At 41.7% G+C, this 71,875-nt stretch overlaps 4 protein-coding genes across 7 annotated transcripts; 1 reads left to right on the forward strand and 3 right to left on the reverse strand.

The window, feature by feature from the left end:
• Positions 1-899: 899 nt before the first annotated feature.
• LOC108413166 (lysophosphatidic acid receptor 1-A-like) lies at positions 900-4,549 on the forward strand. Its single transcript, XM_017685544.1, has 3 exons — positions 900-1,482; positions 2,396-2,810; positions 3,969-4,549. The coding sequence occupies exons 1-3, from the start codon at positions 1,141-1,143 to the stop codon at positions 4,193-4,195; spliced, it is 984 nt and encodes a 327-aa protein (XP_017541033.1). The 5' UTR covers positions 900-1,140; the 3' UTR covers positions 4,196-4,549.
• Positions 4,550-18,046: 13,497 nt separating this feature from the next.
• Positions 18,047-37,560, reverse strand: LOC108413170 (NACHT, LRR and PYD domains-containing protein 3-like). 2 transcript variants are annotated; one of them, XM_037543207.1, is made up of 13 exons: positions 37,451-37,560; positions 35,260-35,470; positions 35,120-35,158; positions 30,577-32,416; positions 30,294-30,468; positions 29,616-29,689; positions 28,224-28,397; positions 27,668-27,838; positions 26,398-26,571; positions 22,816-22,980; positions 22,677-22,723; positions 20,254-20,362; positions 18,047-18,352 (listed from the first exon to the last, which is right to left on the reverse strand). In XM_037543207.1, exons 2-13 carry the CDS (start codon positions 35,402-35,404, stop codon positions 18,289-18,291), a joined length of 3,177 nt encoding a protein of 1,058 aa, XP_037399104.1. In that variant the 5' UTR covers positions 35,405-35,470; positions 37,451-37,560; the 3' UTR covers positions 18,047-18,288. The 2 variants fall into 2 exon arrangements, with proteins under 2 accessions (XP_037399104.1, XP_017541041.2); XM_017685552.2 differs by lacking the exon at positions 18,047-18,352 and having other exon boundaries at positions 18,976-20,362.
• An 864-nt stretch (positions 37,561-38,424) lies between these two features.
• Positions 38,425-53,594, reverse strand: LOC108413167 (NACHT, LRR and PYD domains-containing protein 3-like). Of its 3 annotated transcripts, none has more exons than XM_017685545.2 (11): positions 53,297-53,594; positions 50,303-50,534; positions 50,099-50,146; positions 48,061-49,981; positions 46,381-46,641; positions 45,664-45,837; positions 41,956-42,123; positions 41,648-41,818; positions 41,366-41,539; positions 40,380-40,426; positions 38,425-40,219 (listed from the first exon to the last, which is right to left on the reverse strand). In XM_017685545.2, exons 2-11 carry the CDS (start codon positions 50,460-50,462, stop codon positions 39,543-39,545), a joined length of 3,801 nt encoding a protein of 1,266 aa, XP_017541034.1. In that variant the 5' UTR covers positions 50,463-50,534; positions 53,297-53,594; the 3' UTR covers positions 38,425-39,542. The 3 variants fall into 3 exon arrangements, with proteins under 3 accessions (XP_017541034.1, XP_017541036.1, XP_017541037.1); XM_017685547.2 differs by lacking the exon at positions 53,297-53,594 and adding an exon at positions 50,911-51,386; XM_017685548.2 differs by lacking the exon at positions 53,297-53,594 and adding an exon at positions 50,875-50,894.
• A 166-nt stretch (positions 53,595-53,760) lies between these two features.
• Positions 53,761-56,166, reverse strand: LOC119264642. Its single transcript, XM_037543246.1, has 3 exons — positions 56,130-56,166; positions 55,887-55,934; positions 53,761-55,201 (listed from the first exon to the last, which is right to left on the reverse strand). Exon 3 carries the CDS (start codon positions 55,125-55,127, stop codon positions 54,501-54,503), a length of 627 nt encoding a protein of 208 aa, XP_037399143.1. The 5' UTR covers positions 55,128-55,201; positions 55,887-55,934; positions 56,130-56,166; the 3' UTR covers positions 53,761-54,500.
• Positions 56,167-71,875: the final 15,709 nt, after the last annotated feature.

Raw genomic sequence — 71,875 nt, forward strand, 5'->3', positions numbered from 1 at the left:
TGTTGGCAGCCAATCTTGAAGTTGAAGGTTAAGGGCAGCCCTGGCAAAACTGCACATTCTTTCAATTTTTGGAGAGAAAAGAAGTAATAAATATTAGTAATATATAGTAACATATACATATTAGAAAAGTAGTTATAAATATTACTGTTTTTTTATTTCCTTTTTAGAAAATAAAAAAAGTAATTGTGCAAAAGTTTGGGCACCCTTTCAGTTCTAAAATTTCAGAACTGAATTAAACTGTTAGGCTTTGATTAACTGAAGTACACAAAATAACATCTAGTGAAGGATTTTGGAAACGAGTGCCGTGGACTGACGAAGTAAAGTTTAAACTTTTTGGCCACAATCTTAAACAAGGTAAGTTTGGAGAGAAAAAAGAAGCAGCATTTGATGAAAAGTACACCGTGCCCACTGTTAAGCATCGGGGGGGATCTGTTATACTTTGGGATTATGTGGCATGCAGAATCCTCGTTTTACTTTAAAAATGAAAGAAATATGTAGTTTCCCATTGACGTTTGATAACATTAGGTTGTCCTGACACATTTTGGGTGAAGGACAGACTTTATATCACAGTGATGTAAAGCTGATAATACGACGTCGCTTTGCCAGTTTTCTGTGGTTCTTAGATCTTTGATCATTTTTAAGATTTAAAGCTGTCATATAATCAGCGTTATGTCACTGTGACATACACTAAGCTATAAGGTCAGTTGGTGTAATGTGCTTTGCCATTTCATCCAAAAAAAGTGTCGAGAGAAACCCGGTCAGAAAACACAGATGTCACTTGACACCAGCTGAATGGAATAAGCCTTTATAAATGTTTATGTAGGTTCATGTCAGTTATCATGAAGCAGTGCAGGCAATGTGAATTTACAGCTTTTCTTTGGTCTTTCTCGCAGGTTTTGACGGCAGAAACATTTTATCAGGGAACAATGGGGTCTGTCAAATCACTGTAGATTTAACTGCAGTTACTCAACCAACTGTCCAATAAAATCAAACAGTCTAGTCGGTGCTGGTCACCCAATCATCGCTTCCAAGTTAAATTGGACCAACTTTTTTCAGAAACAATGCCCTCTTGCTCGTCTAATCTCTGCTCCTGAGCATTCAGAGTGCATTTTGTGCCATTGACCAAGCCCAAATGCCAGGATGGCCGGCATGGATAACACCAATGTTCCTGTATGCTATTACAACCAGACAGCAATGTTCTTCTACAATTTGAGTGGGAGGGACCTAATCGTAGAAGAGCAGCACTACAGATCAGTGGGATTTTTCATCGGTGTGTTGCTCACTGGTGTCTCCATCATCTTCCTCAATGGTTTGGTTCTCACGGCCATCGTTATAAACCGCCGGTTACATTACCCTTTCTATTATTTGCTGGGGAACCTGGCTGTGACTGACCTGTGCGTTGGGATCTCTTACCTTGTCATAACGTGCCTGTCTGGCGTCTGGACCTCAACAGTATCAACAAGCCAGTGGTTCTTCCGACAGGTAGCTGCAGTTTCGCACTTTCACGTTCAATGAATTACCTAATTTTGACCAATAGACAAAGAAAAGTATGATCAATTATTTTAAAATGATAGTGTGATCAAATTTACAGTTTTCTAAAAGACGTGTTTGGTGTCTGAAGTTTGCATCTCATTATAAGGCAAATGCAGCTAACAAGTAATAGAGGCTTATAGAATTGGCACTGTGCTGACTGCAGGCCTACATCACCACAACAGTTCAGCATCTCTCAACAGACTTGATTATGTGTTTTTTAACACTGTGTGACTCAATATTATCCCCTTGTTCGATCCCCTCGGGTGACAGTCCATGACTGAAGTGTCCTTGAGCAAGATACCTAACCGCCAACTGCTCCCCGGGTGTTGGGGATAGGGCTGCCCACCGCTCCGGGCAAGTGTGCTCACTGCCCCCTAGTGTGTGTGTTCACTACTGTGTGTGTGTATGTGGGTGTTTCACTGCACGGGGGGGTTAAATGCAGAGGTCTAATTTCACAGTGTGCAAAACAGTGACAAATGGTTGTAAATTCTATAAAATTCTACTTCTATTCTATTCTATTATGTATAAACATGGGAAAAATTCAGGCTTCAAAATTGCTACTAGTGTTTTTAGCTACACTAATGTACTTAAGTCTACGTTAATAGATAACCGTGTGTCATACAAAGTTAGAAACCACAAGCAAGTCTATCTGAGATTACCTCCACAGCTTTAGGCGTACATTAGCACCATGCTAACTGTTGGCTAAAACTTGCGCTACTTAGCTACATTAGCCTCGTAGCTCTAGTGTAAAACTACAGAAAAAAACCATCTGACACCAAACATGCCTCAGCTTATTAACTACGTTTGGTGTAAGGGGGGGGTTGTCTGAATGACACTTTTACTAAATTAACCACTCCCCTAGGGTTTGATTGACACCAGTTTAATGGCGTCCCTGATGAACCTGATGGCCATCGCGCTGGAGAGGCAGCAGACCATCTTCACCATGCAGCTTCACAGCAAAATGACCAACCAACGCATCATCCTGCTTATCGTTGCCGTCTGGATCATGGCCATCCTGATTGGCCTGTCGCCGGTTATGGGATGGAACTGTCTATGTGATCTGAGCTCCTGCTCCGAGACGCTGCCATTATTCAGTCGCAGCTATGTCTTGACCATCTCTATACTGAGCCTGCTGATCATGTTCATAGTAGTCATTCTCTACACGTGCATCTGTGTGTACGTGTGGAAGAAAAGCAGACGAATGACGGAGCACACTTCACGGGACCAAAGTAAAGGAACCGTGGTCAGCCTGATGAACACTGTGCTACTCATACTAGGTAAGTATTGTTGTTGGAAGAAAACCTAGTATCTCCAAAATAGTGACTTTACAAGAAAAGGGGAAAACATACTTTAGTTTTAATGTAAGTCAATGGAACCAGAATTTTTTCCAAGCAAGTTTGGGTCATTTCGTAACATTCTGACCACCTCCTTGTTTCTACGCTCACTGTCCACTTTATCAGCTCCACTTACTGTATAGCTGCACTCTGTAGTTCTACAGTTACAGACTGTAGTCCATCTGTTTCTCTGATACTCTGTTACCCTGTTCTTCAGTGGTCAGGACCCCCATGGACCCCCACAGAGCAGGTACTACCTGGGTAGTGGGTCATTCTCAGCACTGCAGTAACACTGACGTGGTGGTGGTGTGTTGGTGTGTGTTGTGCTGGTCTGAGTGGATCAGACACAGCAGTGCTGTCTGTGTTTTTAAACACCTCAGTGTCTCTGCTGGACTGAGAATAGTACACCAACCAAAAATATCCAGCCATCAGCGTCCTGTGGGCAGCGTCCTGTGGGCAGCGTCCTGTGGGCACTGATGAAGGACTAGAGGATGACCATCACACACTGTGCAGCAGCAGATGAGCTGTCGTCTCTGACTTTACATCTACAAGGTGGACCGACAAGGTAGGAGTGTGGACAGTGAGTGGACACAGTGTTTAAAAACTCCAGCAGCACTGCTGTGTCTGATCCACTCGTACCAGCACAACACACACTAACACACCACCACCACGTCAGTGTTACTGCAGTGCTGAGAATGACCCACCACCCAAACAGTACCTGCTCTGTGAGGGTCCATGGGGGTCCTGACCACTGAAGAACAGGGTAACAGAGATAAAGTGGATAATGAGCGTAGAAATGAGGAGGTGGTCAGAATGTTATACCTGATCAGTGTTTATAATTTAGCAAGCTGTTTAAGGCTAAACTGGTCTGGTTCTCTGTCAGTTCTCTTTCCCACTGTGGTGATTACACTGTCAAACATCTCTGTCACCCAGGCCAGGTTGTGTGGCAATTCAAATGAGTTTTCTTTAAAGAACTATAGATGGTTCTTCTGTGGCATTGCTCCAAAGAACTCTTTCTGGCATCTATAGTTTTAATTACTGAATACCTTCTGTAAATGTCGCTACGCATTCATCACTGTCTTTTATTTTTCTCTCAATCAGGATGTTTTGTTCTGTGCTGGACTCCAGCCTTGCTGTTGCTGTTGCTGGACGGCCTGCATCATGTTCCACAGAAATTGCTGGTGGTTGAATCATTCATTTTAACTCTGGTGGCTTGTAACTCATTGGTAAACCCCATCATCTACACATACCGGGACCAGGATGTTCGTACTACTTTTAAATGTATTTTCTGCTGCTTTTGTGTGGCCTACCAGCAGAGGGTGAACTAAGCAAGACTGCTAGATAAAAAAAAAAAAACATCATAAAATTAGAGCTTCTTATGATATTTGTCACGTTCTGTAGAATCCGACTACTACAATAGCCATTGTTGTTCAAGCACTACACATAGATGTCATACAACCACTGGGTCTGCTTACTGTCATCAACAAATCCTGAGTGCTAGTCACTGAATGAACAGGCTAATAAATACAACCATGCTGCTGGCTGGCATCAGTGATCTAGTGCTTACCTTAGTTGCACTGGTCATGAAGTGAAACATCCCAGCCAAGTGCAACGTACCCCAGTACAAACATATATAACAATATATAGCAGCAACAGCAACACCTCAGCAACCACCTGGGATACCATTGCAACACCTCAGCAACCATCTTGAATTCCATAGCAATGGCCTAGCAACACTTTAGTGACCACCTGGGATACCATAGCAATGGCCTAGCAGCCACCTGGGATACCATAGCAATGGCCAAGTAACACTTCAATGACTACCTGGGATAACATAACAATGGCCTAGCAACATTTTGGCGACCACCTGGGATGACATTGCAACACATCAGAAACCACCTGGGATGCCATAGCAATAGCCAACATCATAACAAACATCTGGAATTTAATAGCAAAGCCTTTGTCAAGCCAACTCATAACTAAGTGATAATGAACAACAAATGTTGGGTTTTCAGATTTGTACAATAATTTAATTTATTTGCAAATGAAATTCATCATGTATTAAGATTGAATGGATTGACCGCAATTATAACCAAATTTCACAGATGTTGAGGGGTGGTCTTCTTGGCTTGGGTTCCGAACTAGAATCTACAGTGAGGTAGGTCTAAGAGAATTTGTGATTGGTGCCTTAAAGAGTGCCAAGCAGTATTCCAATGTAGGTTCATAGCCTCAAAGCACATGCAAACCAAACAAAACCAATTTATCACTTCCAGCGCAGCGTTCCCGTCCAGGTGGTTATGATACAGTGGTAATGATTAATGAAATCTTGATGATTGTTACTTTGATGAGCTATTTTTAAGTAAGGTCCAAGTTAGCCAGCATGTCTGTGGTAATACTGGGCCTCATTCTCCAGGATCTTCCTGTGTTTGTTCTTAAATATGTTCTTAAGAAAGATCCTAAGGAAATGTCTCTGTCGGATTCATGACGTGTTCTTAAAGCACAGAACTGCTCACAGCTTTGTGCTCTTGAGTGTGTGTAGATTCTGTTCTTACCTAAAAACAAATCTCACATAAGAGAACCCCGGTGAATGACAGGATATTCATCAAAACGGCATAAGTGGGTGTTAAGAAGAAATTCTTCTTAGGAATAGTTGAGGAATGAGGACCAATGTTTAACAGATTTTTAAACTATTTACATAGACTTCCTCATGAGTTAAGCAGTTGACTCTTCTTATTAATCTCTTACTGGTAAATACCAGAGGTAAACAGATACAGTTGATAGATACATATCTCAATAAAGGTCAAATCATTATTACTTTAAAGTTTGAAGGCTGAGTTTTGCTCCTTGGTGGTTAATCGCCGTTTTAAACTATCCTTTATCAAATCAAATCAAATTTATTTGTATAGCGCTTTTTACAACGGATGTTGTCACAAAGCAGCTTCACAGAATTTCAGAAAAGAAAGTTTTAACAAGAATGTAAAAACTGTATGTAAAAATGTTTACAGTTTACTATAATTCCCTGTGTCCATGGACCCCTGGATCTGCTGCCTTTATCTAGGGGGAACATTAGCTACCAAAAGCTAAACTGAACAAGTGAGTTTTCAGCCTAGTCTTAAAGATTGAGACTGTGTTTGAGTCCTGAACAGTTTCTGGAAGGTCATTCCAGAGTTTGGGGGCTTTATAAGAAAAAGCTCTTCCCCCAGCTGCAGCCTTAGGAATTCTGGGGACTATTAATAAGCCAGCGCTCTGGGATCTGAGTGGTCGTGATGGCTCATAATGAGAAATAACGTCTTGCAGGTACTCAGGAGCGAGACCATGTAGGGCTTTATACGTCAATAAAAGGATTTTATAATCAATACGGAATTTAACAGGCAGCCAATGAAGTGATGATAGCACTGGACTGATATGATCAGATGTTCTAGTTTTAGTGAGGACCCTGGCTGCGGCGTTTTGGACTAGTTGGAGTTTGTTTAAACTCCTGCTCGTACATCCTGACAGTAGTGCGTTACAGTAGTCTAGCCTGGAAGTAATAAAGGCGTGTACTAGTGTTTCCGCATCACGCAGGGACAGGGCATTTCTGATCTTGGCGATGTTGTGAAGATGTAGAAAAGCTGTCCTAGTGATGCCGCCTGTGTGTTGATCGAATGATAAATCTGAATCTATTATAACGCCGAGATTTCTTGCTGCTGATCCAGGTGTGGCTGGAAAGTCGGCGAGATTTAAGATTAAATCTGGTAATTTACTTCTTGCTAATTTTGGACCCAGAAGGAGAACCTCTGTTTTGTTACTGTTTAATAGGAGGAAGTTGCGTGACATCCAGCCTTTCACGTCTTTTACACAGTCCTCCGTTTTCTTTAACCTGTATTGGTCATCAGCCTTGGCTGATATGTACAGTTGAGTATTGTCTGCATAACATTGAAAGTTTACGCTATGGTTACTTATAACTGTGCCTAACGGTAACATGTATAGTGTAAATAATAATGGTCCTAATATAGAGCCTTGCGGAACTCCAAATCTTACTTTTGAATAATTGGAAGTTAAATTGTTTACACTGATGAAATGATAACGTTCTGATAGGTAAGATCTGAACCATCTCAGTGCTGTGGTGTGGCCTGAATCCAGACTGAAATTTTTCATATATATGGTTCTTGTGTAGATATGAACTAAGTTGTTGGGCCACAGCTTTTTCTAAGATATTTGATATAAACAGTAAGTTAGAAACAGGCCTGTAAGTAGACAAAATGGTGACATCAAGATTTGGTTTCTTGATCAGGGGTTTGATAACTGTTTACTATAGTTAAAAGAGGGTTTATAATAACTGGCAGTACTTCTTTGAGTAATTTTGATGGAATTGCATCGAGTGTGCAGGTTGTGCAATTTGCAGAGGAGATAATCTTCTCTAGCTCCAGCTGTGGGAGTGGGTGAAAAGTTTCCAGGCTCTTTTCTACAGCTGTGTTTTGTTTTATATCAGCCAAGTCAGATGACAGCCAAGTTGGATTTAATACTGTGGATTGAATTTGTTGTCTAATATTTTCAATTTTATTATTAAAGAAGTCCATAAAAACTTCACTGGTGAGAGTTGCTGGAATTTCTGGTTCAGTACCTGCCTGATTTTTTGTGATTTGGGAAATCAGATTAAACAGAACTCTAGGATTCTACTTATTATTCTCGATCAGCGAGGCCAGATATGCTGAGCGAGCTTCAGTGAGGGCATTTCTATCCTCTATAAGGCCGTCCTTCCAGGCAGAGTGGAACACTTCCAGTTTGGTTTGACGCCATTTCCGCTCTAATTTCCGAGCTGTTTGTTTTAAGGTCCGGGTTTTATCGTTGTACCACGGGGCTTTTTCTGCCTTATTCTTTTTATTTTAAGTGGTGCCACATTTTCTAAAGTGGATCTGACGGTATTTTCTAAATAATCGGTTAGTAAATCTAGTTCCATTGGGTCTGATGCAGTGGAGACTGGGGTTGACAACTCTGGGAGATTTTCTATAAATTGTAGGGCAGTAGAAGGTTTTATTGAGCGCTTTGTTGAATAACAAGGGGACGTATATATATTTTGGCTAAGTCGTAGCTCATATGAAATTAGGTAATGGTTGGAGATCGCTGTGGTTTGCGGTAGGATGTCTATGTTAAGACCTAGTGTCAAAACTAAATCTAATGTATGACTACAGTCATGTGTAGGCCCTGCTGCATTTAGTCTAGGATTGAGGTAAATGCCTTTTTAATGGGTCGTCTACCTTCTCAAAGTGAATATTAAAATCTCCTACAATTATTACTTCATTGTTGCACACAGCCAGGTTTGCAGCGAAGTCACTAAATTCTTTTATAAATTCAGAGTCGCCCCCTGGTGGCCTGTAAATGTTAAATAATGAAAACGTCTTCTTTTTTGTGACCGGATTTGTAACGTGAATAGAAAGGACCTCAAAGGAAGTAAAAGTGTCGCATTGTTTCTGACTGATATTGAGAATATTTTGGTATACTATACAGACTCCACCTCTCTTGCCTGATAATCTTTGCCTATGTGCATAATTATAGCCTGCAGGCGTGGCTTAATTTAAAGCTGAATATTCATCTGGTCTAACCCGTTTCAGTAAGACAAAAAAAGTCAAATTTATGATCGCTTATAATTTCATTTACGACGACTGCTTTAGAGTTTAGTGATCTTATATTGAATAGTCCAAGTTTTAGATCTAAGGTATTAGTGCTATCATCAGAACATGGATATATGCTGATTAGGTTATTTAAACGGACTGATCGAGTTTTTCTGTGATTAAATTTAGTTTTAATTTGGGGCAAAGACACAGTCTCTATAAAGCTGATCTTGGGTGACACCTCAAGGCGGATGGCAGACGGTCGGTTTAGCCTGTCTGTCTGCGGCCTGGTCCCGGCTCTGGACTGTCAGCAGCTGTTTACACTACTCTGCCGACTAACTAAGAGACTATGAGCTGTGCTGCACGAAAGTAAGGCAGCACCCTCCCACGTGGGGTGGACACCATCCCTACCTATAAGACCAGGCTTGCCCTCAAAACGCAACCAATTGTCTACAAAGCCCACTTGATTTTCGGAACACCACTTGGACATCCAGCAGTTCAACACCGAAAGCCTGCTGTAGGCTTCAGCGCTGCGCCGCACTGGGATCTGGCCAGAGCAGATTACGGCATCGGACATCGTCTGGGCCTGTTTAATCACCTCTCTAATGTTAGCCTTAATTATCTCTTAGTTATGGCTCCTGATAGACATCTAACTGTTACTGCTGGTGCCCCTAAAGGAGTAGCTAATTTCATGTGTCGGACAATCGAGTCTCCTATGACCAGAGTGCTTTTAACAGGCTTCACAGTGGGTGCTTCACTGAGCGGGGAAACCTGTTTGACACGCGAATGGGAGGAGTGTGGTGTTCTGGTGGGCTAGCTTTGGCCTCAGCGTTAGCATTAGCCTTAGCTTTCGTCACCCATTCGCCCCGCTGTAAGGGCTCCAACGCCGGAGTCGAGGGGGTGCTAACTCTCCCCTAGGGCACCCAGAGCTGCTAATACTGAATCTTGCTGTTTGTCCTTTAATAACCCCTGGATGCACCTCTAGCTGGTCCACCTTCTCCACCAGAGAGCTAACTAGCTGGCACTTAGCACAAACACAGCCACTATCATTATCACTAGAGGCGGAAAAGGGCGTTAGGCTAAACAGGCCACACTCTGAGCAGACGATACAACCAGCAGAAGCCTGATATTTCAGCTACTTACCGCTTTTGGTTGATTTAGGAGCTTATAGCACAAAGCGTTGCCGCAGTGATGTGCTCTCAGTCGCTCGCAGTGACGCGCTCTCAGTCAGAACATGGTCATGGTCTTTATGGTCAGAACATGACAAACACTCACCAAACAGTTGAGGGAATTATTGATAAAATATGTCCTTGAGTCATCATTAATAAAAGGTTTGCAGCAATCATTCATTTAGAAATTATTAAAATAAAATATAGAGTAATTTTAACTAAGGTTGGCAGGCTTAAGATGGGAAAAGTTAGGCCTAATTCTTCCAGGCGAGAGGGTGTCCGTGCCAGGCCCTGTTAGAAAGCCTTGAGAGATAAGCGGACAACTGCTTATAAGAAGTAATGCCTGTTCATTAAAAACAAGCTAACCTTTAATGAAGAAATAGATAAGCAGTGAGCAAGAACAGGTTGTAACTCAAACATTTAAGAAGATGCCCAGCTTGAGGTCAAGAAGGCCCAATATGGAGAGTCATAAAAAATGGTCCTTGTCAGACAAAGCATATAGTTGTCAAAAAGTAAATTTAATATAGCGAATATAATGATAGCCAATGGGAACCCTAGGACGTTCAGAGAGGAGGTGTGAAGAAATCACCCCAGGGAGGGGCAATGAGCCCATTTGGAAAAAATATAAAAAGTGACGTATTGTGTGATTCTACGCATTTTGGTGATCTGGGAGCCGACTTGTCACTTGGAACTTGGAACTTGGAATGAACGTTTTCTCCTTCCTCAAAAAAACCATCAGCTGAAGTTTGGTTTTTAATTTTTCTTTAACCTTTTGCAAGAATGCTTTTTAATCTTTTTGACTTAATTACCCTTTTTACATTAGAGTACAGCTCTCGAAACATGGAACGTGACCTGTTTGGCAGGGAAAGAGCCCAAGCTGGTGTATGAGGTTGAGAGCTACCAATTAGATATAGTTGGGCTCACCTCAACACATGGCAGGGGCTCTGGAACAGACTCTCTCGAGAGGGGTTGGACTTTATTCCACTCTGGAATTGTCCAGGGTGAGAGGCGTCGGGCAGGAGCGGACTTTCTCATAGCTCCCTGGCTCAGCGCCTGTACATTGGGGTTTTCTCCGGTGGATGAGAGGCTTATTTCCCTGCGCCTTTAGGTCAGGGAACGGGCTCTGACTGTTGTCTGTGCTTATGCACCAAATGGCAGTTCGGAGTACCTGACCTTCTTGGAGACCCTGGAGGGGGTACTGGAAAGTACTCCCTGTGGGGACTCCATTATCTTACTGGGTGACTTCAACGCTCATGTGGGCAATGACAGTGAGACCTGGAAGGCTGTTATTGGGAGGAATGGTCTCTCCGATCTGAACCCGAGTGGTGTTTTGTTATTGGAGTTCTGTGCTCGCCACAGTCTGTCCATAACAAACACCATGTTCGAACACAAAGGTGTGCATAAGTGCACATGGCATCAGGACACCTTAGGCCACAGTTCATTGATCGACTTCATAGTTGAGTCATCGGATTTGCGACCACGTGTTTTGGACACATGGGTGAAAAGAGGAGTGGAGCTGTCAACCGACCACCACCTAGTGGTGAGTTGGATCAGATGGTGGATGAAAATAATGGACAGACCTGGCAGACCCAAACAAGTTGTGAGGGTTTGTTGGGAATGTCTGGCAGAGGAACCTACCAGAAAGATCTTTAACTCCCACATCCGACAAAGCTTCGACCGTATACTGAGGGACGCCGGTGACATTGAGTCTGAGTGGGCCCTGTTCCATGCCTCCATTGTCGATGCAGTGGATCAGAGCTGTGGCCGCAAGGTCGTAGGTGCCTGTTGTGGCGGCAATCCCCGAACCCATTGGTGGACACGTTGGGTAAAGGAAGCCGTCAAGCTGAAGAAAGAGTCCCATCAGGCCTGGTTGGTTTGTGGGACTCTGGAGGCAAAAGATGGGTACCGAAGAGCCAAGCGGGTCGCGGCTTTGGTGGTTGCTGAGGCAAAAACTTGGGTGTGGGAGGAGTTTGGCGAGGCCATGGAGAAAGACTATTGACAGGCATCGAGAAGGTTCTGGCAAGCTGTCAGGTGCCTCAGGAGAGGAAAACGGTTCCCGACCAACACTGTATACAGTGGGGCTGGGGGGCTGCTGACTTCGACTGGGGACGTCATTGGACGGTGGAAGGAATACTTCAAGGATCTTCTCGATCCCACCAACGATCCTTCCCTAGAGGAGGCAGAGCTTGGAGATCCGAGCGAGGGTCCGCCCATCACTTGGGCTGAGGTAGCCAAGGTGGTTGGAAAACTCCTTGGTGGCAGAGCCCCGGGGATGGATGAGATCTGCCTGGAATTCCTGAGGGCTCTGGATGTTGTAGGGCTGTCTTGGCTGACACATCTCTGCAACATCGCGTGGACATCTGGGGCGGTCCCCCTGGAATGGCAGACCGGGGTGGTGGTCCTGCTTTTTAAGAAAGGGGACCGGAGGATGTGTTCCAACTATCGGGGGATTACACTTCTCAGCCTACCCGGTAAGGTCTATGCAGGGGTACTGGAGAAGATAGTTGACTCTCAGCTACAAGAGGAACAATGCAGGTTTCGCCCAGGTCGTGGAACACTGGACCAGCTTTTTATCTTCATCAGGGTCCTGGAGGGTGCATGGGAGTTTGCCCAACCAGTCTGCATGTGTTTTGTGGATTTGGAGAAGGCATTCGACCGCGTCCCTCGGGGGGATCCTGTGGGCAGTGCTCCAGGAGTACGGGGTGAGGGGCTTGTTGTTGTTACGGGCCATTCAGTCCCTGTACAAACGGAGCAGGAGCTTGGTTCTTATAGCCGGCAGTAAGTCGAATTGGTTCCCAGTCAGGGTTGGACTCTGCCAGGGCTGTCCCTTGTCACCGATTCTGTTCATAACTTTTATGGACAGTATTTCTCGGAACAGCCAAGTGGCAGAGGGTGTCCAGTATGGTGGCCTCAGGATTTCACATCTTGGGATTTTGTTCACGAGTGAAGGAAGCATGGAGCGAGAGGTTGACAGGCGGATTGGTGTGGCGTCTGCAGTAATGCAGACCCTATATCAGTCCATCATGGTGAAGAGAGAGCTGAGCCAGAAGGCGAAGCTGTCAATTTACCGGTCAATCTACATTCCGACTCTCATCTATGGTCATGAGCTTTGGGTACTGACCGAAAGAACGAGATCATGGATACAAGCGGCTGAAATGAGCTTTCTCCGCAGGGTCGCCGGGCTCTCCCTTAAAGATAGGGTGAGAAGATTGGCGATTCGTGAGAGGCTCGGAGTAGAGCCACTGCTTATTGCTTATTGTATAAATACAATTGAGACTGTGTCTGTTCCCCGAATAAAACAACACATCAAAAAGCCTCGAAACGTTTGCCTTAGTAACCTCATTCATATCAGACCAGTTACACCAGTTTACAACGACCGCACCTTTGGTCTAAAACTAGGCCTGCTTAATATTAGATCCCTGGCATCTAAAGCCATTATTGTAAATGAAATTATTACAGATCATGGTTTTGATGCTCTGTGCCTCACAGAAACGTGGATTAGACCCGATGAGTACCTTAGTCTAAATGAAGCCACTCCCGCAGGCTACAGCTATGCACACAGCCCTCGTTTAAGCGGTCGGGGTGGAGGTATAGCAACCATCCATGCTAAAGCTCTAGGCGTGAACCAGAAAGCAGGACCTACATTTTCTTCTTTTGAAGTTCTTGTACTCAATATACTTGAGCAAGGAACAAATAAACATTCATTTCTATTAATCACAATTTACAGGCCACCCGGTCCGTATTCTCAGTTCTTACAGGAATTCTCTGAGTTTCTATCAAGCCTAATAACGTTCTCAAATAAAATATTAATTGTCGGAGATTTTAATATCCACATCGACAACCCTCACGACACACTAAGTAAGGCATTCATATCTATCATAGACTCCATGGGATTCACCCAAATTATAAATGGGCCCACACACCACCTCAACCACACTCTAGACTTAATACTGACCTTTGGTGTAGACTTAGATAACTTAGCCATTCTCCCCCAGAGCACAGCCGTCTCAGACCATTACTTAATCTCATACAAAATCCAGTTTAGTGGTAATATGCGCTCATCACCATGCTACCAGGTTAAGAGGACTATAACTTCCTCCACAGCTGGCAGCTTTATCAGAAACCTCCCGCAGTTATCAACTTCAGGCAGCTGTCCATCCGATCCTACTGAGTTAGATACTATGACCAAATTCTTAGAGGATACTCTTCGATCTACGTTAGACAGTGTAGCTCCATTAAAAAGCAAAATAGTACAGCAGAAAAAACTCGCCCCGTGGTATAATGATCACACTCGAACAGACGGCCAGGCAACTAGAGCGAAAATGGCGTCTGACTAAATTAGAAGTGTTCCAGTCCGCCTGGAAGGAGAGCCTTATAGACTATAGAAGAGCTCTTACTGCAGCACGTTCAGCCTATCTCTCCTCTCTCATAGAAAACAATAAGAACAATCCCAGATTACTATTTAGCACAATTTCTAAACTGACAGAGAACAAAAGAGTCACTGAACCCCAGATGCCATCAGCCTATAGCAGCAATGATTTTCTGAATTTCTTTAGTGATAAAATTGAAAAAATTAGACAGACAATTCTGAACACACAGTTAAACTCCACAAACCTGGTGGCTTATAATTCCAGTCTAGACCCTGAGAATATTAGAGTCACTCCAGATAGGCTGGAATCGTTTACATTACTCCAAGAAAATGAACTAATCAAAATAGTCTCTTCTGCAAAACCATCGACCTGTATTCTGGACCCGATCCCTACAGGTCTACTCAAGGAAATCTTACCAGAAATAACTAAGCCTATTCTGTCAATAATAAACTCCTCTCTTAGCCTCGGATATATCCCAAAAACTTTTAAACTTGCAGTAATTAGACCGCTGATTAAGAAAGCTAACCTCGATCCCTGTGAACTATCAAATTATAGACCCATCTCAAATCTCCCCTTCATATCTAAGATCCTGGAAAAAGTGGTAGCAAAACAATTAAGCCCTTATTTGCATAGGAATAATCTACACGAAAAATTTCAGTCTGGTTTTAGGCCACATCATAGTACAGAAACAGCATTAGTAAAAATTATAAATGATCTTCTATTATTCACGGACCAAGGAAATGTGTCGTTGTTAGTCCTCCTTGACCTTAGTGCAGCATTCGACACAATAGACCACGCTATCCTACTAGATAGACTAGAAAACCTTGTAGGGGTAACAGGAACAGCTCTTTCCTGGTTCAGGTCCTACCTCACCGATCGATATCAGTTTGTTAATGTAAAGGGTGAATCATCTGTTCGTGCAAAAGTAATTTATGGTGTTCCACAAGGTTCTGTTTTAGGACCTATATTATTTACAATATATATGCTACCACTAGGCACCATTATCAGTAAACACGGCATAAATTTCCACTGTTATGCAGATGACACCCAGTTATACATATCAAGTAAACCGGATGATAAAATTAAACTTGCCAAGATTGAGGACTGTGTAAAAGACATAAAAGATTGGATGTCAAATAATTTTCTGTTACTTAACTCAGAGAAAACAGAGGTCCTGCTTCTTGGTCCATAATTAGCCAGACACAGACTGTCTAACTCAACACTAAAACTTAACAATCTCTCAGTTTCATCAAGCCTATCTGTTAAAAATCTTGGTGTCATGATAGACGCTGATCTCTCTTTCGACACACATATATCTAATATCACTAGAACAGCTTTCCTGCATCTCCGCAATATCGCTAAATTAAGAAATTCATTATCTCTACAGGATGCAGAAAAGCTAGTTCATGCATTTATCACTTCAAGGCTAGATTATTGTAATGCCCTGCTGTCTCGATGTCACAGCAAAAGCCTTAACAAGCTTCAGCTAGTCCAGAACGCTGCAGCCAGAGTCCTCACAAGAACTAGGAAGTTTGACCATATTAGTCCAGTTTTATCAGCCCTGCACTGGTTACCAGTTAAATTTCGCATTGATTATAAAATTCTATTACTGACTTATAAAGCTCTAAACGGGCTCGCCCCTCAGTACCTGAGTGAGCTCCTCTCCTACTATGAACCATCACGCCTACTTAGATCACAAGGTGCTGGCTTACTACGGGTACCTAGAATAAATAAAGCTACATCAGGGGGGAGAGCTTTCTCATACAAAGCCCCCCAGCTCTGGAATAATCTTCCTGCCAATGTTCGGGAATCAGACACAGCCCCAATCTTTAAGTCTAGGCTAAAAACTTATTTGTACAGTCAAGCATTTGGTGATTAGTCTTCCCTGTCAGGTCTAGACCTGCTGGAGTCTACACTCTACGCTCTGTTTTACTGTAATCTGTGGTCAGCCACTCTTTACAGTATTAACTCTGTTTTTTTTTTCTTCTCCTTTCTCTGCCGAGCTGATCAGCTGCCCATCCTGTGCGCCTGATGCTGTTGCCTCTACTGCCTTGATTGGTGCCGCTGCTCACCAGCCTTCTGGACCGGTTTGACCACCACTGAGCTTCTTGCTGTACAGCGCTGTGCAGTCCTCACCCTCAGATCTCTCTCTTTCTTTTCCCACTTTACTATAATACTTCTTACTAATAATGTTCGCTGTCCGGTGTCGACCATAGGAGGATGGGTTCCCCTTCTGAGTCTTGGTTCCTCTCAAGGTTTCTTCCTCTTTTAGGGAGTTTTTCCTTGCCACCGTCGCCGCTGGCTTGCTCATGGGGGCTCGGACCCGGAGTTTCTCTCTTCTTTTCTCTTCTCTCTGTAATGCTGATTGTTCTGTAAAGCTGCTTTGTGACAACACCTGTTGTAAAAAGCGCTATATAAATAAATTTTGCTTGCTTGCTTGCTCCTCCACATTGAGAGAAGCCAGTTGAGGTGATTCAGGCATCTGGTAAGGATGGCCTTAGGGAGGTGTTCCAGACATGTCTGACGGGGCAGAGACCCCAGGGAAGACCCAGGACAGGGATTATATCTCTCGACTGTCTTGGGAAGGCCTCAGTATCCCTCCGGAAGAGCTGGAGGAGGTGGCGGGGGAGAGGGAGGCCTGGGCCTCTTTGCTTAGGCTGCTGCCCCCAGACCAGGATAAGCGGTTGAGGATGGATGGACGGACATTAGAGAACAGAATAAATTTAGCACTAAAACTTAACTTAGAATTAATTGATGAGCAACACTTTTTTTATACACATCGTCCGAGACCCAGGGCAGAGGCTGGACAGCTCTGGGTCATGACACAGTGGAACATTTCATAGATCTGTCCTGGGACGGTGGGAAAAAGTGTCTGGTGACCTGCTTTTACTAGCTGGAAAAACATGGCTGCAGTATTTGTAATAATCATAAGAAAAGATTATTTTAGCTGCCTGGTGACGAGGCTCAGTTATCCCATTACAAACGCTAAACAAGTGGCCAACAACAGCTAAACTGTTTAGCTTCTCCACAACATCAGCTCAGTATGAACAGCAAACATTAGCTGGCTCGGTATGTCAGTGATGGATCACACCGCCTCACTGTCATCAGTCCTAACACAGCCATATCAAAGCATATCACTGTATTCAACCACCAGCCAGCAGATGACTGGGTTTCTCTATTCTGTCGTAGTAGTTTAAGGGGTGATCTGCTGTATATCTGATGCTCACTGTGTAAAAGCATTAACTGTAGTGTGATTCTCTGACATCAGACAAGCAGAGCCTCCTTTAAGATACGCTTAAACTGAAATCTGTGCTATTTTGTCTTGTTTGCTCTACAGTAACATCAATCTGCTGTGCTGTGAGTGAATGAGCACTGCTTCAAGTTAGCCAGCTGCTAAAAACAGCTAGCTGGGGAAGCTAGCATTCTCCCGCTCTCCAAAGCCTCATAGCTTCCTCAGGTTACTCTCATTTAAAGCAGAGCTGTAACTTCTTTCACTTTTGTCACTTGGGAATGCACTGATACTAAAATCTGACTGAGTGCTGTAACAGGGCTGCAGTTGTGGGGAGCAGACACGATGTAACGCTGCTAAAGTTTGTTAGGATGTACAGCAAGAGGTGAGGTCACTGTAGGTCAGAACAGCTACAACACTGATTTCTTCACTCAGACTCTGTCACAGGAGAGCAGATCGCTGCTCGACATCGAACATTTATCAAACATTTCTTATATTTCCATAGAGTTCCCAAGTTATATCGTAATAATTATCGTTTTATTGAGCCAGCCTTATTAGCTGCCCATACATAAGTCTGATATTTGATGCACATGTGTCAAAAGGTCAGGCATATGTGTCAAAAAATATTGTCACATATATATAAATAAATCAAATATTGGACATATATGCATAATATATGGATCATACATGTCTCACAGGTGGGTGAATACATGAATGCGTGCATAACATATAGATCAATTTGTATATAAATGTTTTTCAAAGTAAAATAATCAAAACACAATATTATATAAGGGTAATCCATTTATACTAATCCATTTATACTAAATATATGCCATATATTTGAAATCTATATATTGCTATAGATCAGATTTCTGTATGGGTGTAGCAGGTGTGGCAGATTGGAGTTCAAACTGTGATCCACAGGAAGGAATTAGAAGAAAGAACAACCCGGAGCGGTCGGCAGCCCTATCCACGGTTCCCGGGGAGCAATTGGGCACTTCAGTCATGGACTGTCAGCCAAGGGGATCGAACTGGCAACCTTCCGGTCACAAGGATGTTTCCCTAACCTCCAGCCCACGACTGCCCACTCCAGGAAGATCTCCAGGTCCAGGCTTGGTAAACACTGCTGTAGAACATGCAGAGTAAAGTTATAATAAAGTAATACCCAGAATACCTCATATTTGAAAAATGTTAAGTAACTAGTTCACTAAAATATTATATGATATAACTCAATTTCCTTGAAATGTTAAATGTAACATCTAAAATCTACATTGAATAAGTTAGTATTGTACATCACATAAAACAAATGATTAATATAAGAGATGATTCTAAAGTTTTAAACTGCACTATAGATATTACCTGTCCCCGCACTGCTTCTCTTACCACAGAAAGTGTTGTTTATTTGTGTTGCTATATTATTTGTTTCTTAAATTAATGAATGATTGTGTAAAAAGTTTATTTGCAATTTGTTGTGGATACTGTCATGCACGTGCTGTTTACTGAATAATAACAATAAACTATTCTAAAAAAATTAAAGATGCTGATAAAGTTGAGCATTGTAACAAAATGCAATAATGAATTGAGATAAATGTAAAACACTACTGTATAGTTGTATATACTATAGAACTATATACTATTGATGTAGAAATAAAACCTTGTTTCTCTAAAAAAAAACTACAGGAGAATGAAAAACCTTCGTCATTTTCATTGTCTGTTAATGCAACAAGATTTTATTTGTAACTAATTTCGGACTGTTTCTATTGCTCCATTCATCATGAAATTCGGATACAGCGTAAGCAGCACGTATTTTCAAATTATGTCAAAAAATGAAAAATGTCAAAAATGGAGACACAAGGTTTTGTTCCTAAAACCCCACACACTCATAATGTGCAAAATTCTTAAAATTGTTAAAAATCATTTATCTGGTATTTATCTTTATATGTTTTGCATGGAAAGCCACATTATCACATTACAATAAATGCAAATAAACATAAATACAATAAAACATAAAGAGAAGTTGTTGCTTTCAAAAAAATGTTGAAAGCTTATTTGTATTTATTCTCATGTAAGTATTTTTACTGTGTAGGTAAGTAAACATTTACAGCCCACACAAAGTCTGTACCGATCCTTTTCTCAGATGCTTTAATTTTTTTGTACCTGTACATATGTAGACAAAAGATGTTTATAACAGCTGTGAAAACAACTCAAATTAAAGCAAATAAAATGCGTAATAAATGTTCAAGCAACACTTGCCTGAATTTATTTATGTGGTGTTGATGCCTGAAACTTTGGGGTCACTTAGAAATTTCGGAAGTGTAAAATATGAACAAAAAGTTCCATATATCTATTATTATTATTATTATTTTCTTAAATCACACTCTTCCTGGGACAAATATCAGACATATACGTATAAGGAGACAAGACTGCAGGTCACACTTTGATGATTCATAAAACATTTTAAAATCAATACCAAACAAATACAGTAATCTCTGGTGTAACATCTGTGTTTAGTACTAGTTAATGACTTAAGGATGTTTGTCCAGTACAAAATGCATTAAAAGTAGAAACATTAGACATCTATCAGTGGGAGGCCAGGTCTAACACTACCTACATTCCTGAGAAAGTAAAATCTCTCTTATTGATGTGATTTGAAGTCCGGAGCAAGAGCTAGGCTGCTCTCTTCAGTTAGGAGAGAATGGCCCTAGGGACTGGACTGAGACCATGGCAGATTTTGTTTGTAATTTTACATACGGATAAAGGGGATTCCTGAACCGGTCATGAAATGTGTACAGATGTCTCAGTTGGTCTGATTTTGGAATTGGTTTCTGAACATGATTAGGCAGAACTCTGTAGAATGACAGGGTGCCAGCTGGCCAGTCCAGATAGATTCCCATTGTGTGGGAGATGGGCTTTTGTGAGATTCTGATTCCCACTAACCGCGGGATGTACTTTCTGTTAAAACTGTAACACCTATTTGAGCTTTTGGACTTCATTCCAAAATCAATTTCTGTTGTCCATTTAACTTGCCAGTAGAATTTCCCCTGTTCACCACAAAAGCCGCTGTCAACAAGATGGTTTTCCCACTTCTGAACATCTTCCTCACATGACAGTTCCCATTTTGCAAAGTAAGAGCCATCTATAAAATAAATAAAACAAAAATGTGCAATATTATATAAAAGGCACTTTTAATGAATAAAATTCAGTTTATGACCCATTCCCAAAATGTCCTGTAATAAGTGAAGGGATCTGCACACTGACCTAAAATAATAGGATTCAAATTAGCATTTAAAATATCACAAAAACATTTAAATTGTCTTTTTCCACCTTTAATGTGGTAATTTCTCTCCCAATCCACTGACATTGGTTTCATTAAAATCTTCCAGTAACAACATAATTATTGTTTTTGGTTCAATAAGGAAAACATTGATGAATGTCAGAAGTGGGGGTTTTCAGAAGAAATCTCAGCAACACTTTACTGTATGGTACAGTTCACAAGGCTACATGACACCCACATAAGCTTGTCATGATAGCTGACATAACCCTACATAAGTATTTATTAATGCTTATTCCAATAGCCATCATCTGTCATACAACCCCAATTCCAGTGAAGTTGGGACGTGTAAAACATAAATAAAAACAGAATACGATGATTTGCAAATCCTTTTCAACCTGTATTCAATTGAACACACTACAAAGACGGGATATGTAATGTTCAAACGGATAAACTTTATTGTTTTTTGTAAATATTCACTCATTTTGAATTTGATGCCTGCAACACGTTCCAGAGAAGGTGGGACAGGGGCGTGTTTCCCACTGTGTTACATCACCTTTCCTTTAACACTCAATAAGCGTTTGGGAACTGAGGACACTGATTGTTGAAGCTTTGTAGGTGGAATTCTTTCCCATTCCTGCTTGATGTCCAGCTTCAGCTGCTCAGCAGTCCGGGGTCTCCGCTGTCGTATTTTGAGCTTCATAATGCGCCACACATTTTCAATGGGAGACGGTCTGGACTGCAGGCAGGCCAGTCTAGTACCCGCACTCTTTTACTACGAAGCCACGCTGTTGTAACACGTGCAGAATGTGGCTCGGCATCGTCTTGCTGAAATAAGCAGGACGTCCCTGAAAAAGACGCTGCTTGGATGGCAGCAGATGTTGCTCCAAAACCTGTATGGACCTTTCAGCATTAATGGGCCTTCACAGATGTGCAGGTTACCCCTGCCATGGGCACTAACACCCCCGCCACACCATCATAGATGCTGGCTTTTGAACTTTGCTCTGATAACAATTCGGACAGTCCTTTTCCTCTTTGGCCCGGAGGACACGACGTCCATGATTTCCAGAAACAGTGTGAAGTGTGGACTCGTCAGACCACAGGACACTTTTCCACTCTGCGTCAGTCCATCTCAGATGAGCTCGGCCCAGAGAAGCCGGCGGAGTTTCTGGGTGGTGTTGATATGTGGCTTCGCTTTGCATGGCAGAGTTTTAACCTGCACTTGCAGACGGAGAGACAAACTGTGTTCACTGACAGTGGTTTTCCGAAGTGTTCCTGAGCCCATGTGGGAATATCCGTTACAGAATGATGTGGGTTTTTAATGCAGTGCCACCTGAGGGGTCGAAGGTCACGGGCATTCAGTGTTGGTTTTCTGCCTCGCCGCTTACTTGCAGAGATTTCTCCAGATTCTCTGAATCTTTTGATGATATTATGGACTGTAGATGATGAAATCCCTAAATTCCTGCAGTTGCACGTTGAGAAACGTTGTTCTTAAACTGTTGGACTATTTGCTCATGCAGTTGTTCACTAAGTGGTGAACCTCGCCCGTCCCTGCTTGTGAACGACTGAGCCTTTCAGGGATGCTCCCTTTATACCCAATCATGACACTCACCTGTTTCCAATTAACCTGTTCACCTGTGGAATGTTCCAAACAGGTGTTTTTTGAGCATTCCTCAACTTTCCCAGTCTTTTGTTGCCCCTGTCCCAACTTCTTTGGAACGTGTTGCAGGCATCAAATTCAAAATGAGTGAATATTTGCAAAAAATAATAAAGTTTATCTTTTTGAACATTAAATATCTTGTCTTTGTAGTGGATTCAGTTGAATATAGGATGAAAAGGATTTGCAGATCATCGTGTTCTGTTTTTATTTGTTTTACACAACGTCCCAACTTCACTGGAATTGGGGTTGTAAATGCTACTTTGATCAAAATTGGGAAATTTAACCTTTATAACCTTTTGGCTGTTGGAATAAGCATTAATAAACATTTATGTGGGTTACATAATTTATAACGACAAGCTTGTGTAGGTGACATGTAGCCTTGTGAACTGTACCCTACAGTAAAGTTTTACCAAAATTTCTTCTTAAGAACAGTTGATGAATGAGGCCCAATGGCAGTACTGGGACCTCAATACTCGGACAAATGAAATCAGCAAAGATCGCTAAATTTAATTTACTTACATTTTCTTATGCCTGGTTTCATTCTGTGCTCCCCACAGTTTCTTAGACTGCATGTAAAATCAGAGAAAACAAGTTAAATTTAATACTCTTGCACAGGTAAACTCTCAGTCTCACCTACAACCATAAACCTACAACATACTTAAGTGTCTCCAGTATGCAGTGTGGATCCTCCAATCTGGCAGAGAGCACCTTCTCTCCTGGATGATTGTAGCTCAGATCTAGCTCTCTTAGGTGGCAGGGGTTTGAACACAGAGCTGAAGCTATTGAAGAACAGCCTTCCTCTGTGATCATGCAACCAGACATTCTATTAAAATGAACAAGTCTAATCAGCTCAGTATGTAATCAAATGATGATACATATGTACATGAACATGCCATTTATAAATTTACAGCGCAAAAACAGATTTTTTTTGTAATTACTTGAGGTGTTATAAGGCAAGAACCACTGATCATTTTGTTTTATTTACAAACTTGGAACATTTGTGTGTGTGTGTGTGTGTGTGTATATACACTGCTCAAAAAAATAAAGGGAACACTCAAATAACATCCTAGATCTGAATGAATGAAATATTCTCATTGAAGACTTTGTTCTGTACAAAGTTGAATGTGCTGACAACAAAATCACAAAAATCATCAATGGAATCAAATTTATTAACCAGTGGAGGCCTGGATTTGGAGTCACACACAAAATTAAAGTGGAAAAACACACGACAGGCTGATCCAACTTTGATGTGATGTCCTTAAAACAAGTCAAAATGAGGCTCAGTGTTGTGTGTGGCCTCCACGTGCCTGTATGACCTCCCTACAATGCCTGAGCAGCTCCTGATGAGGTGACGGATGGTCTCCTGAGGGATCTCCTCCCAGACCTGGACTAAAGCATCTGCCAACTCCTGGACAGTCTGTGGTGCGACGTGGCGTTGGTGGATGGAGCGAGACATGATGTCCCAGATGTGCTCAATCGGATTCAGGTCTGGGGAACGGGCGGGCCGGTCCATAGCTTCAGTGCCTTCATCTTGCAGGAACTGCTGACACACTCCAGCCACATGAGGTCTAGCATTGTCCTGCATTAGGAGGAACCCAGGGCCAACCACACCAGCATATGGTCTCAAGGGGTCTGAGGATCTCATCTCGGTACCTAATGGCAGTCAGGCTACCTCTGGCGAGCACATGGAGGGCTGTGCGGCCCTCCAAAGAAATGCCACCCCACACCGTTACTGACCCACTGCCAAACCGGTCATGCTGAAGGATGTTGCAGGCAGCAGATCGCTCTCCACAGCGTCTCCAGACTCTGTCACGTCTGTCACATGTGCTCAGTGTGAACCTGCTTTCATCTGTGAAGATCACAGGGCGCCAGTGGCGAATTTGCCAATCCTGGTGTTCTCTGGCAAATGCCAAGCGTCCTGCACGGTGTTGGGCTGTGAGCACAACCCCCATCTGTGGACGTCGGGCCCTCATACCATCCTCATGGAGTCGGTTTCTAACCGTTTGTGCAGACATGCACATTTGTGGCCTGCTGGAGGTCATTCTGCAGGGCTCTGGCAGTGCTCCTCCTGTTCCTCCTTGCACAAAGGCGGAGGTAGCGGTCCTGCTGCTGGGTTGTTGCCCTCCTATGGCCTCCTCCACATCTCCTGGTGTACTGGCCTGTTTCCTGGTAGCGCCTCCAGCCTCTGGACACTACGCTGACAGACACAGCAAACCTTCTTGCCACAGCTCGCGTTGATGTGCCATCCTGGATGAGCTGCACTACCTGAGCCACTTGTGTGGGTTGTAGAGTCCGTCTCCTGCTACCACGAGTGTGAAAGCACCACCAAAAAAAGTGACCAAAACATCAGCCAGAAAGCAGAAAGGTACTGAGAAGTGGTCTGTGGTCCCACCTGCAGAACCACTCCTTTATTGAGTGCGTCTTGCTAATTGCCAGTAATTTCCACCTGTTGTCTGTTCCATTTGCACAACAGCTGTGAAATTGATTGTCAGTCAGTGTTGCTTCCTAAGTGGACAGTTTGATTTACTTATAAGTTAGTTATATTGTGTTGTTTAAGTGTTCCCTTTATTGTTTTGAGCAGTGTATATATATATATATATATATATATATATATATATATATATATATATATATATATATATATATATATATATATATATATATATATATATATAAACACATATACAGTGCCTTGCAAAAGTATTTGGCCCCCTTGAACTTTTCAACCTTTTGCCACATTTCTGGCTTCAAACATAAAGATATGAAATTGTAATTTTTTGTGAAGAATCAACGACAAGTGGGACACAATCGTGAAGTGGAACGAAATTTATTGGATATTTTAAACTTTTTTTAGAAATAAACTGAAAAGTGGGGCGTGCAATATTATTTGGCCCCCTTGCGTTAATACTTTGTAGCGCCACCTTTTGCTGCGATTACAGCTGCAAGTCGCTCGGGGTATGTCTCTATCAGTTTTGCACATCGAGAGACTGAAATTTTTGCCCATTCTTCCTTGCAAAACAGCTCGAGCTCAGTGAAGTTGGATGGAGAGCGTTTGTGAACAGCAGTTTTCAGCTCTTTCCACAGATTCTCGATTGGATTCAACAGGTTTTCTTCCAGAATGGTCCTCTATTTGGCTCCATCCATCTTCCCATCAATATTAACCATCTTCCCTGTCCCTGCTGAAGAAAAGCAGGCCCAAACTATGATGCTGCCACCACCATGTTTGACAGTGGGGATGGTGTGTTCAGGGTGATGAGCTGTATTGCTTTTAGGCCAAACATAACATTTTGCATTGTGGCCAAAAAGTTCGATTTTGGTTTCATCTGACCAGAGCACCTTCTTCCACATGTTTGGTGTGTCTCCCAGGTGGCTTGTGGCAAACTTTAAACTAGACTTTTTATGGATATCTTTGAGAAATGGCTTTCTTCTTGCCACTCTTCCATAAAGCCCAGATATGTGCAGTGTACGACTGATCGTGGACAATGTCTCCCACCTCAGCTGTAGATCTCTGCAGTTCATCCAGAGTGATCATGGGCCTCTTGGCTGCATCCCTGATCAGTCTTCTCCTTGTTTGAGCTGAAAGTTTAGAAGGACGGCTGGGTCTTGGTAGATTTGCAGTGGTCTGATACTCCTTCCATTTCAATATGATCGCTTGAACAGTGCTCCTTGAGATGTTTAAAGCTTGGGAAATCTTTTTGCTTCCAAATCCGTCTTTAAACCTCTCCACAACAGTATCTCGGACCTGCCTGGTGTGTTCCTTGGTCTTCATGATGCTCTCTGAGCTTTAAACAGAACTCTGAGACTATCACAGAGCAGGTGCATTTATACAGAGACTTGATTACACACAGGTGGATTCTCTTTATCATCATCCGTCATTTAGGTCAACACTGGATCATTCAGAGATCCTCACTGAACTTCTGGAGTGAGTTTGCTGCACTGAAAGTAAAGGGGCCGAATAATATTGCACGCCCCACTTTTCAGTTTTTTATTTCTAAAAAAAGTTTAAAATATCCAATAAATTTCGTTCCACTTCACGATTGTGTCCCACTTGTCGTTGATTCTTCACAAAAAATTACAATTTCATATCTTTATGTTTGAAGCCTGAAATGTGGCAAAAGGTTGAAAAGTTCAAGGGGGCTGAATACTACTAATGTCTACATTTGTCTTATTGATAATGTTGCATTTCACTGAATGAAGATACATTCAGGCAACATTTAGAGACCAGGTACATGAATATGACCTTAGAATCTCGAGTTTACAATGGGAGCTCTTCAGTCCAGCAGAGAGCCGCTTCACTCCTGAGTCCTTCAGGTCATTGTCACTGAGGTCCAGCTCTCCAAGTTCTGAAGAATCTGAGCTGAGCGCTGATGCCAGAACTTCACAGCCATCTCCAGTTAGATTGCAGTGGCCCAACCTGGAAAAAAGTACTTCAAATATTACATAATTATTAAAACAAAAAACTGGTCTACCCAGAAAATTCTCACACCAATGATTGGTTAACAGCATTCGGCACATACCATTGCATTTTTAGATGTCCTTGGAATTTATATGTTAAATACTAAAATATGCTCCTGCATGCTCAGGGAGTCTGATTTTTGCAACGAGTCTGCTCACACTCTGTTTGGACTACTCACTACTGGCTTGGTATGCCTATGCAGAGTGGCGAGCGTGGAGCACCATGGGTACTGCTATAGCAGCAGTGAGAGACTTAAAGGCATGTGAATAGTTGTTATTGTGGGCGTGAGTGTTAATGTTGTTGTGGGATATTGTGCTGGGCTGGGGGCTGGTTGTTGGAGTTTAGTGTCTACCATATTTGTGAGATGAATAGTTGGAGGTGACCATCCCTGTCTGCCAGCCACGAAGGTAGCACTGAACAAGGGGTTTCTCCTGCTGTGTTAATAAAACATGCACTTGTTTGAAGCACCATGAGTCCCAAGTCTTCTTTTCTTTGATAACACCACAAGGTGTTTCCAGTTTTTCCCCCTTTCTTTTAGTATGTTATTTATCATTTGGGGCATGAAAACGGTCTGCCATGTCTCAAAGCCCAAATGCCAGAGGGAGAAACTCTCACCCACAGAAAACAAAAATCTCAGCTGCCTGAAATGTCTCATTGTAATTCAAGCCCTTTTGTCATCTTGTAACACAATCTCATAATACAGTCCTTATTGTCCACCTATTGCCTAAAAGGGCTGGAACTGCTCTGGCAATCAGAACAGAATGTGTGAGGTGACCAATCAGAGCACACAGGGCTCATTAGGAGATGGGGCTTAAAAATACCAGAGCTAGACAGAGAGTGAATGCACACGTACAGTATGTGTTCCAAATGAACAAAACGAATGATTTGGTACATAAAATGAAAAGAAAAATGGAGTACATTGGTCATTTATTTGTTATAACTTAGTATAGATAGAATCTTTGCCAGTCTAGCAGATTCATGCACTAAGGAGGTATAAGTGTTGGTACTTCATGACTAAATTGAATTATTAAGAAAAAAACACGTAAGTACACACCACAGTGTTTGTAGTTGGTTTGGACGAATCATCAGAGGACGACTGAGAAGTTTCATTCCAGAGTCTCGAATTCTACACCCATCCAAATGCAGCTCTTTCAGATGTGAGTGAGGTAGAACCTTGGACAATGTTGCACACGATTTATCTGTGACTTTATGGCAGTAGCTTAACCTAAAGACAGAAAAGAAATTTGCTGATAGAATGGCACATTTTGCCCACAATAGTGAAAAAAATAGTATCATATTCTGATGAGACTGAACATATTAAATGCACTTATTTTCTAACACAGATACTCAGTGTCGACAGTACATTAAGGAAAAAACAAATGAACTGATATATCTATAAGTACAATCTCATGATAATGTTTTTGAAGCGTTTGTATGACTGTTTATTAAATCAGTATCCCCACAAGTATGATTACAGACTAAATGACCACTTTCTGGAAAAAAAAATACATCCTACTTAAGCAGTGTTTTTTGCAACAGTCCTTTAAACTTTTGTCTTAATCTATAACCTTTGAGCATGATAACTTATGTTTTTTCAAACTATGGCTCACCTAAGCTTCTCCAGTTCACATTTTGAATGTTCAAGTTTCTGATAGATGTTCTTGACTCCAGTGTCTGTCAGGTTGTTGTAACTGAGATCTAGAACTTTCAAGCCTGAGTTGGTTGATTGTAGAGCTGAGGCCAGGACTACACAGCTGTCATCACTGAGATTGCAGTCCTTGAGCCTTACAGAGAAATCATGTGTCACACTGAAATACTGAAAACATCCTTGTGTGAAGTTAACTTGATTACACAAAACACGGAAAACCTAATACATTCAGGAACTCTAAGATTGAAAATTTCTTTATGAAAACACTGAAAACAATATACAGTGAGAGAGTCAGATCTCACTTTATTTTCCTATCAAAACGGCCAATATGCAGTAGTTCAATTCAATATATAAAAAGCAGAAAATGTATGTGTGTTATAATTACACAAAACAACAGCTAATATAAGATGTTTCAGTATTTATTACATCCACTCAGCTTCCATTCTTTTCAGGAGACTCACTTTCAGTTCCTCAAAGAATCTGCATACACACCTCCAAAGACACACCTGTGGATGTTTTCAAATCTGAAGCAGCTTAATTTTCTCATAGATGAAAGCTTTAAGTGCTGTTTATCTGATGAGGACAGATTTGGGGTCGACCAGCTCTTCCAAGTTGTCGTTAAAAGTCTAATTTTCTTTGTAGCTTATTTTCTCCTTCCTCATGCAAGATGAGTTTGGGTAATGTCTTGTGTGAATGTTATTGTCTCTAAAGAAAAAAAAAAACTGATGGATGTAATATACCTAGTGCTGACTGCTACTGTCTGATTTTCTGTATTCTGACAGTGAAATATGAATAACATTTAATGGCTGTTTTGACTGGAAATTAAATGAATGGATATGACTTCTGCATAGTACTGTACTTCAATGTGTTACTGATCAATGAAACATTACATTAGATATTGTGTGCTGTTTGTTTTGTTTTTTGCTATATTTATATTTAAGTCAATAAATAATAATCCTTAACAGATATCTGTTTGGGGAGGTTTTTCACTTCACCAACAAATTGCAATGAAAAACAGGTTATAACTTAACAGAGAATATATCTTTTAACCCATATCCAGGAAGCATTTCTTTCTACTTGTTCACTCTTTGACTACAGTAACAGTATGCACCTCCAGTTTATGTGTACATTTTCTCAATAGAAAAAGACATTTAGGTTTAAGAAATAAATTTTGAGATTTTGAGTTTCATTTGATGTTCAGACTTAAGTTTAAGCATACTTATGCAAAGACTTATGACATTTTACCTGGATTATAATTTGACTGTCCTGCATGGACAATCAATGTAGATCGTTTCAGAGGAAGTCCTTAATGAGAAACTTTCAAATAAAATTATTTTATTAACTTTGTACTTACATAAAAGAGCATGGCTGATCATGTGGACCCAACAGAGCAGCACGTATGACTTCTACCCAGGATTCGTGCTTTGCCTTGAACGAAACAAAAGCCAAAAATTCATTTTAGAGACAAGAGATGCTCTTTTTTTTATACCCACCAGTCATGTTACTGACCTGTTGCCAGTTAACCAGCCTTTTGTTGTCCCCGTCCAACTTTTTTGGAATGTGTTATTGGCATCAAATTCAAAATGGGCATATACTTTTCAAAAAACAATATAGTTTCTCAGTTTCAAAATTTGATATGTTGTGTTTTTATTATTTTCAACTAAATACAGGGTTTAAATGATTTGCACTTCATTGCATTTTGTACATTGCATTTGCACAGCATCCCAACTTTTTGGGAAATGGTTGTATTTTTCTCTTAGATTAAGTAGTTGTTAATAGCCTGTTGGGTTTTCTGGTCTGTTTAGCATGCTACAGGTCATACATGAGTGACTCACCAAGACAAATTGCCTTTTATTGCCTTGAAATATTTCACCATGTCAACAGAAACTGAAATGAAACTGTACTTCTAATCAGATTAGTGGCAGTTGTTTTAAATGCACCACTATAATTGTTAATTTGAACTAGAGCTTTGGGGAATACAGACTCTAATATAGAATATCCATCTAACAGTGGTTCTCCCAGTACAACTTACCAACAAATGTATGTGACTAAAATGAAGCTCTTTAAGTCTGAAGACTGGGGCCTTTACAGCTTCAACAAGATTTTTGTATTTCTCAATACAACCATGCCTGAATTGCAGCTTTTCCAGGTGTGAATTTGATGAGAGGAGGGCAGAAATTACAGCCATGGCTTGGTGGCAATTTACACTGATAAACAAACACAGATCATACTTATTATTTAATGTATGCTTGAAAACTGCATAAAAAAGTAGGAGCATAAAGGTAGTTTATTGCTTAGCATGCTCTTCTACTCACCGAGCCTTTCTGCAGTTTCTCACAACTGATACAAGTCTGCGCTGACCCTGAAATGATGAGCTCAGTCTAAAAACATCGATATCTTCCAACACAATCCCTGACACTTGGACCAGGTGGGCCAGCACTGAGCACTGTGCAACGGAGAGTTGTTCTTCAGCATTTCCGCATGATGACATGAACATTCGCATCTCCTCCTCAAAAGAGTAATCTCTCAGTTCAGCCAGGCTGCGGAGCAAATTTATGCTCTGATCATGACTGAGTTCCTTCTCCTTAGTCTTAAGCATATGTTTGATATATCTTATGGCCTTCTGGATGCTGTCCTGGTCCTGTTTATTATCCCCTATGAGTTGACCCAGCAGCATCTGACCACAGTTAAATGCCAGGCCAAGAAGAAAGGGGAGGAAATGCTTCAGCTCTCCATCAGAGCTGGTGTGCAGCTGTAGTTTAACACTGACCAAAGAACTGTCCACAGCAACCTTCAGCAGCTCCCACAGCGTTCCCTGATGCTGTTTTCTCGTGCAGGTTTCTTGATCTTCATTTTCAGAACTTTCTGATGTTGTGTCATTATTTGGAAACCACTGTATTTCTGGTTTTAGCATATTTATGCTGTAACTGCTATATGAACGTAGAACAGAAAGTGCAGCAAGATACACCTGAATGCTTGAATGCAGAAACCTGTAACTCTTGGAAGGTGAAGAATTTGAGCTGACCTCTAAGAAAATTTGAGCAAGCAGCTCTGATTTTATTGCTCCTTCTCCGGGTTCAATGCCATGCTCTCGAAAATCGTCCTCCGTCAGGACAGAGCTGTCTCTCGGATGTTTGAAGGCCATCTCTCCTAGTGCATTGAAAAGCTCCACATCAGCTTTTGACAGGCTGCCTGTTTTTAACATCTGGTTACTTTTTATCAGATAGCATGTCAGTACTTCAGTCAGAGTTTTAGGGAGGTGACCACTTTCACAATCGTAATACGCTCTCTCAAGAGCCGTGGCTGTGATCCAACAGAAGACCGGTAGATGGCACATGGTGTGCATGGTCCATGTGGTTCTGATGTGCGAGATGATTCTATTGGCTTTATCCCATCCACAGATTTTCTTCCTGAGGTACTCCTCTATATGTGCATCACTGAATCCCTGAAGATCTGTCACAAGGTCAGTAGGCCTGCATTCTGAGAGCTCTTTGGCTTTTCCCGGTCGGGATGTTATCCAGATGAGCGCTGAGGGAGCCAGTTCACCCATTATGAGGACAGATATCAGTGTATCTACTGATGTAATGGTCTCTTCCTCACCGTTGGAGTCAACCATATTCCTGGATTTCAGATCAAGATCAAGTTTGCTTTCATTCAGGCCATCAAAGATAAATACAACTTTGCACTGCTCATATATCTTTGGATCCAGGACCTTCAGTTCAGGATGGAAGTGACACAAAAGCGAATGAAGACTAATGAAGTGCTCATCATCTCTAAGCAAATTCAACTCTGAGAATGGAAGCACAAACATGAAATCCACGTCCTGGTTGGCTGTTCCCATGGCCCAGTCCAGAACAAACTTTTGCACGCACGCTGTTTTTCCAGTGCCAGCAATTCCTGTTGTGAGTACAACCTTCTGACCAGGCAATGCTTTGAAGAGATCATTGCAGCTGATTGCTTTGTCTTTGTCAATTCTCCATATTTCATTTTCTGTAAATAGATCATTACTCTCTTCTTCTGAGATGAAGAGCTGTGGATGAATCCACTCTTGGAGAGTCATGTTGCTCCTTTTTGCAATACCTTCCAAGATGGTCTCAAGCTTCTGTCTCAAGTTCTCCTTGAATTTGGCCTGCAACCGTCGCACACGTTCCAAATCTGTCATTGATAAAAATGAACCAAATTTGAAAAACTAAGCATTGAAAATGCGTCCTCCTTTTCTTTCCATTCTTAGAAAGTTTCTGCCTTTCCCTTGAATCTCTTATTCTCTCAGATATAGCAAAGGTTTGGGCACACCTGATTAAATTACACATTTTGTTAATTTTCTTAATGAAAAGAAGTTCACTGCCACTTCTACATGAAACGTGATACACACACACACACACACACACAGTCTAAGCCACTTATCCTACTGGGTCATGGGGGTCATTGGGTGGAAAGCAGGATTAAACATGATACATTTATTCAAATTTTAATGTACAATTTTGCTGACTAATATATTGAAAAAAATGAAACAAAATGCATAATTTTCATTAATTTGGACACCATCAGTCTGTACCTATGATCCCCTTCAGCTGAAATCACAGAATGCTCCTTGTAGTCAGGTCTTCTTTTTGTGATTTAAGTTTTTTTTTCTTTTCTTGCAGAACATTTCTAGTTCAAACATATTCATAGGTTGTCTTGCATGAACAACATGCTCGAGAACTTCAGTCACGATGGATTTCCAATGATGCTGGGGATGGTGAAGATCATTTCAAAACCTTACTCATTCGTTAATCTTCTGCTGAAGTAAATCAAGGCTGAATTTGAGGTATTTGCAGTCGATTGTTTTGTTGTAATGTGCAAACTCTTTTCACCTTCACTTTCTTCCCCAGCTGTGGAACAATAGCTATAGGATTGGTTCTGGCTGGAGAGGCTGCCACACAACTCCAAAGTTTACTAGATCCTGCCCCATGCCCAACAGTGGCCAAGGACAGTTACATCAGTGGATCAGTTCATCCATGTATTCTTCAAACATACAATGGTGTCAGAGCATGCCTGTGTATGAATCTTTATTGTATCCTCTTGTAAGGGTTCAGCAATGCTAGCTTTAGATTACTTTAGGTTTAGGTTACCTTAAGTGTGTTCTCCTGCAGGGAGTCCTATTATAAAATAAGGGGCTAGTATGGACTAGGTGTTAGGGTAGCAACCTTCACAGGGCTAGATGGCTTATGAGAAGAGCCATCAGTATAGCTGTGAGCCAGCCTGAAGTAGATCTACCATTTCCCTGCTGGTATTCTGTTTGCCATGTGGAGCTCCAAATACAGTTATGGACCAAAACCTCAAGACATCTAAGATTCTCCTGAGAACCCCCTACAGTACAATCATCAAATCAAATCAAATTTATTTGTATAGCGCTTTTTACAACGGATGTCACAAAGCAGCTTTACAGAATTTCAGAAAAGACAAAGTTTCAACAGGACTGTAAGAATGTACAGAAACCCCCCCAGTGGGCAAGCCAGGGGCAACAGTGGCAAGGAAAAACTCCCTCAGAACTGAGGAAGAAACCTTGGGAGGAACCAGGCTCACCAGGGGGGACCCATCCTCCTCTGGTCAAACTACCTACAAGTTATTATATTACTAATATTAACAGCAGTAATATTGATATTAGGAATATCTAGGAGTCTATGAGAACATCAGTGTACAATACCTTTGGTGACTGCAGCCCAAGAGTTCTACTTATGTCCACAGCACTTGATTCTGAAGTGTCTCTAGTTTATCTAGATATTGCTTTGCAAACATCTGACCGTAACTAAATTCAGTAAGCTCTTAATCTTAAACCAGTAACACTAGTGCAGAAACAGAACGGTGTTGAAACTTTTGCACGTCAAATTTTTTCATTTTTTTACCCCAATGTATGTTAAAAACACTGAATAAGTAATGACTGTGCACTTAAAATGTGTTCCATGCAGAGGAGGTCCAACTTTCCCTGTACAACTGTACTGTTCTCCATCATATTACTACATTTATTACAGATGACCACTTCTACACACATGGCTGTCAGATTTAGAATGTCTCACAGTATGTCATTTTAATTCCTTTCATTATTTTAATGAGTTGGTCTTTATGTATTTAGTTATTATTCTGCTTATACATACAATTTTTAATTATCAAATGTTTATACTTGTACAGTTGTACAGTAATCTCCACAATGTTGGAATGACTCTTACAGTGTTTCTGTTGATGTTAATTCCAGTCCTTCATTGATTCGCTGTTGAACTATGTAATCTACATGTGGAAGGATCCCACTGCACATTAGCTGCTGGGATTTGTTTAAATAAAGCATGAATACCTTTGTGTGTGAACAGAGACAGAAGAGTTTTTATTCATTTTGAATGTTAATGCATGTTGTAGTTTAGTGATCTGCCAGTCTGCCCTCTTGTGGTTATTATGTTTAGGCCACAAATGCTGATCATCTTTACTCGCTTAATAATTTATTTCTATAAACACGTCTATAAGATCTATTTCAGCCACAGACCAAGGAACAAGGAGTGTGAATGGACAGATTCTGTGGCCACATATAATTTCTTAAATTGCATTTCCACCCTGTGGCATGCGCCCGCCCCCCGGGCCCCAACAATGATGGGTGAGAGAGCCGGCAGAAAGGCGGGGCCCGAGCACTCAGCCGCCACGCTCCTCGGCGAGGACGCCAGGGAGAGAGCTGCCCGGGGGGCGGGCGCATGCCACACACCCATTAATGTTTCTATACAGCAGAAAAGAGCACACATTCATTATAGGACCTGCTAAATAAGAAGCTCTGTGAAACAGAAACGGGTCTATAACACAATCACTCACTCACACTGTGCTTCATTATTCACTCACCTGAGGTTGGACTTATGGGAGAACTTGTGTTTCTCTCACCTGGGAGAAGAAACGAAACATTAGTTTCCATTTTTACATCAAGCTGAAGATGTTTAGACAGAACTAAAGTAAAGGAGAAGTAATGAGATCAGGACACCCACCGTGGAAATGAACATGTATGTTATTGCTGACTGAGCCCTCGACGTGACTGCCCACCACTTGGGGTGAAATAACAGAGGAACTGTTGGAGGCTGTGATGGTGGACATGTGAGGGACATCTGCGGGATATTTTGGTGGATCTGCCATGTTAATCTGGGTTGAACTCTGCACTGACAGTCTGGGCAATTCAACACAGAGGCTTAATTCCACCACCTAAGACAAACGGGGCAGATTTAGAGTCTATAACACATTTAGTTTTAGAGTCTATAACACATAACGACCTATACGAAAGGGCCACACTGTCTTTACAGCGCTCCTATATAACAGCCTTTACAGAGCAGTCGCATACATTTCCCAGGGGAACGAGCAGCACGTTCAGTTTCTGCACCCTTTACATGTGAAATGAAATTGCTTTAAAAGTTTAACTCAAAACACGTTTGTTACAGTAAAGACGTGCAGTAAATATAGAGCAGATTGACGGATTCTCTGTGGGACAGTCCCCACACTGGGCTCCAGTGTGCTGCGTTTCAACAAAAGGATTTATTTATGTTGTCATTTGTTCAATGTAGCTTCAGCTGAATAGATGTAATATTTTACTAATTGTTTATTGGCTTCTTTTCATTTATTTGAATACTAAAATCACAATAAAACTGGAATTTAAAGGTGATGTGTTTTTTAATAAGGTGCAGCCATGACTCACTATAGTGAGGCCATAAATTACTATATTGAGATTACAAGTTAATATATTAAGATCTGAAGTTAATATACTGAGGCCATGAATGTATATATTGAGACCACAGGCTAATATGTTGAGATGATGAGCCAAGTTTCTTGTGGCCATAATATATGAATTTGCTGTCATGCCTTATTATAAAACCATGTCACCATAGGGGGATATTTATATTTCAACACAAAATATGCTTCATAAATTACATTAACTCATTATATTCAGCAACAATTCTGTATTTTATGAGTGTCTCTTATGACATTAATAAAACATTTTCTCTGTTTCACTCTAAAAATGTAAACAAATACCCAGAATGCACTTCTGGAAACTAAAAGCATCAGGATCACAAATTTACAATAGTTCACACAAACTCTGAATTACTAACTGCTGAAAAACTGTGATTGTAAATAACAGAACTACTGACTGAAGAGAAAAGCTCAGCTTGAGCTGCCGGTTTACATATAAGACATTTGACGAATTCCAGCACATCTAGTAAAGATACCCGGGAAGGCAACTAACAACACGGTTTTCTTTCAGGATGCTGGAGTTCTGATCATCAGGGTCCTGTTCATTTATGGATGTGAGCTCCTATATCTGTCTCCTACTTTTCCTCAGTAAATGTTTCCTTAAGGGTTTTAATGTTTGGTACCTGCCAGCAGAGGGCGCTCTACTATGTTCAAGCTCTACGCTGGAAAACGAGCTTGGACGTGACTGGCGGCTCCAGTTTCGCGCCTTTTCCCACCAACCAGACCAAACTAGCTAGACCTTCTCTTTCTGTGTAGAGCTCTAACTCAATACTGTGTGTAAGAGACCAGGAACACGTGTTATTGGATGTACTGGTACATTAGGTTATTATACCATAAGCGTCCCCTGTTTTTTGTGAAGGCAGATGACTTTAATTTTTGTTCCCCCAATAATAATAATAATAATAATAATAATAATAATAATAATAATTTAGGTTTGTTTTGTACACTGTTTACTTATTGAGCTCATGCCTGAAGAGCAGCTAAAGTTCATGATGATACATTTCAGAGCTCCATTTGTGGCCATACAAAAACAAAACGATTTAAAAGGGAAATATATGAAGCCTACAGAAAAGAAAACACTAAGACTAAACTCGAATTTTAGTTGAGATCCAGTACCAAGACCTGCCTTGTTTGACACAAGAGGTTTTAAAAACAATTATAACTCCCTGTTTTAGGCATATTTCACAAAATGAGCGCTGCCTACGACAGACCGATTAAACAGACCTACAGTCGACTGGTGGAATATTTGGTAAAAATACAATAAATTACTGGATCTTTTTGATGCTTTTTAATGCATTCACTATTTACTATAGAAATGCCACTTATCAAGTCACCTCATAGCTGGTGCGCATCTAGAAGAAGAGCCTGAAAAAATCCTTATTTAAAGCAAAACTGTTTTACAGTGTTTGATAGAACCTCTGTTCCCCCAGCAAAACCCACCTTTTCTCGTTTTCATCCAGGGAACATTCTTCTCTTCATCTTCTCTTCATGTTTAACCTTTTCTTCATCTTAGGCTTTATGGCAGTTTGAACGCTGGTTGGCGTATTGCTGCCACCTGTGGTGTGGAGATATGGAAAACGTTAGATTAAACCAGTGAGATGAAATCTAAAACATGGGTAGGAACTTACGGAGTTAAATCCGTCACCAGAACCTGAAGCTGAACTCCTGCTTTATTAGTGAGACATTCAGGTCTGGAATTCCAGGAACACACGTGGGAAGAGCAAACAAGTGTAGATGTAATCGAACTCACACCTGGCCCATCACTAAACATCTGAGGCCACTGAGAGGGTCTTCTTTGTGAACTAGTACATGCCAATGAAGGACCACAACAGAGTTCAACTGTGTTTGCACACAGAGGAATTAGACCTCCACCTTTAACCCATCCATGCAGTGAAACACCCACAGACATGCACTCTAGTGAACACACACGCACACTAGGGGGCAGTGAGCACACTTGCCCGGAGCGGTGGGCAGCCCTATACACAGCATCCGGGGAGCAGTTGGGGGTTAGGTGTCTCTCTCAAGGGCACTTCAGCCATGGACTGTCAACCGAGGGGATCGAACCGGCGACCTTCCAGTCACAGGGCTGGTTCCCTGACCTCCAGCTCACGACTGCCCCGGCAGAGGAGCAGGTCACTGGAACAATTCTAGTTGTCACCAGTATTTATAGTAATTTACTTTATTTGCAGACAAATTTATTTGAATGATGAAAGTTACCGTTGGGCTACTTAAACATACCAAAAGTGACTGTAATGTGGATGCTAACAGGCTGGTCTGCTAACTGGTGCTTTGCCTAGTGCACGCCTTAAAGAAATCAAGCCTCAGTTTTTATCTGTATGAACAACCAATAAAACAAAAAAATACTAGTATCTGATTTGAGCTTATATAAAGAGAAGGAAGAATCCAGTGGGAAGTAAGTGACACAGAAACAGAGTTTATGCTGTAAAGGCTTAACAGGCTCTCTTTATCTGGTCCGTATATCATCTGTAAATAAATGTATGTATATACACACATATATACATATACACACACACACACACACACACACACACACACACACACACACGTCAAAGTAGGCCAACAGAGTCATTATGTGAACAAACCAATAATATTCACTATAAACTCCCAACATACCTTGTGTTACCTACAATTTCCTAATCTAATTTCCTTTAATACTGCACAGATAATGTATAAAGCAAAAAACAACTGACTTCCTAACTGTATTCAGAAGAAGTCTGAAATTAGAGAGACCCGGTATGAGTTCAGGGGAACAGGTAGGTAAAAAAGAAGCATGTCTAAGGACAAATATAAAAAAGTGTCAAAGGGGTAAACATGTGGACTAGCTATCACAAAACAATAAGAATGTGTGGAATAAATACAGAACTGAAGTATAAACTTTACTGTAGATAAAATGTTTGGCATGTCTTGTTTTCGCTTCTGTTTTTGGTTTGTCTTTGTATGGTTTCACCACAAGGGGGCATCGTTTTACCTAAAAACCTAATTCTGCTGTGGAGCAATAAGGCAGAAAACACAGCTGCATGTTGCCGAACCCTGGCCTACACAGTTTCTGTCAAATACATATTTATTTTGTTTTCCTTTCCTATTAATTTGATTTAAGACCTTATTTACTTGTCTGTTTTTATTTATTTTGGAAAATTGAAAACAAGGACTGAAAAAAAAAAAAAAAATGAAATAAATAATACTACTGCACTAGATGAAGCTGCACTGTTTGAGCCCCAAAGTTTGCACACACCCAGCTCTAATCAATGATCCACACAAACACGTTCATTAGTGAGGTGTAGACCAACATGGACACAGTCATCATTCTTTCTCATTCAAATTCTGTGTACCCAGTACTGACACATTAAATTCTGGGGTGAGTGTATTATTACACCCCCATCAAACACTGTCCTTCACTAATCAACAGCCGCCAACACACATTTGTCGGCTAGCATTTGCAACCCCTAACATGGTGTCCAATATCCCAGCAGTGTCAAATTCCTGATTCGAGTTCATTTAGGCTAGTCTTGGCTTACACACTATCGCAAAAATGAGCTGTCCATAATAAGCCCAGTCCACCACTCAGTCCATGATAGTGGGTCATAAAGTTCAAGAATTGTTCAAACAGCTGAGCTTTTACATGGCGAACAGAATCAGGTGATTGTGTGGCAATGGCAACAGATGGTATTCCATGTGCTCCGTCTGGGAGAGTGAGCTCAAATGTAGCATACATGGGCTTAGTGAACTTGGTGTGAAACGTATACAGATGACTTTCACCCTCAGATGAGATGCTGTAGAAGGACAGAGTTCCTGCTGACCAGTCCAAAAGTAGTCCAATCCTCTGAGTAATGGGCGTGTTCATGGTGACCTCATGAACAGATGTGGAGTAGTCCTCGGCATTGTGCATGGCATAATATGGGTACTGAAACTCAAACTGGTGAACGACTAGTTTCAAACGTTTACCCAAAAATACCTTGTCGCTTACTCCCACGCTGACCATGCCTGTCCACTCCAGTTCCCAGTAAAATCGACCCCCTGTTAGCTGTTCTCTAGACTGCACAGTTGCCCATTTTTCTGGCTCCTTTTTCTCCTCATCGTCACTGTCATAGCAAAGAAACTCTGAAAACACTGGAAGTCTAATGACCCCTTTCCCTTCTGGAGAACATGTGAGATCACTCTGTGTGTAGCCCATGTGGAGCTCTTGGTAGTCTAAAGGGAAACAGATACACAATCATTTGCTTGCATTATCTACAAAAAAGTAAGTATATTAAATGCAACTCAACTGTATGCAAGATGATCAGTCAGATTCCTGAACAGAGATTAAGCCTAGTCTAAAATCTCTCACTGGCAAACTGACCAAAACACTTACATTTCCAATGACCAGCTGTTATCCGTGAGCGATCCCCGTGGTCCAATCTACAAAATAAAGCAGAAATCAGTCAGTAACTATGCTGACCTTTATCTCGAGTGGCAAAACTACAGTAACTGAGCAAGAATTAAATTATGACTTAGTAGAGAAAGTGAACGACTACATGAATTTAATATAATGCACATACACTGATATCAGCTCCACTTACTGTATAGCTGCACTTTGTAGTTTTACAGTTACAGACTGTAGTCCATCTGTTTCTCTGATACTTTTAAACTCCAGCAGCACTGCTGTGTCTGATCCACTCAGACCAGCACAACACACACTAACACACCACCACCACGTCAGTGTTACTGCAGTGCTGAGAATGACCCACCACCCAAATAGTACCTGCTCTGTGAGGGTCCATGGGGGTCCTGACCATTGAAGAACAGGGTAACAGAGTATCAGAGAAACAGATGGACTACAGTCTGTAACTGTAGAACTACAAAGTGGAATTATATAGTAAAGGGGCTAAGGTGAGTTGTGTGTGGAAGAACTTGACTGGCCCTCATACAGTCCTGACCTCAACCCCATCCATCACCTTTGGGATGAGCTAGAGCAGAGATTACAAGCCAGGCCCTCTTGTCCATCATCAGTGTCTGACCTCACAAATTTAGAATGGGATTGATAAAAGCTACTCTAGGTCTAATCTGTAGGTGTCTCAATACGTTTTGTCCATGTAGTGTTTTTCATATTAGCCAAGAGCCAATAGTTTAGGGTTTTGCTAACCAAAGAAAATCAAACTAAAGCCATAAAATGGCTGCAATGGTCTACATGAGAACGTGCCTTGTCTGAGAATTCCAGAAGACAGGAATAAGAACCTCCATTCTTGTGAGACCTAAAGATTTCATTATGCTCTTAGGTTCAGTTAAAAGCACAAAATGTCATTTTTTTAATTTATCAACTGACTTATCAACTAATTTATCAAAGTTGTCTGATACCACCTTAACATATTCAGTTTGCCACATGGATCCTTCAGTCTAGCAGACAGCAGCTTCTCTCCAGACTTTCCTGGGTGATTGTAGCTCAGATCCAGCCATCTCAGGTGGGATGGGTTCGATTTCAGGGCAGAAGCCAGAGAAGAACAGCCTACCTTTGTGATCATGCAACCCGATAATCTGCTCAGATACAAAAAATATGAAATATTATATGTTAAAACTGTCTTATTTGCAGTGTTTATTAACCCAGCAAGAAACATTACTACATCAGTGAACACATTTTCTAACCCCAGGTTCTGGAGGATACAGTTTGGATTTTTCAGTCCAGTAGAGAGAAGTTTAACTCCTGGATCTTGCAGATCATTGTCTCCAAGGTTCAGCTCTCTCAACACAGAGTAAGTGCTTAATGCCACAGTCAGATAAAAGCATGTTTTCTTTGAGAGTTTACAGTCTCTCAGCCTGAGAGAGAAGGAAACAAAATGTAAAAAACAAACAAACAGTGGAAGTGAAGAAATACTTTGTTTTTATGAAAAGCATCACAATAAAATATACGCTAAAACATATGCTTTAACAATATAGTCTCTAATATAACATACCCCAGAATCTGTAGTTGACAGTGTGGACTCAACAGTCCACTGCACAGACGTTTTGCTCCCTCATCTCCAATGTCACTCTGGTCCAGAATCAGCTCTCTCAAGAATGAGTGTCTGAGAACTGAGGCCAAATCAGTGGAGCAATTTGCAGTAAATCTCACAGCTGAAAGTCTTTGAAACATAAAAAAAAACATTAAATAAGAATGAGTAAATGATCAATTATCTAATGAGATAATGACTGGACCCCGTGTATCACTCTGCCCTGAGTTTCTGGAGATCCGTACAGAACTCACCACTGTGAGCTGTATGCGAAAGTTGGGTGGCCCTCTTTAACGGGACGAAGGGAAACACACTGGTTGATTTTTATTTATAAGACGCTCTCCGGCCATTTGCCAGAATATATCACTTCACTGATGAATACAAATAACAGTAATTATCAGACTCACTCTAGTAACTAGATCAGCTGCCAGGTACCAAGAGTTTTTACTGAACTGGGAGAATCTGCTTTTAGTCACAGCACCAGCTGGAATTCACTACAGGACACACTAAAACTCGGCTCACTGGTGTCACTCAGTCATTTTAAACTTTTAATATCAAACCACCTACAGACAGCCTGGACCTGTTTTACTTAATCATATTTATTCGTAACTTTTATTTTTGTGTTTTAGTTCTTTATTTCTTTTCTTTCTTTCTTTCTTTTCTCTCATTTTATTTTTAATAGTTTTGTATCATTACTTTTTAATTTATATTATTATTATAGTATTATTACTTTATTAATCTCTTCTTTTGATCTGATTCTCTTATCATTTAAACCTCAAGATTGATTTTTTATCTATTTTTCTTTTATTCACTGTTATTTTAAATTTTCTTTTAATTTAAAATGATTAAATGTAGTTATTATTTTCTTTGTCATGTCAATCCCTGTTTTTGTAAATGCTCGGCTACATTGAAAATGAGGGTTGCCCTCGATGTACTCCCGAGTCAAAATAAAGGTTGACTGATTGATTGATGATTATGCTGCAAAACTTAAAATTTGCAGGGGCTTCCCAGCTTGTTCGAAGCTCCATATACTGAGGAGAGCATTGCCCATTGTTTCATTCGTATTGCTTTGTCCTAGCGAGAGATATAAGTAAAAGTAATACTTTTTTAATCCCACAAACAGGGAAATTCCACCTCCACATTTAACCCATCCGTGAAGTGAAACACCACATACACACTAGTGAGCACACACTCACTAGGGGGCAGTGAGCACACTTGCCCGGAGCGGTGGGCAGCCCTATCCACGGCGCCCATGGCGCAACTGGGGTTTAGGTGTCTTGCTCAAGGACACCTCAGTCATGGACTGTCGGCTCTGGGGATTGAACCGGCAACCTTCCGGTCACAGGGCCAGTTCCCTAACTTCCAGCCCACGACTGCTATTATTGCAGAATAGTCAGGGCATCTTTCAAATGAATCTGCCTGTATGAGGTGAATACAAGTCTGTTTATTTGTACAATAATCTTTGCCTCTATAACCACAAATTCAAGCTCGCAACCTCTTAAACATAACAGTGCAACTTCAAATTTGCCTACCTTGAAATTTGCAACACTTCTTTCAGTAGACTTGTTGCACTTGTAACTGCTCCACTGAGGGATAAGAAATAAGACAGGGTGGTGCAGGAGTGAGGTGTTACTGGTGAATAATCAAAGGAGCTTATTTTAGCATAAAATGTGATTATGGCACACCAAAAAAAACATTCCGACCATACGTTTATTTTATCCAACCCGAGTTCCCATGGGCCAGCTTACACCAGCAGAACTAGCTTAGTCTATGTTCCCAACTAGATGAAGGCTGCTTTGTAATGTAATGCTTTGTAATGCCTTGTAATTAAACTAAAATTTCAGTATCTGAATACTGCTGCACCTAATGAACATACACAAGCATACTTAATGTGCATAAAAAAACAACAACTGTACCACATCCAAAATCTGTCCAGTCGTGAAATTTCCTCACTACTAAATATTCCACAGCCAACTGTCAGTGGGATTATAACAAAGTGGAAGCGATTGGGAACGACAGCAGCTCAGCCACAAAGTGGTCGGCCACGTAAAATGACAGAGCGGTCAGCGGATGCTGAGGGGCATAGTGCGCAGAGGTCACCGACTTTCTGCAGAGTCAATCACTACAGACCTCCAAACTTCATGTGGCCTTCAGATCAGCTCAAGAACAGCGTATAGAGCTTCATGGAATGGGTTTCCATGGCCAAGCAGCTGCATCCAAGCCTTACATCACCAAGCGCAATGCAAAGCGTGGAATGCAGTGGAGTAAAGCGCCACCACTGGACTCTAGAGCAGTGGAGACGTGTTTTCTGGAGTGACCAATAACGCTTCTCCATCTGGAAATCTGATGGACGAGTCTGGGTTTGGTGGTTGCCAGGAGACGGTACTTGTCTGACTGCATTGTGGCGAGTGTAAAGTTTGGTGGAGGGGGGATCATGGTGCGGGGGTGTTTTTCAGGAGTTGGGCTCGGCCTCTTAGTTCCAGTGAAAGGAACTCCTAAAGCTTCAGCACCAAGAGATTTTGGACAATTTCATGCTTCCAACATTGTGGGAGCAGTTTGGGGACGACCTCTTCCTGTTCCAACATGACTGCGCACCAGTGCACAAAGCAGGTCCATAAAGACGTGGATGAGCCAGTTTGGTGTGGAAACTGGACTACACAGAGTCCTGACCTCAACCCCATAGAACCCCTTTGGGATGAATTAGAGCAGAGACTGTGAGCCAGGCCTTCTCGTCCAACATCAGTGTCTGACCTCACAAATGTGCTTCTGGAAGAACGGTCAAAAATTCCCATAAACACTCCTAACCCTTGTGGAAAGCCTTCCCAGAAGAGTTGAAGCTGTTATAGCTGCAAAGGGTGGACCAACATCATATTAAACCCTATGGATTAAGAATCACTCAAGCTCATAGGCGTGTGAAGACAGACGAGCGAATACTTTTGGCAGTATAGTGTAACTAGCTATATATGGACTGCTACACCTGTTAATCCTACAGTTATCTAGCAATCTTTTCTAGCTATCTAGCCTTCAGAATTTCTAAGACAAGTGAAACTAATGTGTCTGGGCAAGCTTGTCGTCGCTAGTATGCCAAGTTAGCTACAGAACTTCTTTACAAGTCAAGTTTTCACCAAGTGACTATTTTAATCGGATTTTGATACTGATTACTCACGCCATTGGTCACACTTGCTCTATTAACAAAACATGGATAAACATAAATGGATTATAGATAATAAAAAAAACGAAGTCAGTCGTGTGGTTTGACAGCATTGACGGAGGCAGATCAGAGCTTGTTTACTTTCACCTCAGCGTCCAGATAACAAATGTCTCACTCCCACCCGCTGCTGAGTTCTACTCCCTCAGTGAAGCAGTTACAAGAGCACAAATCAGTTTAGCTACAAGTCTACCAAGAGAAGTTGCAGAAGTAAAGGCAGGCAGAAGTTGTACTGTCATGTTTAAGAGGTTGCAAGCTTGAAAATAAGTTTGCATAGCCAAAAATTTATATTTTTATCTCAGCATATTTTCTGCAAGTGAATATTTTAACATACAAGCTCTCACGTCAACAATACAAGTACAAATTTTCATTTTCCATGTCTCACATTAAAAATACAATTACAGATTTTATTCTACAAGTACATTTTGCAAGATAATTACCTCCACATACTAACCAAAGATTACCTTAATATCTGAATAACACAGTTGGGGCTCAGGAGACCCTGAAGGACAAGTTTCACTCCATCAGTGGTCAGCTTATTGTAGCCAATATCCAGCTCTCTCAGTCGACACTCTGATGACCAGAAGGCTGAACGCAAAATTTCAGCACAGTCATCCTTAAGACTGCACGCAGAAACCCTGAAATGAAAAAAATGTTAACAAACGTTCACCATAATACTTAATACAACGATACACTATGGCCTGCTCCCGTCCCGGGGCCCCGATGATGGCCACCAGAGCCGGCAGGAAGGCTGAGCCCATACTCTGAGGAGGACAAACCCCTTCGAGGACAGTGGGGAGAGAAGAACACAGAGTGAGTGGGGGTCCCAAACCCAGCCTCCTCCTAATTACTTGTATTTTCCAACAATTTGCTGTGTTGGGGTGGCCAATTAGCAAAATTACACAAAGTGGTGAATCTCAACCAACGCTTGCTCATAAAAGGACTAGATCTTCTGGGTGCTCCTTTTATACCCAAGCATCTTTGTTTAAGATGTTTTATGGACACTTCACAATGTTCAGTGTCTTAATTTTAACTGCCCTCTTTGGTTGTTTTATGGACATTAAATGACTATTGTGCTTATTTAGTAAATCACAACATTACAATTCCTTTGTAAAAGGAATAATTTAGTTCATAATGGTAAATCCACCCCTATGTATCAAAGTTTGAACAGATTTACTCACTTGAGTGTGTGTGGTTGAACATGAGGCCCCAACAAAACAGCTCTCAAAAGATCTGCTCCTCTTCCCATCAGGTTGATGTGACTGAGGTCCAGACTTTCCAGTGTGCAATGTGGACTATTCAGTCCAGCATAGAGTGATGCGAGATCTCTGTCGCCCAAATTATTCTGGCTGAGGTCCAGCTCTCTCAAGTGTGCGTTGGGATTCTGAAGAGTGGAAGCCACAGTCTCACAACACCTCCCTGTTAATCTGCAGCCAGCCATTCTGCAGACAAAGATTGTATTCAGGTCCTTTTCTATGGTGCTACTTAGATGGAAAGCACTTCATGGACCTGCAACTCGCTCCCTCAAATTTAGCAATCTGAAGATTGTCCACAAGGGGGCACTAATGTGACGTAGATGTGCTTTGCTTTAATGATGCTGTGTGTTCTTGTTATAATGGACAATTCTGCTCTTTTTGATAAAGTTAGATCAAGATACTCAATGTCAAATAAGATCATAATAGACGCTCATTTAAAAATCCACAAGATGACCCAGTGACACTGTTAGAATCAGCTCTAGGTGATACAAATTGTGGTGGACATACGAATATTAAGGATACGGTGAAAATGAACACATTCATATACCACTGTTTCTAGTGCATGTATCTACTTCATGCACATACATCATATATTTTGACTTTATATCTCTGAAAATAAACCACAGTGTGTATTCATAAGCATTAACAAAGATATATATATAAAAAAATGATAGTAATTAGCTTTTTGCAGCACTGTGCTTACATTCTTCTAAGAAAACTGTTTTCTTCTGTTAGGATTTGCAAGTTCATAATCATCTACATTTCTAGTTGCATGAAAGAAGATTGGCTAGGCCATGCAAGAACATTCACCTTCTTTAGAAACCAGTCTTGAGTTATTTTGGCTGTATGTTTGGGGTCGTCGTTTTTTTGTTGAAACATCCATCTTCTCCTAACATTAAATTTCTTGGCCGATGACATGAAATATTTAATACTCCGATACTGTTTGCAGAGCTGCAGCTCCACATCATGACGCTGCCACCTTTGTACTTCACTGTGGGGGTTCTTGGGATCATAGTGCACACACGCCGATTTCTCTCCAAACAAGAATTATTGCAAAAGACTTTTGTTTATCTTTGGTCTGACCAGAATGCATTGTTCAAATAGGGCTCTAAACGCTTGTGTGGAAATGGCTGATGCGATATTCTGGTGCTTCTTTGTTTAGTTGACGAATTTTGGGTAGGATGATTACAGAGAGGATTTCAGAAATGAGTGCATTGCTTATTGTTCCATGACTACCAAGTGAAATTGACATAAGGACTAGGTTTATTTTTTACATAACTTTCATATTTTGCTAAATTGCTAAATTTCCTTCAGTATCAATAAAGTATCTGTCTATCATATTTATATTATCAATATAAAATTTGACCACTTTACCTGTCCATTTAGTCTATGCTATGACTACATACTTTTAGAAAGTCAAAGGACATTGTGTGCATAGCTATCAAATGGATATATTCATGGTAAGGCAATATAGTCTGAATATTTGTTTGTGCTCACTTTATAAAATAGCAGTTAATACATAAGACATAAAAGCAAAGATATAAAAGCAAGAAGAAAATGATTGTTTATCTCAACAGATCATAGTGTTGTTGGCTAAATACTTACACTGCCTTTCTGCAGTTCCTCAAAGCTGGGATCAATCTTCTACGACCCTCTTCAGATGTGTTGTATTTCTTCAGGTCGAGCTCTTCCAGGACCTCCCCTGAAATCAGAATGATGTAGGCGAGGGCAGAGCACTGTCCAGCTGTCAGTTTCTGCTCAGCTTGTGTGCCTGAGTTCAAGAACCTTTGTATCTCCTCTGCCATTGAGTGATCATTGAGCTCCAGAAGACAGTGAAGGAGGTTAATGCATCGTTCTGAGGAGGGAGTCTTTCTGTCATCTTCTTCTCTGAGCTTGCTCTTGAGGTACTGGATGGTCTCATGAATGTTCTGCCCACTTTCTAAACACACTGAAAATGAGTTGAGCAGCTTCTGGCTAGATTCCAGCAAGAGGCCAAGGAGGAAGCGAAGGAAAAGATCTAAATGCCCACTCTTACTCTTCAAAGCTTTGTCAATGGCACATTTATGCAAGTCATACAAAGTCACTTTTTGCTGAGGAGCCTTCTGTGGATGGCCAAAACCATCACTTTCACCAAAATCTTGGTAAAAGGTATTGTCATCATAGTAGTCATCATCATAGAAAATTGTGGCACGTTTCTCTTCGTTGGACTGCATTGCGTTCACTCCTCTGTCAGCGTATGTGTGGACAACAAAGAAAGCTGCAAGATACTCTTGAAAGCTCAAGTGCACAAAGCTGTACTTCTTCACCGGAAACATTGGATCCTCCTCCTTGACGATCTCCGTGAACAACCCTGACCTCAGTGAGGCCTCGGTGACATCAATGTCGTACTGTTTCAAATCATCTTCTGAAAACACGATGTTGCTCTTCTGCAGATTGTCGAAGGCCAGTTTTCCGAGTTTAAGAACAAGCTGCACATCTTCATTGGAAATCTTCCGAGGATCACTTTCTCTTATCCCAAGATATTTCTTCTTTTTTTCACTTGTTTGGATGAGCAAGAATCGGGTGTACAGCTCAGTAAGAGATGATGGGATTTTTTCATGGCCTCCTTTCAGCATTGGTTCCAGGACTGTAGCTGTGATCCAGCAGAAGACCGGTATATGGCACATGATCTCAAGGGTCCCTGAGTCCATCACATGTGAAATGATTCTATTGGCTACACTCTGGTCGCTGATCCTCTTCCTGAAATACTCCTCCTTCTGCAAGTCTGTGAATCCTCGTATTTCTGTCATACGATGGATCAGATCTGGAGAAATCTTGTCTATCGCAGCCGGCCGAGAAGTTATCCACACCAAAGCAGAGGGAAGCAGATTTCCATCAATGAGGTTAGTCATCAGCTCATCCAACGATGCTGCTTTGGAAACATTAGAAACTCTTTTCCACCCAAAATCCAGAGGAAGCTGACTTTCATCTAGACCATCAAAGACGAACAGAATTTTACATTCGTCATAATATTTGGTATTCTCCAATTCTTTAAATTCGGAGTGAAAGTCAAGCAGAAGTTCGTGGAGACTCTGTTTCTCATCTTTGATTGAGTTCAACTCACGGAAAGGCAGCACCAACAGAAGATCAATGTCCTGATTGGCTTTTCCTTCAGCCCAGTCAAGAACGAACTTCTGCACAGAGACCGTTTTTCCAATGCCAGCAATTCCTTTAGTCAGCACAACTCTGGGCTGTGCAGGTGTGATGCCTTTAGCCTTCTCCTCTTCTGTTTGCTCTAGGGGTTTGAAGATGTCATTGCAGCTGATTGGCACGTCCTGTTCAGGTTTCCTGAACACTGTGTCAATCTGCCAAACCTCATGCTCCTTATTCAGTCCTTCTCTCTCTCCCTCCGTGATGTAGAGCTCTGTGTAGATCTTATTTAATAAAGTAGGGTTTCCCCTCTTAGCAATTCCCTCAAAGATCGTCTCAAATTTCCTTTTCAAATTAGATTTCAGTGCTTCTGTGACCCTCTCTGAAATGCTGCATGCTGAAAATGGAATAACCATGTGTCAGAATATTAAAAGAGTTGGAAATAAATCAATGCTTATCGTGATAGTGGTTTTAAAATTGATATTTAGCGTTGCAATCTGAAAACAGTGCTCACCACTATTAGAGGCTTTTGCTGATGCCTGTTGAGTTTGTTTACCATTTGCTGGTAAAGAAAAAAAGCTGGTTATGAGGAAGTCTGGGTAAAATCAATATTTTGATGCAGTACTGTTGTAAAATACCATATGACATGAAAAAGCATACAATCTGTGCGGTTGGTGGAAGAATTTAATGAACAATTAAAAATAAGACTTTTTTGTACCTGCTGAGTGCACAACATTGATGTTTAGAGAACCTCCAATGCGGCAGCCAGTCACCTGGGGCACGGTCACAATCCCAGCATTCTGAGCCGTAATGGTGAAGCGATGAGAGAAAACTTCAGGTGGAGATGTAAAGGATGAAGATTCTGACCGATCCTCCATGATGTAGCCACAAGAGACCGTCTCAGTTGAAACGGCAGTCTATGAGGCTAATGTAGGACCACGAAATACACACTGCAAAAGAAACATCACAATATATCAGCAATGTTTTCAAATAATCTATAAAAAATGTGAGACACACTTGATTTGATTCAATAGGTCCACAAGTCAAAGTTCATTAATACAGCGCTTTTTAGAACAGGTGATATCACAAAGCAGCTTTACAGAAAAATTAGGGTCCGAGCCCCCATGATCATCGCCAATAGTGACAGATGCCAGGACAAACTCCCTAAAAGCAAGAGGAAGAAACTTGAGGGAAACCGAGACTCAGAAGGGAAACCCATCCTCCTCTGGTCGACACCAGACAGCAAACAATAACAGCTGAGAATGAGATTCGATCTTTTGTATAACATACGGAAAGGGGAAACGCCGAAATGGCAATGTCTATTACAAAGATGCAGCAGCATCATCAGGAGGGTCAGTTCATGCAGGTGGGGGTTGTACAACGCTGCTCAGCAGGAAGCTCCATGAGAGTCCAGAGGGCCGGCAAGCAGTGGGCACCTGATCAAGGCAGATGAAGCAACAGCACCAGACCTCCAGGATGGGCAGCTGTTGAGCTCAACAAAGAAACTCATAGGCAGTTAGTTCTGTTAATACAGACTGATTACAGTATACAGTCATAAGAGAGTGAAGCAGAGACTCCGGCAGGTCGAGCTATTACAGCCTCACTAAAGGGGGAGCCAGAAGGTAACAGAGACATGAGGGCCCCCCTGAGATGTGAGCCCCCCCTCTGCTCCACCTTTTATCTAATGGGGAAAAAATGTATTACCACTAAACAAGTAAACCTTTAGCTTAGTGTAATGTAGTTTTATATATATAGATCACATTTTGCAGCAAAGAAAGACCGGGACAGACCTCAACCGCATAAAAAAAAAAAACTAAAAACTAATAAATTCAGGGGAGTCTGTGTATTTTTTATTGGGCTTCCCTTAAAAAATGAAAGTGTTTATTATTTCACACACACACACACACACACACACACACACACACATATATATATACACCCAATTCCAGTGAAGTTGGGACGTTGTGTAAAACATAAATAAAAACAGAATACGATGATCTGCAAATCCTTTTCAACCTGTATTCAATCAAATACACTACAAAGTTGATATGTGGCTTCACTTTGCATGGCAGAGTTTTAACCTGCACTTGTAGATAGAGCGACGAACTGAGTTCACTGACAGTGGTTTTCCGAAGTGTTCCTGAGCCCATGTGGGAATATCCATTACAGAATGATGTGGGTTTTTAATGCAGTGCCGCCTGAGGGGGCGAAGGTCACGGGCATTCAGTGGTGGTTTTCTGCCTTGCTGCTTACCTGCAGAGATTTCTCCAGATTCTCTGAATCTTTTGATGATATTATGGACTGTAGATGATGAAATCCCTAAATTCCTGCAGTTGCACGTTGAGAAACGTTCTTAAACTGTTGGACTATTTGCTCACGCAGTTGTTCACTAAGTGGTGAACCTCGCCCGTCCCTGCTTATGAACGACTGAGCCTTTCAGGGATGCTCCCTTTATACCCAATCATGACGCTCACCTGTTTCCAATTAACCTGTTCACCTGTGGAATGTTCCAAACTGGTGTTTTTTGAGCATTCCTCAACTTTCCCAGTCTTTTGTTGCCCCTGTCCCAACTTCTTTGGAACGTGTTGCAGGCATCAAATTCAAAATGAGTGAATATTTGCAAAAAACAATAAAGTTTATCCATTTGAACATTAAATATCCCGTCTTTGTAGTGTATTTGATTGAATATCGGTTGAAAAGGATTTGCAAATCATCGTATTCTGTTTTTATTTGTTTTACACAACGTCCCAACTTCACTGGAATTTAGGTTGTATATCTGGAATTATATACACACACACACACACACACACACACACACACACACACACACACACACACACGTGCTGTCTGAACAAAACCTCGTATCTCCAAAATAACTTTACAGGAAAGGAAAAAACACACTTTACTTTTAATGTAAGTCAATGGAACCAGACGTCCTCCCAAGACTTTGGCCATTTATTTTGGTCTGTTCTTCATGAAATTTAAACCCAATATAAAGGCCAACATGCATTTTCAAATTATGTCACAAACTAAAAAAATCCAAAACTGGAGATATGAGGTTTTTTCCTCTCAACAGTAGAGATATATATATTCTCACTGTCCAAAAAGCTTGAGTCTTTCATGATGAATGGACCAACAGAAATGCTCCAAATCTCTGTACATTAAGTTACATTAAAAGTTCTGAAGGTTTCGGCTCTCTGCCGTAAAATGGGGTCACTCGTTTTTCTTTGGACAGAAGAGTTAATCCGAGATGAGCGAGTACAGATAATAACGGTGGGAAGGATCTGAGCTGGGAAGTGTTTACTGTTTACATCTGTTTACACCTGTTTCTCTTCTTCTATTCTCTTCAGATCATATTAAGATGATCTTCGGTGAATGGAGGAACAGCGAAGTAAGAAGTTCACTGTACAGTGTAGCTGCCAGCTCTGCTGAGCACAGGACAGTGGAACCTCCACACCGGCGTCTCTCACTTAATAGAGGAAGCTGCAGAGCAGCGGTCACCAGCCCTCTTCCTGAAGATCTACTCCTCCTCAGAGTCCAGCTCCAGCCTGCCTCTAACGGCCTCGCCTGCCTCTAACACGCCGGATCTGCTCAGTCAAGTACTTCTACAGCCGGTGATCAGCTGGAGGAGGACTCGAAGGCAGAGCTCCAGGACCAGGGCTGGTCACCGCCGTTCAGACTGCCCTCAGGCTTCAGCGGCCTGGCTCCTCACCTCTTCGTCCTCTCTCATCCGCTGCGGGTTCAGTCTGCACGCCATCCACCCAACAGCGGCCCTCAGACTCGAGTCTCTCCGCTCCGCCGGAGTTACGGACCAAAACCCTGACATGTTCCTCTGAGCGCTGGGGCGGCGTGAGCGAGTGGGAGCCACGCGCATGCGCGAAGCCCCTGTATTTCAGGGTGGGAACCCCCGTAGCGAGTCGACTCTTCACATGAGCTCGTGGCTCTTTGGTTCAACCTGAGAGTTTTTTTTTTTTTTGCCTGTCTTGTCCGGCAGATTTGCAATCAGAATTATGGCCAGACTGCGTTACTGTGCCAAACAAATAAACAAATTTACTTTTCCAAAATGAGCACTATAGATTATAGGCTCATCTTGTCAGTGTTTCTTTCTTTCTTTCTTTTTTAATTATTTAATTTCATTTTGTTTATACATTTGATATTTTAATGAAATGTGTCAACATCATGCCAGACTTGACAGGCCAGGGGAATCTGTAAAGAAGGGAGAGGAGAGATAAAGGGGGGGGCAAAAGGGAAATAACAAAAGGGCAGAAAAAACACAGCACAAATGACTCGGCGATGGTTCACCAACTGCTGCTCCTGAGAAAAGAGAAGAAAGTGTGACGGAGACGTACAGCAAATACTGCACAAATGACTGTGAAGTATGTGTATGTGTATGTGGGTGAGGGTGTGTGTGTGTGTGTGTGTGTTGTGAGTGCAGTACAGTATAAATTTGTCACAAGATGCACTCAATATTGAGGGCAGAAAGCTGCGACAACATCTCCCCGGAGGCCAGAAGAAGGCAGAGAAAGACCAGGGAATCCCGCCCGCCGCGGCCCCCCCAGGAGCAGTGGAGACCCTGGGCCGCATCTCCCAGTGACCCCTGCATGCCCACCCCAGCGGAAGGGAGAGGGGGACTCCGGACAGCACCCCCCCAGCCACGGAGCGCAGATCCGGGGGAACCAGAGGAGCCAGAGCCGCCCCCAGGATGCCCCCCCCATCACGAGGCAGCAGCGGAGACCCAGCGCCTCATACGACCGAGAGCTACCCACCACCCAGCAGGGCCCCATCCCCGCCGAGGGGCCCTGAGCCGCCCAGGAACACAACCACCCAGGGGAGCGGGCCAACCGCCACGCCGGAGTACCAGGCCAGGCCCTGAAGCCCCAAGGCGCCCCCCATCCGGTTTTAGCTCAGATCCGGATTTAGCCCAGATCCGGATTTAGCCCAGATCCGGTTTTAGCCCAGATGCGATTTGAGCCCAGATCCGGTTTTAGCCCAGATGCGATTTGAGCCCAGATGCGATTTGAGCCCAGATCCGGCTTTAGTTCAGATCCGGTTTTAGCCCAGATGCGATTTGAGCCCAGATCCGGTTTTAGCTCATTGAGCTCCAGAAGACAGTGAAGGAGGTTAATGCATCGTTCTGAGGAGGGAGTCTTTCTGTCATCCTCTTCTCTGAGCTTGCTCTTGAGGTACTTGACAGTCTGCTGAATACTGGTATGCCCACTTTCTACACTCCTTTGGATACTGATTAGCAGCTTCTGGATGGACTCCAGCGAGAGGCCAAGGAGGAAGCGAAGGAATAGATCTAAATGCCCACTCTTATTCTTCAAAGCCATATCAATGGCACATTTCTGCAAGTCATACAAAGTCACTTTTTGCTGAGGAATCCTCCATTGAGTGCCATAATCTTCATCATGTCTTCTACTGAAGTCATGGTCAAACCTCGTCGTCAGCGTAGTCGTCGTCACCAGCGTAGTCGTCGTCGTCAGCGTAGTCGTCGTCACCAGCGTAGTCGTCGTCGCCAGCGTAGTCGTCGTCGTCGCCAGCATAGTCGTCGTTGCCGAGTTAGTTTGTGAAACTCTCACAAGAATATGTAACAAAAAGTAACTGCCCTGTGGGGATACTGTGTGTAGTAAGAGAGCAGTTTTTATATGTCATAACAAAACTGTCAACCAGAATAATTTATTAGAAAAATGTTTGTAAGAACATTTACTACTTTTGTTACCACAATAATTTGATATTTTAATGCTAGGTTGATATTTAAAGTTTGAAGATAAAATAATTCTGACTGTTTGTAATGAATTGCTGTGTTTTAATATAGACTGATAAAAGGAAAAAAGAATGTAAAAACTGGTGGAAGCTTTCGAAGGTTTTGTTTGAGCTGCCACTTTCTTATTATTGTTCTTGTTGTTGTTCTTCAATGCAAGCCAGTGATAAAATAAATAAAACATTGGGAACAGTACACTAATTAAAATTGTCGTTTGGTTGCCATTGAATGTTCATATTTGTGAGTTGGTTTGAATTAAGAGCTCTGATTAATGAATTCTTTGAAAGTATAGCTTTTTAATTTTAATGTACCCCATAACATTGGGGTTGGTTGGCACAACTGCACAACATGAACTTTCTGGGAAATATTTTCCACCATTGTTATTTGCTTTTATTTGCAGCTAGTTGAGTTGTCCTAACATATTAAATGCCTAGGATACACAGTGGTGAGTGAAAACTGTGCCAAACAGCCCCACTCTGTCCTGCTGTTATAGTGGTGCGCCTGAAATTGTTAACTAACAAAGTCTAAACACAACACTTACCAATATCTGAGGCTTCATTTGAAGTCTGTTGAGGCTGAGTAATATTTACTGGTAGAAAAAAACAAGAATTAATTTTTATTCTCTCATTATGAGGAAGTTTGACTAATCGATTTAGCACACATTATTGTCTGCTAAACAGCATCCAATTAAATAGAAATGGTCATGGTATTTGTGCTAACAGTAAGTTTAAAGAGGAAGAAATGTAAAAATGAAAATATGTACAATTAAAACATGTATTTTTACCTGTTATGTGGAGAGAATCAATGTTGTTATTAGCCACCTGGGGTGCAACAGCAACTGGGCCGTAACAGATAAGCAGTGGGAGATGATTTCAGGTGGAGAAGTAGATGCTGATGATGATGCTTGATCCTCCATGGTGGACCCATGAAACATAATCTAAGCCAAAGTACGGACTTAAGACGCTAATGTAGGTTTGGCATTTCTCATTAAAAACACACACTGTGAAAGAAACAAAAGAGCATGTTGTCAGCATTTTTAAATAATCTATTAAAAAAGCTCAAATTTCAGTCAAAAATTCTCTGCACATAGTTCTAATTCTGTCATTCTAGCTATATTATCATTTATTTTGTGTGCTATAGCATCAACATCATCCTTCACTGAAACTGAGAGCCCAAACCCTGAAAAACAGCCCAGCTCATCATTCCTCCTCCACCAAACTTTACTGCTGACTCTGCGTTCCAGTAGGTGATGTTCTCCTGACATCCACCAAACCCAGATTCATCATCAGACTGACAGATAGTGAAGCTGATTTCGTCACTGCAGAGAACACGGTTCCACTGATCCAGAGTCCAGTGGTGGCGATTTACACACTTAGCATTGCGCACAGTGATGTTTGGCTTTCATGCAGTTCCTCCACCATCAAACACGTTGGCGCAAATGCATGCAGATCTAGAAGGCGTGTACACGGCTGCAGCCAATCTGTACGGCTCAAAATCCAGCCAGAAACAGAACCCGAACCAGAAAAAGAAATATGGACCTTTGAAAGGAAATGTTGGTGAAGGCCATATTCTGCTGCTGTTAGAAGCTGAACAGCAGCTGACACAGCTGACATGAGTAAAGAGATCATCAGGTTTCAGACGTATCCTCCTCGGTCCTCGCCTGCTTCCGCTTCCTCCTCTCTCAAACAGACTTTCAGTCTTTAACTCAAGTTCAGCCACGTCGCCCCACTGCTGCGCTCACTTCACTGGCTTCCTGTAGCTGCATCAGATTAAAACCTTAATGCTGGCCTACAAAGCCAGAAATGGACCAGCCCCTACCGACTTGATGGCAATGGTGAAATCTGGAACTGAACCACGAGCCCTTCGAGCTTCGAGTACAGCTCGGCTTGACCCGCCGTCCTTCAAGGTGCACGGAAGACAAGCGTTGAGAATGTTCTCTGTACTGGAGCCCAGGTGGAGGAATGAACTCCCACTGGCTGTCCGAACAGCAGAGTCTCTCACTGTCTTCAAACACAAACAAAAACATCTATACAAATCTATACAAATCTATACATAAGCATGCCTATACAGATTTTTCCAGTACTATACATGACTATACAGATCTAGACAGATTGATACAGGACTATACAGATGTATACAGATCTAGACAGGACTATACAGGACTATACATGACTGACAGATCTATACAGGATTATATGTATTTTATTGTATCTTATTGTTATTGTATTGCATTGAATGGCTAGTTCTGAGTTCAGCTCTGCTCCTTCTCTCTCTGTATCTACAGTGACTGTGTTTCTATTAGTATCTGAGCTCAGGACCGTCTCTCTCTCTAACCTACTGGTAACTAGCAGAGAGACTTTCTCTAGACAGACAGAGCTCTTCTTGTAAGTCGCCCTGGATAAGAGCGTCTGCTAAACGCTGTAAATGTAAACTCATTTTAAAAGCACTTACCCAAAGCCAAGTCTGAGCATTGAGACCCAGCCCTCCTTTCTGCTCGAACTATGGACCGAAAACCAGCGATGTTGGGGGGGCTATTACTGTCAGCCTATTAACTCAGATAACTCTGGTTTTTAAATATAACAGAAACTAGGGGGAAGAGATTTAAGTGGAGTGTCACTGCAGCACTTGCTGGGACACAGTACACAGAAAAGAATTATACATATGTATGTGTGTGTGTGTGTGTGTGTGTGTGTGTGTGTGTGTGTGTGTGTGTGTGCGCGTGAGTGTGTGTGCACTGTACATTTAAACCATAAAGAAAATACTACAAAGACAACATTTCAAATGTTCAAACTGAGAAGTGTATTGTGTTTTGAGAAATATATACACATTTGATATTTAATGCCAACAACACATTCCAAATGAGTTGGGACCTGTTTACCGCTGTGTTTCATCACCTCTTCTTTAATAGCACTCTGTAAGCATTTGGGAACTGCTGTAGCTCTGAAAGTGAAATGTTTTCCATTCTTGTTTGATACAGGATTTTAGCTGCTCATCAGTTCTGGGTGTCCTTTGTCATATTTTTAATTCCATAATGCATCAAATGTTCTCAGTGGTGACTGGTCTGGACTGCAGGCAGGTCAGTTTAGCACCCAGACTCTGGTTTAATACAGAACAGTGCTGCTGTAATATGTTCCTAAGTGCAGTACAGATTTCTATGCAACTCTTATTTTTATTTTATTTTTAATTTATTATTATCCTTTTTTTCCTGTAAATAGTCTAGAGATTCAGCTTTAATTTTTATTATTTATAATGTTGATAATGTTTATACTTTTTCCCATTTTTATTACTGAGTGCCTTACTCCTGTTACTCTGCTGCTGCTGTAATACTGTGAATTTCCCCGCTGTGGGACTAATAAAGGATTATCTTATTTTATCTTATCTTATCTTATCTTATCTTATCTTATCTTATCCTATCTTATCTTATCTTATCTGAATACATGCAGAATGTGGTCTTGCTGAAATAATCAAGACCTTCTCTGAAAAATACATTGTCTGGACGGCAGCAGATGTTGCTAAAACATGTTTATATCATTCAGCTTTAATGGAGCCTTCACAGATGAGCACGTCACCCACGCCATGTGCACTAATGCCCCCTAAACTATCATGAATACTGGCTTTAGAACTGAGCACTGATAACAAGCTGAGTGGTCTTCAGCCCGGAGGACACAGTGTCCATGATTTCCACAAAGAATTTCAAATGTCGGACGCTTTTCCACTTCCCCTCAGTCCATTTTAAATGAGCTCAGGCCCAGAGAAGGTGGCAGCGTTTCTGGGTCCTGTTTATATTTGGGTTCTTCTTTGTGTTTTAGAGTTTAACAGCGTTTGTGGATGCAGTGATGAACTGTGTTCACAGACAGTGGTTTTCAGAAGTGTTTCTGAGCCCATGCAGTGATTTCCACTACAGAATCATGTCTGTTTTTAATGCAGCGCTGCCTGAGGGCCCAAAGATCACGGCCAGCAGATACTGGTGTTCAGCCTCGTCCCTCACAGACAGAGATTTCTCCAGATTCTCTGAGTCTTTATTGATATTCTGTACCGTAGACGATGAGAAGCAGAAGCTCTTTGCTGTTTTATGTTGAGAAATTGTTGCACTTTGATTTCCCAGAGTGGTGACCCCTCCTCATCTTTACTTCTGAAAGACTCCACCTCTCTGAGATTCTCTTTATACCCAAGGATGTTGCTGACCTGTTGCCAATTAAACACCAGTAATTTATTTTTTGGAACGTGTTGTTGGAATCAAATTTAAAATGCGCAAATTTTTTTTTTTTCAAAAACCACTAAATTTCTCTCTCTCTCTCTCTCTCTCTCTCTATATATATATATATATACGATGATGATAATGAATACTTCATATGAATATATATGAAGTGCATTGCTTCATTCCATAATATGTTTAAAAAGCATCTTTTTCCTTATATGTTCCTTTTCCATATGGTTAGATTAAATGCTGCATTTCATGCTTTCAGCCACTAGATGCCGCTGTTTCTGCACTGAGTAATTAGCTATTTTTATTCAACCTGTTAGTTGAATAGCACAATCTGATTGGCTGAGGAGTGTTGTACCCGTTGACAGTGCAGATAAACTAGACCCAGTCATCTCGCTGTTTTCACTTCCATCTTTTCTTTTTTAAACTGCATTATTATTTTTTGCAAACATGACCATACAGATCTTTACAGGACTATACATGGCTATACAGATCTAGACAGATCAATACATGACTATAAATGACTATAAAGATCTACATAGATCTAAACAGGACTAGTCATGACTATACAGATCTATACAGGACTATAAATGACTATAAAAATCTACATAGATCTATACAGGACTAGTCATGACTATACCGATCTATACACGACTATAAATGACTATAAAGATCTACATAGATCCATAAAGGACTAGTCATGACTAGTCATGTCCATACAGATCTACACCGGACTATATAGGACTATACCAGACTATACTGGACTGTACAGAACTACACAGGACTGTACCAGACTATACTGGACTATACAGAACTATACAGACCTATACTGGACTACACAGATCTGTAAAGGATTATACAGATCTATACTGGACTATACAGAACTATACAGACCTATACTGGACTACACAGATCTGTAAAGGATTATACAGATCTATACTGGACTATACAGAACTATACAGACCTATACTGGACTACAAAGAACTATGCAGATCTATACAGGACTATACGTGGATAAAAAGATCTATACAAATCTATACACAACTAAACATGCCTATACAGAGACAAAATGAGAAAAAAAAATCCAGGAAATCACATTGTAGGATTTTTAAACAATTTATTTGTAAATCTCACAGGCCTGTAATTTCTTCTTTAAGAAGCTCTTCTGTCCTCCACTCATTACCTGTATTAATGGCACCTGTTTGACCTCGTTGTCTGTATAAAAGACACCTGTCCACAGCCTCAAACTGTCAGACTCCAAACTCAACCATGGCCAAGACCAAAGAGCTGTCGAAGGACACCAGGAAGAAAATTGTAGACCTGCACCAGGCTGGGAAGAGTGACTCTACAATAGGCAAGCAGGTTGCTGGGAATAAATCAACTGTGGGAGCAATTGTAAGAAAATGGAAGACATACAAGACCATTGATAATCTCCCTCGATCTGGGGTCCACGCAAGATCTCATCCCATGGGGTCAACATGATCATGAGAACGGTGAGCAGAAATCCCAGAACTACATGGAGGGACCTGATGAGTGACCTGCAGAGAGCTGGGACCAAAGCAACAAAGGCTGCCCTCTAACACACGACGCCGAGAGGGACTCAGATCCTGCAGGGCCAGGCGTGTCCCCTGCTTAAGCCAGTACACGTCCAGGCCCGTCTGAAGTTTGTCAGAGAGCATATGGATGATCCAGAAGAGGACCGGGAGAATGTCATGTGGTCAGATGAAACCAAAATAGAACTTTTTGGTAAAAACTCAACTCGTTGTGTTTGGAGGAAGAAGAATGCTGAGTTGTATCCATATCTACTGTGAAGCATGGGGGTGGAAACATCAGGCTTTGGGGCTGTTTTTCTGCAAAGGGGACAGGACTACTGACCTGTGTTGAGGGAAGAATGAACGGGGCCGTGTATCGTGAGATTTTAAGCCAAAACCTCCTTCCTTCAGTGAGAGCATTGAAGATGGAACGTGGCTGGGTCTTCCAGCATGACAATGATCCCAAACACACTGCTTGGGCAACGGAGTGGCTCTGTAAAAAGCATTTCAAGGTCCTGGAGTGGCCTAGCCAATCTCCAGACCTCAACCCCACAGAAAATTTGTGGAGGGAGTTGAAAGTCCGTGTTGCCCAGCGACAGCCCCAGAACATCACTGCTCTAGAGGAGATCTGCAGGAGGAATGGGCCAAAATACCAGCTACAGTGTGCAAACCTGGTGAAGACTTGCAGGAAACGTTTGACCTCTGTCATTGCCAACAAAGGTTATGTTAGAGTATTGAGTTGAACTTTTGTTATTGACCAAATACTTATTTTCCACCATAATTTACAAATAAATTCCTACAATGTGATTTCCTGGATTTTTTTTTTCTCATATTGTCTCTCATAGTTGAAGTGTACCTATGATGAAAATTAAAGACCTCTCTCATCTTTCTAAGTAGGAGAACTTGCACAATCAGTGGCTGACTAAATACACTGCTCAAAAAAATAAAGGGAACACTTAAACAACACAATACAACTCCAAGTAAATCAAACTTCTGTGAAATCAAACTGTCCACTTAGGAAGCAACACTGACTCACACTCAGTTTCACAGCTGTTGTGCAAATGGAACAGACAACAGGTGGAAATTACTGGCAATTAGCAAGACACACTCAGTAAAGGAGTGGTTCTGCAGGTGGGACCACAAACCACTTCTCAGTACCTTTCTGCTTTCTGGCTGATGTTTTGGTCACATTTGAATGTTGGTGGTCTTTCACACTCAGGTAGTGCAGCTCATCCAGGATGGCACATCAATGCGAGCTGTGGCAAGAAGGTTTGCTGTGTCTGTCAGCGTAGTATCCAGAGCCTGGAGGTGCTACCAGGAGACAAGCCAGTACACCAGGAGACGTGGAGGAGGCCGTAGGAGGGCAACAACCCAGCAGCAGGACCGCTACCTCCACCTTTGTGCAAGGAGGAACAGGAGGGGCACTGCCAGAGCCCTGCAAAATGACCTCCAGCAGGCCACAAATGTGCATGTGTCTGCACAAACGGTTAGAAACCGAACCCATGAGGATGGTATGAGGGCCCGACGTCCATGCTCACAGCCCAACACCGTGCAGGACGCTTGGCATTTGCCAGAGAGCACCAGGACTGGCAAATTCGCCACTGGGCCCTGTGATCTTCACAGATGAAAGCAGGTTCACACTGAGCACATGTGACAGACGTGACAGAGTCTGGAGACGCCGTGGAGAGCGATCTGCTGCCTGCAACATCCTTCAGCATGACCGGTTTGGCAGTGGGTCAGTAATGGTGTGGGGGGGCATTTCTTTGGAGAGCCGCACAGCCCTCCATGTGCTCGCCAGAGGTAGCCTGACTGCCATTAGGTACCGAGATGAGATCCTCAGACCCCTTGTGAGACCATATGCTGGTGCGGTTGGCCCTGGGTTCCTCCTAATGCAGGACAATGCTAGACCTCATGTGGCTGGAGTGTGTCAGCAGTTCCTGCAAGATGAAGGCATTGAAGCTATGGACTGGCCCACCCGTTCCCCAGACCTGAATCCGATTGAGCACATCTGGGACATCATGTCTCGCTCCATCCACCAACGCCACATTGCACCACAGACTGTCCAGGAGTTGGCGGATGCTTTAGTCCAGGTCTGGGAGGAGATCCCTCAGGAGACCATCTGCCACCTCCTCAGGAGCTGCCCAGGCGTTGTAGGGAGGTCATACAGGCACGTGGAGGCCACACACAACACTGAGCCTCATTTTGACTTGTTTTAAGGACATCACATCAAAGTTGGATCAGCCTGTCGTGTGTTTTTCCACTTTAATTTTGTGTGTGACTCCAAATCCAGGCCTCCATTGGTTAATAAATTGGATTTCCATTGATTTTTGTGATTTTGTTGTCAGCACATTAAACTTTGTACAGAACAAAGTATTCAATGAGAATATTTCATTCATTCAGATCTAGGATGTGTTATTTGAGTGTTACCTTTATTTTTTTGAGCAGTGTACTTTTTTGCCCCACTGTATACCAGATTATACAGATCTATACAGGACTATACAGGACTACAAAGGACTAGACAGGGCTTTACAGGAGTATACAGGACTATACAGATGTATACAGGACTACAGAGGACTATACCTGAATATAAAGATTATACAAATCTATACATAACTAAACATGACTATACAGATCTTTACAGGACTATACAGGACTATACAGATCTATACAGGACTATACATGACTATAGAGATCTATACAGGACTATACAGGACTATACAAATCTATAACGGACTACACATGACTATAAAGATCTGCACAGGATTATACAGATCTGTACAGGACTATACAGGACTAGACAGATCTATACAGGACTAGACAGATATATACAGGACTAGACATCTGCATAGGACTATACAGACCTATACAGGACTATACAGAACTGTAAAGGACTACAAAAGACTATAAAAGACTATACAGGACTATAAAGGACTATACAGATCTATACAGGACTAGACAGATCTGCACAGGACTATACAGACCTATACAGGACTATATCAAATCAAATCAAATTTATTTGTAGCGCTTTTTACAACGGATGTTGTCACAAAAAAAGCTTTACAGAATTTCAGAAAAGACAAAGTTTTAACAGGACTGTAAGAATGTACAACCCCGCCCCCCCCCCCCCGGTGGGCAAGCCAGGGGCAACAGTGGCAAGGAAAAACTCCCTCAGAACTGAGGAAGAAACCTTGGGAGGAACCAGGCTCACCAGGGGGGACCCATCCTCCTCTGGTCAAACTACCTACAAGTGATTATATTACTAATATTAATAGCAGTAATATTGGTATTAGGAATATCTAGGAGTCTATGAGAACATCAGTGTAGGGTGGGCAGCTAGTCCAAGGCAGGTGGTGGTAGCTGGGGCATGGGCAGCTGGTCTGAAGTGGGTAGCAGGAGGGCTCAGCAGTCGGTCGTCCTTCAGTGTCCAGCCGGACATGTGGGTGATTGTATACTCGGAAAGAAAGCAGGGAGAGGGAATTAGTTTTATTCTGCCTGTTTGTACATAAACAGTGAATGTAAACATTTCCAGAGTGTGGCTAACGACTTCGGCAGATCTGACTATGACAGCTTAACCAACAGGAGAGAACCAGAAGGACACACAGACACGGCAGCACTCTGAGACAGTCTGGCATCCCTCCGCTCCACCATGTAGGGCTTTATACGTCAATAAAAGGATTTTATAATCAATACGGAATTTAACAGGCAGCCAATGAAGTGATGATAGCGCAGGACTGATATGATCAGATGTTCTAGTTTTAGTGAGGACCCTGGCTGTGGCGTTTTTGACTAGTTGGAGTTTGTTTAAATTCCTGCTTGTGCATCTTGACAGTAGCGCGTTACAGTAGTCTAGCCTGGAAGTAATAAAGGCGTGTACTAGTGTTTCTGCGTCACGCAGGGACAGGGCATTTCTGATCTTGGCGATGTTGTGAAGATGTAGAAAAGCTGTCCTAGTGATGCCACCTGTGTGTTGATCGAATGATAAATCTGAATCTATTATAACGCCGAGATTTCTTGCTGCTGATCCAGGTGTGGCTGGAAAATCGGCGAGATTTAAGATTAAATCTGGTGATTTACTTCTTGCTAATTTTGGACCCAGAAGAAGAACCTCTGTTTTGTTACTGTTTAATCGGAGGAAGTTCCGTGACATCCAGCCTTTCACGTCTTTTACACAGTCCTCCGTTTTCTTTAACCTGTATTGGTCATCAGGCTTGGCTGATATGTACAGTTGAGTATCGTCTGCATAACAATGAAAGTTTACGCCATGGTTACTTATAACTGTGCCTAACGGTAACATGTATAGAATAAATAATAAAGGTCCTAATATAGACCCCTGCGGAACTCCAAATCTTACTTTTGAATAATTGGAAGATAAATCGTTTACACTGATGAACTGATAACGTTCTGATAGGTAAGATCTGAACCATGATAGGGCCGTCTCTGTGACTCCAACCATGTTTTCTAACCTTTCTAGGAGAATTTGTGGTCTATTGTATCGAAAGCCGCGCAGAGGTCAAGTAGCACTAAGAGAGATATGTAGCCTTGATCAGAGGCAAGAAGAAGATCATTAGTTATCTTAACTAGAGCGTCTCAGTGCTGTGGTGTGGCCTGAATCCAGACTGAAATTTTTCATATATATGGTTCTTATGTAGATATGAACTAAGTTGTTGGGCCACAGCTTTTTCTAAGATCTTTGATATAAACGGTAAGTTAGAAACAGGCCTGTAATTAGACAAAACGGCGACATCAAGATTTGGTTTCTTGATCAGAGGTTTGATAACTGCTAGTTTAAAAGCTTTGGGTACATGGCCCAGACTAAGGGATGAGTTTACAATAGTTGAGATAGGGTTTATAATAACTGGCAGTACTTCTTTGAGTAATTTTGATGGAATTGCATAGAGTATGCAGGTTGTGCAATTTGCAGAAGAGATAATCTTCTCTAGTTCTAGCTGTGGGAGTGGGTAAAAGGTTTCCAGGCTCTTTTCTACAGCTTCGTTTTGTTTTATATCAGCCAAGTCAGATGACAGCCAAGCTGGGTTTAATACTGTGGGTTGAATTTGTCATCTAATATTTTCAATTCCATAAGTCCATAAAAACTTCACTAGTGAGAGTTGCTGGGATTTCTGGTTCAGCACCTGCCTGATTTTTTGTGATTTGGGAAATCACATTAAACAGAACTCTAGGATTCTACTTATTATTCTCGATCAGCGAGGCCAGATATGCTGAGCGAGCTTCAGTGAGAGCATATCTATCCTCTATAAGGCCGTCCTTCCAGGCAGAGTGGAACACTTCTAGTTTGGTTTGATGCCATTTCCGCTCTAGTTTCCGAGCTGTTTGTTTTAAGGTCCGGGTTTTATTGTTGTACCACGGGGCTTTTTCTGCCTTATTCTTTTTATTTTAAGTGGGGCCACATTTTCTAAAGTGGATCGGAAGGTATTTTCTAAATAATCGGTTAGTAAATCTAGTTCCATTGGGTCTGATGCAGTGGAGACTGGGGTTGATAACTCTGGGAGATTTTCTATGAATTGTAGGGCGGTAGAAGGTTTTATTGAGTGCTTTGTTGAATAACGAGGGGACGTATATATATTATGGCTAAGTCGTAGCTCATATGAAATTAGGTAATGGTCGGAGATCGCTGTGGTTTGCGGTAGGATATTAAGCTTGTCTATGTTAAGACCTCGTGTCAAAACTAAATCTAACATATGACGACAGTAGTGTGTAGGCCCTGTTACATTTTGGGTAAAACCAAGAGTCTTGAGGTAAATGCCCTTTTTAATGGGTCATCTGCCTTCTCAAAGTGAATATTAAAATCTCCTACAATTGTTACTTTATCATTGCATACAGCCAGGTTTGCATCGAAGTCACTAAATAGATTATTATTTTATAAATTCAGAGTCGCCCCCTGGTGGCATGTAAATGTCTTTTTTATGACTGGATTTGTGACGTGAATAGAGAGGACCTCAAAGGAAGTAAAAGTGTTGCATTGTTTCTGACTAATATCGAGAGTATTTTGGTAGATTATACAGACTCCACCTCCCTTGCCTGATAATCTTGGCCTATGTGCATAATTATAGCCTGCAGGCGTGGCTTCATTTAAAGCTGAATATTCATGTGGTCTAACCCACGTTTCAGTGAGACAGAAAAAGTCAAATTTATGATCGCTTATAATTTCATTTACGACTGCTTTAGAGTTTAGTGATCTTATATCGAATAGTCCAAGTTTTAGATTGAAGGTGTTAGTGCCATCATCAGAACATGGATATATGTTGATTAGGTTATTTAAATGGACTGATTGAGTTTTTCTATGATTAAATTTAGTTTTAATTCGGGGAAAGACACAGTCTCTATAAAGCTGAACCTGGGTGACGCCTCAAGGCGGATCGCAGACGGTCGGTTTAGCCTGTCTGTCTGCGGCCTGGTCCCGGCTCTGGATTGTCAGCAGCGGTTTACACTACTCTGCCGACTAACTAAAAGACTATGAGCTGTGCTGCACGAAAGTATGGCAGCACCCTCCCGCACGGGGTGGACACCATCCCTACCTATAAGACCAGGCTTGCCCTCAAAACGTAACCAATTATCTATAAAGCCCACTTGATTTTCGGAACACCACTTGGACATCCAGCAGTTTAACGCCGTAAGCCTGCTGTAGGCTTCAGTGCCGCGCCGCATTGGGATGGGGCCAGAGCAGATTACGGCATCGGACATCGTCTGGGCCTGTTTAATCACCTCTCTAATATTAGCCTTAGTTACCTCAGATTGCCGCAGACGGATATCATTGGCCCCTACATGAATGACTATCCTCGAATATCTCTTATCAGCTAACAGTCTAAGGTTGCCACTAATGTCCGGCGCTCTCGCTCCCGATAAACATCTAACTGTAACCGCTGGCGCCCCTAAAGGAGGAACTAACTTCACGTGTCGAACAATCGAGTCTCCTATGACCAGAGTGCTTTTAACAGGCTTCACAGTGGGCACTTCACTGAGCGGGGAAACCTGTTTGACACATGAATTGGAGGAGCGTGGTGTTCCGGTGGGCTAGCTTTGGCCTCAGCGTTAGCATGAGCCTTAGCTTTCCGGCTAGACCGCGGAGTCGTCACCCATTCGCCCCGCTGTGAGGGCTCTAACGCCGGAGTCTATACTATCCCTTAATAACCCCTAGATATGCACTTCTAGCTGGTCCACCTTCTCCACCAAACAGCTAACTAGCTGGCACTTAGCACAAACATTAACGCTATCGCCATCGCTAGAGGAGGAAAAGGGCGTTAGGCTAAACATGCCACACTCTGCGCAGACGAAACAACCAGCAGAAGCCATGATATTTCAGCCACTGACCGCTTTTTGTCGATTTAGCAGCTGATAGCACAAAAAACGTTACCACAGTGACGCGCTCTCAGTTTCTCGCAGTCGTCGCACAGGACTATACAGATCTATGCAGGACTATATAGGACTATACACATCTATACAGGTCTATACGGGACTATACCTGACTATACAGATCTATACAGGACTCTATAGGACTATAAAGGACTATAAAAACTATACCTGACTATACATGACTATACAGATTTATACAGGACTATACAGGACTATACAGATCTCTACAGTACTACACAGGACTAAACACGACTATACAGATGTATACAGGTCTATACAGGACTAAAAAGGACTATACAGATCGCTACAGGACTACACATGACTATACAGATCTATACAGGTCTATACAGGACTATAAAAGACTATACAGATCTATAAAGGACTATACATTTACATTTACAGCTATTAGCAGAAGCTCTTATCCAGAGCGACTTAAAAGAGTCCAGGACTATACAGGACTATACAGATCTATACAGGACTATACAGGACTATACAGATCTATACAGGACTATACATGACTATCCAGATCTATGCAGGACTGTACAGATCTATACAGGACTATACAGGAATATACAGATCTATACAGGATTATAAAGGACTATACAGAGTTATACAGGACTATACAGGACTATACAGATCTATAAAGTACTATACATGACTATACACGACTATCCAGATCTATGCAGGACTGTACAGATCTATACAGGACTATACAGATCTATACAGGACTATACACAAATATAAATATCTATACAGGACTATACAGTTCTATACAGGAATAAACATGACTATACAGATCTATGCAGGACTTTACAGAACTATACAGGAATATACAGATGTATACAGCACGATACAGGACTATAGAGATCTACAGAGGACTATACAGATCTATACAGGTCTGTACAGGAGTATACCAATCTATACAGGACTAGTCATGACTATACAGGACTATACAGATCTATACAGGACTATATAGATCTATACAGCACTATACAGGACTAGACAGATCTATACAGGACTAAACATGACTATACAGATCTATACAGGACTATACAGATGTATACAGCACGATACAGGACTATAGAGATCTACAGAGGACTATACAGATCTATACAGGTCTGTACAGGAGTATACCAATCTATACAGGACTATACATGACTATACAGATCTATACAGGAATATACAGGACTATAGAGGACTATAAAGATCTATACAGGGATATACAGGACTATACAGGACTATACAGATCTATGCAGGACTATACAGGACTATACAGGACTATACAGATCTATACAGATCTATCCAGGACTATACAGATCTATACAGGTCTATACGGGACTATACCTGACTATACAGATCTATAAAGGACTACACACGACTATACAGGACTATACAGATCTATACAGATCTATCCAGGACTATACAGATCTATCCAGGACTATACAGACCTATACAGATCTATCCAGGACTATACAGATCTATACAGGACGACACACGACTATACAGATCTATACAGGACTATACAGTTCTATACAGGACGACACATGACTATACAGATCTATACAGGACTATACAGTTCTATACAGGAGTAAACATGACTCTACAGATCTATGCAGGACTTTACAGAACTATAAAGACCTATACATGACTAGTCATGACTATACAGGACTATACAGATCTATACAGGACTATATAGATCTATACAGCACTATACAGGACTAGACAGATCTATACAGGACTAAACATGACTATACAGATCTATACAGGACTATACAGATCTATACAGCACTATACAGGACTATAGAGATCTACACCGGACTATACAGATCTATACAGGTCTGTACAGGAGTATACCAATCTATACAGGACTATACATGACTATACAGATCCATACAGGACTATACAGGACTATAGAGGACTATAGAGATCTACACCGGACTATACAGATCTATATAGGTCTGTACAGGAGTATACCAATCTATACAGGACTATACATGACTATACAGATCCATACAGGACTATACAGGACTATAGAGGACTATACAGACCTATAAAGGACTATACAGATCTATACGGGACTATAAAGATCTATGCAGGACTATACAGGACTATACACATCTATACAGGTCTATACGGGACTATAGCTGACTATACAGATCTATCCAGGACTATACAGATCTATACAGGTCTATACAGGACTATACAGATCTATGCAGGACTATACATGACTATACAGATCTATACAGGACTATACAGATCTATACAGGACTATACAGGACTATACAGATCCACACAGGACTATACATGACTATACAAATCTATCAAATCAAATCAAATCAAATCAAATTTATTTGTATAGCGCTTTTTACAACGGATGTTGTCACAAAGCAGCTTTACAGGATTTCAGAAAAGACAAAGTTTCCACAGGACTGAAAGAATGTACAGAATGTACAGAAACCCCCCAGTGGGCAAGCCAGGGGCAACAGTGGCAAGGAAAAACTCCCTCAGAACTGAGGAAGAAACCTTGGGAGGAACCAGGCTCACCAGGGGGGACCCATCCTCCTCTGGTCAAACTACCTACAAGTGATTATACTACTAATATTAACAGCAGTAATATTGATATTAGGAATATCTAGGACCTGTCCAGGGTGTATCCTGCCTTCCGCCTGAAGACTGCTGGGATAGACTCCAGCATCCCCCCGCGACCCTGACGGAGAAGCGGCTTAGAAAATGGATGGATGGATGGAATATCTAGGAGTCTATGACAACATCAGGGTAGGGTGGGCAGCTCATCCAAGGTGGTTGGTGGTAGGCGTGGGCAGCTGGTCTGAAGTGGGTAGCAGGGGGGCTCGGCAGTCAGTCCAGGACTATAAAGTTTTCTACAGCACTATACATGACTATACAGATCTACACAGGACTATACAGATCTATGCAGGACTATACATGACTATACAGATCTATACAGGACTATACAGATCTATACAGCACTATACACGACTATCCAGATATATGCAAGACTGTACAGATCTATATAGGACTATACAGATCTATACAGTACTATACACAAATATAAATATCTATACAGGACTATACAGTTCTATACAGCACTAAACATGACTATACTGGCCTATACAGGACTAGTCATGACTATAGAGATCTGTACAGGACTATACAGATCTATACAGATCTATGCAGGATTATACACATCCATACAGGTCTATACGGGACTATACAGATCTATCCAGGACTATACAGATCTATACAGGACTATACAGGACTGTACAGATCTATACAGGACTATACAGGACTATACAGATCCACACAGGACTATACAGTACTATACAGATCCATACAGGACTATACAGATCTATGCAGGACAGTACAGATCTATACAGCACTATACATGACTATACAGATCTATGC

This window comes from Pygocentrus nattereri, chromosome 12 (genome assembly GCF_015220715.1).
Source record: "Pygocentrus nattereri isolate fPygNat1 chromosome 12, fPygNat1.pri, whole genome shotgun sequence".
NCBI lineage: Eukaryota > Metazoa > Chordata > Actinopteri > Characiformes > Serrasalmidae > Pygocentrus > Pygocentrus nattereri.

What these genes read in the sequence shown, in the direction of transcription:
- LOC108413166 (XM_017685544.1), top strand. Translation starts at nt 1,141, where the DNA reads ATGGCCGGCATGGATAACACCAATGTTCCTGTATGCTATTACAACCAG. An exon ending in GCCAGTGGTTCTTCCGACAG is followed by an intron (nt 1,483 to 2,395) that starts GTAGCTGCAGTT and finishes CCACTCCCCTAG; the next exon opens with GGTTTGATTGACACCAGTTT. An exon ending in CACTGTGCTACTCATACTAG is followed by an intron (nt 2,811 to 3,968) that starts GTAAGTATTGTT and finishes TCTCTCAATCAG; the next exon opens with GATGTTTTGTTCTGTGCTGG.
- LOC108413170 (XM_017685552.2), bottom strand. Translation starts at nt 35,404, where the DNA reads ATGGCAGATCCACCAAAATATCCCGCAGATGTCCCTCACATGTCCACC. An exon ending in CATACATGTTCATTTCCACG is followed by an intron (nt 35,159 to 35,259) that starts GTGGGTGTCCTG and finishes TTCTTCTCCCAG; the next exon opens with GTGAGAGAAACACAAGTTCT. An exon ending in TGTGAACTGGAGAAGCTTAG is followed by an intron (nt 27,839 to 28,223) that starts GTGAGCCATAGT and finishes TTCTGTCTTTAG; the next exon opens with GTTAAGCTACTGCCATAAAG.
- LOC108413167 (XM_017685545.2), bottom strand. Translation starts at nt 50,462, where the DNA reads ATGGAGGATCGGTCAGAATCTTCATCCTTTACATCTCCACCTGAAGTT. An exon ending in TGTCAACTACAGATTCTGGG is followed by an intron (nt 41,819 to 41,955) that starts GTATGTTATATT and finishes CTTCTCTCTCAG; the next exon opens with GCTGAGAGACTGTAAACTCT. An exon ending in TGTATCCTCCAGAACCTGGG is followed by an intron (nt 41,540 to 41,647) that starts GTTAGAAAATGT and finishes GTATCTGAGCAG; the next exon opens with ATTATCGGGTTGCATGATCA.
- LOC119264642 (XM_037543246.1), bottom strand. Translation starts at nt 55,127, where the DNA reads ATGCTGGCGACGACGACGACTACGCTGGCGACGACGACTACGCTGGTG.